At 41.5% G+C, this 52,500-nt stretch overlaps 1 protein-coding gene across 1 annotated transcript; it reads left to right on the top strand.

Moving 5' to 3' along the window:
- The first annotated feature begins 17,879 nt into the window (after window positions 1–17,879).
- Window positions 17,880–52,492, top strand: LOC117562797 (SH3 domain-binding protein 4-like). The gene is given in 4 exon segments (XM_034240696.1): window positions 17,880–17,997; window positions 41,194–41,396; window positions 46,119–46,705; window positions 46,707–52,492. Coding segments are annotated over 3 exon segments (2,595 nt in total). The 5' UTR covers window positions 17,880–17,997; window positions 41,194–41,272; the 3' UTR covers window positions 48,591–52,492.
- The last annotated feature ends 8 nt before the right edge of the window (window positions 52,493–52,500 follow it).

Raw genomic sequence — 52,500 nt, 5'->3', positions numbered from 1 at the left:
TCCCCTCCTCCTCCTGTGTCTCTCTCCCCTCCTCACCTGTGTCTCTCTCCCCTCCTCACCTGTGTCTCTCTCCCCTCCTCACCTGTGTCTCTCTCCCCTCCTCACCTGTGTCTCTCTCCCCTCCTCACCTGTGTCTCTCTCCTCTCTCAACCTGTGTTCTCTTCTCCCCCTCCTCACCTGTGTTTCTCTCCCTCTCCTCACCTGTGTCTCTCTCCCCTCCTCACCTGTGTCTCTCTCCTCTCCTCACCTGTGTCTCTCTCCTCTCCTCACCTGTGTCTCTCTCCCCTCCTCACCTGTGTCTCTCTCCCCTCCTCACCTGTGTTTCCTCCTCACCTGTGTCTCTCTCCCCTCCTCACCTGTGTCTCTCTCTCCCTCCTCACCTGTTGTCTCTCCTCCCCCTCCCTCACCTGTGTCTCTCTCCCCCTCCCACCTTGTCTCTCTCCCCTCCTCACCTGTGTTTCCTCCTCCTCACCTGTGTCTCTCTCCCCTCCTCACCTGTGTCTCTCTCCCCTCCTCACCTGTGTCTCTCTCCCCTCCTCACCTGTGTCTCTCTCCCCTCCTCACCTGTGTCTCTCTCCTCTCCTCACCTGCCTCTCTCCCCTCCTCACCTGTGTCTCTCTCCCCTCCTCACCTGTGTCTCTCTCCCCTTCACTTAACATTTTAAACGGCCGTGAATCATCTACTTTACCCAAACTAAGTGGTAAGAATTATATTTAGATTTGGTGTCAGAGTGAAGTGCTTGAAAGAGAGTACCCTCGTGTGATCATACGGGCGGATTGAGTTCATGGAAATCACTGCAAATGTGCTTTTGGTTCTTCATGCTTTTTTCCATGTTCAGTTTCTGTGACAGCGCCTTCAGCTGTGACAGAAACTGTTTGAATACCTGCATGATGGAGTGTGACTGAATGTGTTGATGTGAAGCCAGCATGCATGTGTCAAAGTGTGTGTGTGTGTGTGTGGTGTGTGTGTGGTGTGTGTGTGTGTGTGTGTCTGTGTGTGCATCTGTGTGTGTGTGGTGTGTGTGTGTCTATGTGTGTGTGTGTGTGTCTGTGTGTGTGTGGTGTGTGTGTGTGTGTGTGTGTGTGTGTGTGGTGTGTGTGTGTGTGTGTGTGGTGTGTGTGTGTGTCTGTGTGTGTGGCTATGTGTGTGTGTGTGTTTCTGTGTGTGCGTCTGTGTGTGCGTCTGTGTGTGTCTGTGTGTGCGTCTGTGTGTGTCTGTGTGTGTGTGTGTCTGTGTGGTGTGTCTGTGTGTGTGTGTGTATGTGTGTCTGTGTGTGCGTGTCTGTGTGTGTCTGTGTGTGTGTGTCTGTGTGTGGTGTGTGTGTGTGTGTGTGTGTGTGTCTGTGTGTGTGTGTCTACAGTATGTGTGTGTGTGTCTGTGTCTGTGTGTCTGTCTGTCTGTCTGTCTGTCTGTCTGTCTGTCTGTCTGTCTGTCTGTGTGTGTGTGTGTGTGTCTGTGTGTGTGTCTGTGTGTGTGTCTACAGTATGTGTGTGTCTGTGTGTGCGTCTGTGTGTGTCTGTGTGTGTGTCTGTGTGTGTGTCTGTGTGTGTGTGTCTGTGTGGTGTGTCTGTGTGTGTGTGTGTGTATGTGTGTCTGTGTGTGCGTGTCTGTGTGTCTGTGTGTGTCTGTGTGTGTGTGTGTCTGTGTGTGTGTGTGTGTCTGTGTGTGTGTCTGTCTGTCTGTCTGTCTGTCTGTCTGTGTGTGTGTGTGTGTGTGTGTGTCTGTCTGTCTGTCTGTCTGTCTGTCTGTCTGTGTGTGTGTGTGTGTGTGTGTGTGTCTGTCTGTGTGTGTGTGTGTGTGTGTGTGTGTGTGTCTGTGTGTGTGTCTGTGTGTGTGTGTGTGTGTGTGTGTGTGTGTGTGTGTGTGTGTGTGTGTGTGTGTGTGTGTGTGTGTGTGTGTGTGAAGCAGCTCTTCCTCTCACCTGAAGCTGCCTGGAGAGATTCTGCAGACCCTCCTGTGAGCTGCATGTTAATGATGCAGACCCCGAGCATCAGGAGGGAGAGGAGTGAGGAAGAGGAGGAAGAGGAGGAAGAGGAGGAAGAGGAGGAAGAGGAGGAGTGAGGAAGAGGAGGAGTGAGGAAGAGGAGGAAGAGGAGGAAGAGGAGGAAGAGGAGGAAGAGGAGGAGTGAGGAAGAGGAGGAAGAGGAGGAAGAGGAGGAGTGAGGAAGAGGAGGAGTGAGGAAGAGGAGGAAGAGGAGGAAGAGGAGGAAGAGGAGGAGTGAGGAAGAGGAGGAGTGAGGAAGAGGAGGAAGAGGAGGAAGAGGAGGAGTGAGGAAGAGGAGGAGTGAGGAAGAGGAGGCGATGGAAACAGGAGACACGTAGAAGCACTTCATTTCAGAGCAGCAGCAGAAGCTCTGAGACAGGAACATGACTCGTGGATTTCACCTCTCTCTTCTGCATCACACGCAGAGACATGAACTCATTAGCAACACTGACTGGCTTTGTGTTCATTTAGCTTCCATCTCGTGTGGGTGGGAGTCAATGTGATGAAAAGGGGATTTTGTACTCCTTCCTTCTCATATATTTCCTCTGTATGTCGGGGCGGAACATTTTGAATGCAGGACTTTTACTTCTACTTTTACTGAAGTACAAGACCTGAGTACTTCTACTTTTACTCAAGTACAAGATCTGAGTACTTCTACTTTTACTCAAGCACACACACACACACACACACACACACACACACACTTCTACTTTTTAAATGCAAGGCTTTTACTTGTAACAGAGTATTTTTACTTATGTATTACATTCAAATACTTCCAGCACTGCTGTTAAACAATGACACGGAGAGATATCAGGAGTGTAGTACATCACAAAGGAAGACATTCACATTTTAAAAGTGAGTGTGTGTGTGTGTGTGTGTGTGTGTGTGTGTGTGTGTGTGTGTAAGATGGACTTTTATGAATCCCTTGTGGGGAAATTGTTTCTCTGCATTCGACCCATCCTAGTTTTAGGAGCAGTGGGCTGCCATTTTGAACGGCGCCCGGGGAGCAGTGTGGGGAACGGTGCCTTGCTCAGGGACACCTCGGTAGCACTTGGTCTTTCCGGGACTTGTACTGGTGACCTTCCAGTTGCCAAGCCAAGTCCCTATCGACTTCACCACCACCGCCCCTGTGTGTCTGTGTGTGTGTGTGTGTGTGTTTGTTTGTTTGTGTGTGTTTGTGTATTTGTGTATGTATGTGTGTGTGTATTTGTGTGTGTTTTCGTGTGTGTGTGTGTTTATGTATGTATGTGTGTGTGTATTTGTGTGTTTTGAGTGTTGTGTGTTTTGTGTGTGTGGTTTGTGTGTGTGTGGTATTTGGTGGTGTTGTGTGTGTGTGGGGGTGTAGGTGTATGTGTGCTGTGTGTGTGGGTGTATCGTGTGTGGCTGTATGTGGGTATGGAGGTTATGTGGTGTGGTGTGTGTGTGTGTGGGTGGTGGGTGTTTGTGGGTGTGTGTGTGTGGTGTGTGTGTTTTGTGTGTGGTGTGTGTGTATGTTTGTGTGTGTGGTGTGTGTGTGTGTGTGTGTTGTGTGTGTGTGTGTGTGTGTGTGTGTGTGTGTGTGTGTGTGTGTGTGTGTGTGTGTGTGGAGTCTCTGATATTAAACACGGAGCTGAAACCATCCTGTAACGCTGACTTCTCTTCATTCACAAACTGTGCAGACACACGAGGCCTTTGGGCAGCATGTAATCATAACGATGATATGTAATAACGTGCGGGGTAATTTAACGCCTGAGTGATGAACGACGTCTCGTGCTGACCTTTAAGAGGAAATCCAACATGACAAGTCTTCGCAGGAAATCAAAGAACCTTCCTGATTTTATATTTTTAAAGCCGTTGAAACCTTTTCTCTCTGCAGACATTTTGACATTTATAACTATTTATATGATGCTCGACACGACAAGTGCAGAGGCTCATGCCTACTGTCTGAATATGCTTCACAAAAGGCAGGTGTTCCTAAATACAATACTTTATCATAAATATCTTGGTTTCTTGTATTCATTTGCATTTGATGTGGAGGCAAGGCCAGTTTATTTATATAGCACTTTTCAACACAAGGCAATTCAAAGTGCTTTACAGAAAACCAAAGACATTAAGAAAATGGCATTAAAATCAGTCAGAAAAAAGAAAAGCTAATAAAATAAACATTAAAAGAAAAAAATACATGGATAAAAGTTACAGTGCAGTTTAAGATGTGAATAGTTCAATTAAAAGCAGCGGCAAAAAGAGGTACTCCAAAAGTAACGGAAAGTAATCAGGTTACATTTATTTTACAGGTAACTATAACTGTAACACATCTTTAAAGAAACCCTCGCAACCTTTGTTGTTTACTACCTGCAGCATGTCGTTGTTGACAGTGAATAATGTGTTTGTTTAAAGGTCACCTATCATGCTATCTTTAGGCAATAGCAGAGGTCTCAGATATATAAAAAATATATATTAAAAAACATGTCTATGAAGTGTTTGCTCAAAACACCAAACAGATCATTCTAGCCACGCCTCATATCCCTCTATTTCACTTCCTGTTTCAAAAGTGCTGATTTGGGGATAAAGCTTTAAAGAGGAGGGGTCTGAGTTCATGCGGGACCCGGCAGCTAAACTAAATGCTGCCGTGATGAAACGCCATATCATGGATTATCAAGGATTCTCTCTGAAACAGTTTGGAGCTCAAAGGCTTTCTCTCTTGCCGGTTATACCACAAGGTGAGTTCCTTTTTACTTCCTGCTTCTTCACACACATGCTCTCCAGTACAGGTTAGCTCTGAGTGTTAGCGATGCTAATGTAAACACCGACCATATTACGTCCAAAACAGTCGGGCATTGTTTCTGATAGCAACGTTTCTGATTGGGCCGTGGGTCCACATTTCAGATATTACGTCATATCGGACGCAAATCTGGATCAGCTCCGTTGTTCCCCGTTTTTAGAGATTTGGGTACGGAGGAAAAGAGAGAGGGTTTTATTTCCTGACGCTGCGTGAGTTCCCTGATGCACCAGGGACACATGGTGATGGAGAGAAGACATCACAACGTGCATTTTGCATGATAGGTCCCCTTTAAGGATGTAGGGATGATTTATTGTCTTTATGCAACAAAGGGTAACACAACTAAATATTGTTGTAGCTTAGACTATTTTTTCATACGGGCGACAGGTGCAAACGTGCTCAAACGGCCCAAAACATTTAGGAGAAACGTGTTGCAGATCAAGAAACAAAAAAATACAAAAAGCTGCAAGCAGCTCAAAACACAGCTGGGAGACCAGGGGCCTGTTCTACGAAGCTGGTTCAACCTAACCTGGATATGTTTGAGTTAGCCGGTTGGCCTAATCCAAAACATACGCGCTCTCGCTAAACTGTACTACGACGCTGGTTATCAAGTGGATCGCTCAAGCCAGCCGTGTCCTATCTAGTTAGGCGTTCACATGAGAGGGGTGGTATCTGGAGCATTCGACCAATCACAGACATGGAGAAGCGTACTGACAGCGCAGCGTCATACTTCCTGAATGAAAAGTCAACTATAATATTAGACATATGAAGAAGTTAAACTTTAAACATCCATGACTTAAACACTTGATCCAGGATCAAAGCCACAGAGCTGCACCTGCAAGGTGAATACAGCTGGTAACAGAACAAGTGTTTGAATGCGTACATTAACAGGTTTATGATATCACTGCCCGTCTAAGACACCATCTGACTTTCATTACATTTGAATCGAGTGTTTCCTCAACTTAACGTGTTGCTTAAAATAATACTTCTGCATCCAGTATGTGACACTGTGAGTGTTGCTCGGCCAGATACGGCTCAGCTGACTCAGATAAGAAAATATGATACATTATGAAGTGATATGCCGCGGACTGTACTTAATGTTACTCTGATCCGGTTACTTGTGTTGTGGCAGATATTTAAGTGAGCTTTCTTAACGCTAATGTTATAATAGTCAGATTGCTCTGAAGATGGAGGTGATATTCTATAAATGTTCACATTCACACAGTCGGTGATTTTTGCCGGCCGTCTTTCCTGCGACGGCAGCTTTTCTGTATTTCCTTTCTCCTGTAATATGACTTGATCGCTTTAAACTCCGCACACTGAGCTCTGATTGGTCACTGAGTTGAGCTCTTAGCCTGCAACCTAACCTGAGGCCTGTACTACGAAGCAGGATGTTCTCTTAGCGGCTAACTTCAGGGAAAACTCGGGGTTTCCGGTCCTACGAAGCTGGTTCTCTTTTTAGCGGCTAGATCTCCATGGTAACTGATGCTGAGCGGCTAACCTGGTCGAAAAAATAAAGAAAAGTTGCGGCTCAACAGAGAGGTGATTTCTAACTTCTTACTTAGATTTAAACTACATTTTTAATTCAGGACTTTTACTTGTAATGTCGTGTTTTAAGAATATTTAACTTTTCCTAAAGGCTCTTCTTTTCCCCTCACTCTAAAGACTCATTCTGCTGTCCAGCTCCTGATCAGAAAATACTGTTTACTCAGAATACATACAACTATTTGCCTCCCTCATTATAATTTCAGGAGACTTATAAATATTTTATTTATCATTTAACGTGTGGGATCAGAATGAAAAGGCAAAGTACACACAGCAAAGTACACACAGCTGCAGTGCACATTCTGCTGATCAAAGTGCTGCGTGGAAAAAACTGTGTTTGGGACGCTGCGTAAAAACGTTAATTATCACAGGAGCTGCTGCAGGAAAACACTTCACTGAAAACATCTTTAAATATTTAACAAGCAGCAATCAGTCCCTCTGCTGTTCGAGAGGAAGTGTGAAAACACGACTGAAGCTTCACAGCGGGAACACAAACGCGTAGATATAAAATCAACATACATATCTTCAATTGAGATTAATGACTGAGGATTAAAGGGGACATATTCTGCTCATGTTCAGGATGATATTAGTATTTAGTGGCCGCTGTGGTGACATCATTTAATTATACTATTTGTAGGCATTTATTATAGGTCTCAGATATAAATAAAACACATATATTGAGTTCCCAATGAGTAAAGCCTTACGGTACGCCACACGGGAGCGTCGCATTGAAGCGTGCCGGTGGGCGTGTCTGGCGTGCGACCAACAACCAATCACATGAATCTCCCGCCCCGGACACACAAGCACGCGGTTTGATTGGCTAGAGCTTGTACTGGCATATGATTTGATTGGCTGACGCTTCCGTTGCCGCTTCAAAAGTTGAACTTTTCTCAACTTTCGAAGCGAGCAACGGAGGCAAAGTGAAGCGACGGAACCACAATGCAGTTCGGCAAAGCCTGAAAAACAATACAATACAAAGTTGAATTAAAAAGGTGAAACATAATAAAAATAAAGAAGAATAATTATGAAAAATTAAATACAAATAATACAAAAACACATCTTATCCGGGGGACTGAAAATAAAAAACATAGGGGTAAAATAATTAAATACAAATTAAATACAAATAATAATAAAAATACTAACAATAAATACAAATAAAAATTATTACAAAAAATAAGAATAAATAAAATAAGAATTAAAAAGCAGTACAGGGCCTCTTTAAAGAAGTACAAGTTGAAGTTTTTCCCTGAAGTATACGACACACGTTACACGTCTGTAACTGAGTGGAAACCAACACCCTGAGAGCCTCAGACTGGAAACAGCTCCTCAAAGAGTTCACACATTTGTCTTTAAGGAGCTGAAACTAACCGTCGCTGGTGTTTCGCTTAATATTTGAAGCAGCTGAACATATTTACGTTAAGAGAAGGATTGGAGTCATGGTAACACAAAGTAAACATTCAACAACGAGTTCATAACGAGACAGGATGTGAAGGCTTCCCTGCAAACACACATACACACACGCACACACACACACACACACACACACACCACACACACACACACACACACACACACACACACACACACACCACACACACACACACACACACACACACACACACCCAGGGTCGGCGTCATGGGAGGTCATTCCCGGGCCATGCCCCCCCAAATGAGTCACTGTGCCCCCCAACGCCGGGTGGGCAAGCCTTGCCGGTTTTTTTTCTTCTTTTTAATCATAGCCTATACGTGAAAACGTTTCCACTAAATGTTTTTTGTGTGAAATACATCAGAAATAAAGAATACAAATATAAAACACAGCCTGAGGTGTGCTCACTGCTGCTCTCTGATTGGTGTGTTGCTTGACCAATGACCCCCGACCTTTGTTTTGTTATCATTACGTGGCTGTGTGTTTAGATGAAAGCCCGGTGGCGATCTGTTCATCTGTTGTACTGATTATACAGTAAAGCCATCGAAAATAATATGATATACAATACAGTACAAGTAGCCTACTTCTGGGTCTCTGTGTTTCATTCAAGCTCGGCTCTGTGTGTGGCACGAGCGCATTTTGTGAGTGCACGAGCGGTAACGCGGAATGTTGTTGTTAGCATCTGGTTAGCTCGCTATGCTAACGGATATAAAGGGCTGTTTCTACACCAAGGTGGAGGAGAGTCTTCTCCTGTCAGACTGAGAGGATCGTATAACCTCAGCTCAGTGAGGTAAGGACTCTCTCAGTGTTTAGATAGTTCACTTTAGTGTAAGTTATCTCAGTGGGTCTCAAACGGTTTGGTCACCATTTATGTAAACAAGTATTTGCGAGGAACACATTTATATGATCATTATAGTTATTAAAGAATAAGAGAATAAATGAAAAACGGGAATGAAATACTATAGGACAGTAACACAAGAATACAGTTTAAAAGGGGAGTGATTAGTAAAATATCCATAAAGAAAAAGTAAATCTGTGTACAGTTCTGTTTCATATGGATGCTGAGAGATGTAGGCTATCCATAGATCTCTTCACTTTGCTCTCAAAGTGCACCAGATTGATGCATTTAACTTCAATATTTTAAAAATAATCTTCCCGGGGGAGCATGCCCCCAGACCCTCCTAGAGGAGGTTAGGTCCACCCCCACCTAAAACATGTTCACATGGATAGGATACTAAATACATTTGCACCCTTTTTATATGGTGGCCTATGTCCATATATTTCTGTTTTGGTGGTCGTGCCACAACCGTGCATGTCTGCACAAGTCATAGGTGCGCTAGGAAATAGCACTACACCCCTGCAATGTGTGTGAGAGACAACAGACTTTACAGCATGTTGTTTTAAATTGAAGTTGCGTTGGTGTTTGTGTGTTGGTTGTTGACGGCAGTGTGTGCCCCCCTTTGGTAAATGATTGCCCCCCCATTCGATTTGTTCTAGAGCCGACCCTGACACACACACACACACACACACACACACACACACACACACACACACACACACACACACACACACACACACACACACACACACACACACACACACACACACACACACACACACACACACACACACACACACACACACACCAGTGGTGTAATGGATTTGTATTTAACCAAATAACCTTGGAGGCAAATACTTTTATTTTATTGTATGTTCTGCGACGTTATACTTTGTAAAGGGGATATGATGTATTTTTACTAGGGCCGGGACTCGATTAAAAAAATTAATCTAATTAATTAGAGGCTTTGTAATTAATTAATCGAAATTAATCGCATTTTTAATCACATATACATATTTGACCTGAGAACAGTGAGAAGCAATTTTTTTCACATGGATTTTAGTATACCATTAGGCGCATTCACACCGCTAGTACTTTTCCCACAAAGGTTCATGAGAATTTAGTTCATGAGAACTCTTTGAACCTGGGGGTGGATTAGGCAAATGAAGCCGCTGACGTCACTTCTTCTTCTTCTGCTTTGGGTTTACTGGCAGGCCGCAAACCACTTCACGGCGTATACTGCCGCCCAAAGTCCCCGGAGTTGGGGACTGGCTTCAGTAGAAGCTGCTGGGAGTCCCAGCAGCCTTCCGAGTAAATCGCCAGAACGCCGACACCTCCTCATCTCCACCGCTCCCATGTTTTATTTTGTGTTGCCATAAGTTAGTCTCTCTGCGTTTCTGCGCTGGGCTAATGCTAATGCTAATAATGCTAATGCGAGGATAATACAATTCACAAAACTTTTTGGGAGTTTTACAGGGCGTGGTTTGCAATCCGCCCAGCCAATCAGAAATATAGCTCTTTTCTCACAAGAGAGCCGTGCGAAAGTCCCTGCTCTCTAGCAGCTCTCTGCTCTCTAGCAGGGACTTTCGTGGGGGTAAAAAGGTTCTCATGAACTAATTTTAGTACCGGCTCTTTTTGGTGTGAACGCGATAAAAGAGGCTAACGTCCACGCTAGCTTCCACGCTATTGATTGATTGATTGAAAAGTTTATTAACAGCTTGTATATTGGGTACAGTACAGTACAACTCAAAACATACAATTGTTAAGGGGATGCAGACCAGAGAAAGACTTTCGTCTTGTTTACATCAAGCTAGCTGCTATATGTTTTGCATTGAGGTGATACTTGAGGCTTGATGTGCTGCGGTGATATGCGAATTCCTTTTTGCATAATTTGCACACAACCGTGCTCTTATCGACGCTTCCATCCGTCCGTTTTTTAAAACAACATATCCCACTGTTGTTCACTGTGGTTTGTTGTTGTCTGAAGTCATGAACGTTAGTTGGTGCTCCAGTATAATCGGTACGCCTGAAACTCATCCAGTGAGAAACGTTCCGCGGTGCAAAAATAAGTGCGATTAAAATGCGTTAATTTTTTTTAACGCGTTAATTTTTGTGTAATTAATTAATCTTAATTAACGCGTTAAATTCCCGGCCCTAATTTTTACTATTATGCATTATTAAAAAACATATAGATTCTATCATAATCCATCTCTAACAAATAGACCAACTGTTTGAGGTACCCAAAAGTAAACATATTACAAAAAAATGTACAAAATAAATTCCTAAACATGAATAACTTTGTTTTTCTCCGTCAGTAAAATGCTGCATGATGCAACAATAACAATCTAATACTATGATATATAAATAATGATATATATTACACACGGAGGCCCTTATACTGCAGAATCAGTACTTTCACTTTGGATACTTTAAGTACATTTAGCTGATTCTGTACCTCCACTAAAGTGAGTTTTGAATGCAGTATTTTACATGAATGTATTGGTACTTTTACACAAGTTAAAGATCTGAATACTTCTGCATCCTGACTGCTTACGTCTTTTGAAAAAGGAGAAACCAGTGGACTCCTCCTGAGAAAATCCAGAGTGTTCTTCCCTCACTATGGAGGGAAGTGGAGTGTGTGTGTGTGTGTGTGTGTGTGTGCTCCGAGGTGTGTGTTCCCGTCTTTGTTCGGCCACTTCCAGCCTTTCTTAGTCTCAGAGGAACAGCTGGACGTCCTGCAGACTGAGAGCTGAGTCATGCTTAGTTGTGCTTTATAAGAACTGCTGCTTCATTAGTGCACAGTGTGTGTGTGTGTGTGTGAGTGTGTGTGAGGGAACACACACACACACACACACACACACACACACACACACACACACACACACACACACACACACACACACACACACACACACTGCTGGTTACAGGACGTTCTGTCTGAGTCAGCACTTTCTACACGCAGCTCATTTCTTTGTAAGATAACCCAGAGATGAACCTGCAGTTTGACATCGTGTGTATTCCTGCAACCCGTTTCCATGGCGTGACATTGTTCTGTAGTTTTGCAGTTTCAGAGCTCCATTATTGAGATTGTCTGATCAGCGTTCCTTTGCTATTTCCACATGTTGATAGTGAAGTCTTATCTGCACCTGGAGGAACAAACCCTTACATTGGGCCTTTTATATCTAATATTATTAAAGATTATGCGACTGATTTGCAAATGGCTGGTCGCAGAATTGTCCAGAATACAGATGTGAGTGGACTTCTCAGTCAAGTAGGGATAGGGGTGTGTGAGCGGAGCAAAGGAGAAACAAATACGCCTCAAAATCATTTGATTTAAAATGTACTTTGGCTGCGATTTGACATCCTTTAAATTCAGCCTGTCTTCTCTAAACAAGGGAATTAAACCTTTTACTGTAAACCCTCAAAAGTGACCAGAGCTCGGGAAAAAGCAACGGATTGACCTTATTATTTTAGTTGATAAAAAAAGGCAAATGTTTTCAGAGCTTAAATATTCTGATGACAGACAGACACATCAATAATAACAGAAATACCTTTAGTTAAATGTTGTCTTTGAATTAGAGTTGACTTAAGAGCTAGTTAAAAAAAAGATTATCTGTTAAATTAACTCAAATACTAAGAAAACTTCAGAGGAACTTACAACATTAACTAAATGGGAAATGTACGTTTAAACGACTTCATCTTTTTCATTATTTGAAACATCTCAGTTTGCAGTGTACATAGAAAAACTCTTACATAACTCTTATATTGTTTTACTTACCTTGTTTTTACAATGGTGGTTATTTAAACACTTAATGTATTAGAGCACATGTGTCAAACTCGAGGCCCGGGGGCCAAATCCGGCCCTTGGTGGATTTAATTTCGTCCCGCAGGATAATTTCTAATTCCTATTAGATCTGGCCCGCCGGTATATTGCTCTCACACCTTCACTCCATCCTGAGGGTCTCCTCCGCTCAGAGCCTGAGCCCAAACATTGATGACCTTGCACCCAAGATGAGATGCCAAGTATCTGAGCTAGCATCACAGAGCAGCACACTGAGTTCAATGGATGCTTCCTTCTGCACTTTCTCTCAGGACAACAGGGCATGTTTGGTTTCTCTGTGAGGGGAATAGTTTTGTTGAAGCTGTTGTTGGCCTGTGGAGAAATGTACTCATAAGAAATGACTCTGGAAAAGCTGCAGATAGAGCCGTAAGAAATGAATGCAGCTGATTATTTAATGTTGTTTTTATAGGCAATCATTTAAGCTTTGTTAGTTCCAGGTTTAATATGTGCAATAAGTTCATTTCAATAAGTCCTGCAAGAAACATTGAACCAGTCCGGCCCTCCACTAGCACCCATTCTTTAATGTTGGCCCTCTGTGTGTTTGAGTTTGCCCCCCCCCCCCTGCTCTAGATGATAACGGGGGAAATGACTCTGCTTTCATCACTTTTATTCCTGCTGTTTTGCACAGGAGACATTGAAACATTAGCCTCTCCTGCTCACACCTCTAATCATGTGTTGATAGTAGATAGTAACCTCCAAAACACAGACCTCAATATGTCTGACTGGCGTCACACTATTTCCACACATTGCACGGACATCCCTGAGATTGTGAAGTGAAATCTTCATCAGCAAATGTTGGAAACCCCTCGGATGTGTATTTGTGAATGTCTGTACTGCGGGGGTTAAAGCAGAGCAGGGAGTCAACACGAGCCGTTGAAAAGCCTCTATATTAAGGACCTTTAATTGGAAACTAAATGACATGGCATCCCTTCAAATGTTCCTTTCGTCATCCGGATTAAAAGCGTCTGAGTTGCACGAGGCAGGTTTATTATGGTACTTAAAATAATCGATATTCAGTTTCACACCGGACACAAACAGCTTTCTTCTGGGTGAAAGTCTTGTATTAGTTTGTCTGAATTCTACCTTTTACTTTCATTTATTTAGTGTTCTTTCACATCGTGCCCACATGCTCTGCAGCCCGATCTGTCTTTCCCCTTTTATTTTGAATAGTCACAGTCTGTCGGTTTCCTGTTTTACTTTGAAAGGTGTTCACCTCCTGTCTGCATTGCTTCCTGTCTCTGTGTTTTCCCTCCTGTCTGATTGTCTGGGTGTTTCTCAATGTCGAGGAAGGATGCTCCAGAGCCACTATTTCAAGCATCGAGTGCCGCCGAAGGACCGTTCCAATGTCCAGGCTCCTTGGAATTCTACCGAGGGCCGGCGTACTTCGTCGCGGGGAATTTCCAGGCTGCACATGTGTAGACTCTGTGGTCTTAAAATCCCCACAATGCTTTGCGGACGGACCAATTTCCCCAAATCTTTGGCCGAAATCGCGCTCCATTTAAGGCGGGGCCTCGCATAGGACACACACCTGTTAGCCTGTTCCACCATTCTTTGTTTTGCGAGGCTAGGATTCTTGCCTCGCTCCTGAAGCAAGTGACTCGGAAGACATGTGCAGCAAGCATCCTTGACACGTCTTGATTTGTGATGATTCTTGTGTATTCAGTCTTGCTTCCCCTTGTGTTTCAGTTCGTCGTCTTTGTTCCCCATAGTTTAGTTCTCGGTGTCCTTGATGTCCCTGTTCTGTCCTCCTGTGTCCTCCTGTGTCCTCCTGTGTCCTCCGAGTCTTCCTGCTTTGTTTGACTTTTGTTTGCTACTTATCGTTTGATGTCGTTTGCCTGCTTGCATCGTTTTCAAGCTTTGGTACTTGTGGGTTATCTGTCGCCACTTTTTAATAATTGGGTCGACTCTACCGGGCAGCTTGCTCCTCCACAGGAACTTTTCAAACATTAATCCTATTTTGCGGCGATGGGTTATTTAGAGAGTCTGCCAAAAACTAAAAAAGTGGCGACAGATAACCCAAGAACCAAGTTTGAGTTGGAACAGCTTTTGTATCTCTTCTCCTTGTTCGGTGTTTGGGTCCTGATAACATCCCTGTAACACTTCATGCAACATACATTTGGTCCTATTTTGTGCCACAAACACGTCTTCAAAGCTGCAAATAAATCTTTAAATAATATCCTCTGCAGAGAAAGAGCTACCTGCAGTCGAGATATTCTGCAGTAATGTCTCTCCTTCTTCCCTGTGTTATGAAACTGCTCATATTTGATGCAATCCGTCTCCAAAGTGCCTGCAGCCTCACATTACACCTCATATATCACACAGAGAAACACAATGCATCCCATCAAGCCGACGCCTTCCTCTGAATATAAATGAAGATATCTGTGTGTGTCTTTCTGTGCAGAAGCAGCCTGTTCACTCTGCAGGCTGTGAAGCGGTTACGGTGTGTGTCCTCGCTGTGGTGCGATGGACGGGATCACGTTTATTGCAGACAGATCTCGTCGTCCATCGCTCTGATTGAAAGGCTTCTCACATGAGCAGATCAATCATTCATACTCCTCTTTCTCTTCAGACGTCGCTCGAGGGATGGCGATGTCGGCTTTTCTGAAATATCTCACCGACTTCAAATCGATTATTTAACTTCCTATCCAGACAACGAATGGACGCAGACCTATCTCAGTTGCATTTTCAAATCAAAGCTCACCTCTTCAGATCTGTAATTAATGTTGTGTTTTATATATCGTAAGTGCGTTGTTTTCATGGTTTCTTTTTACTGTGGAAAGTGTCTTTGAGTTTCTAGAATAGCGCTTTCTGTTAGGAGTCGTGGAAAAAGGTAGGACCCAAATGCAGACTACAAAAAGGTAAAGGTTATAAACAAAAGCGAGCTTTATTTAAAAGCTGAAAAAACACACAAACATGGCATGAAAGACACAGGTAGCACAAACACACAACACTGACCGTGAGCAACAAGGAGGGAGACAGGGGAGACTAACAAGAAGCGTGACGTGAAGGGAGGACACACAAACAATGAACCGACAGGGGAACACAGGAAGAGACAAGACTAAATACATATATATTTATATAAATATATATGTGTGTGTGTGTGTGTGTGTGTGTGTGTGTGTGTGTGTGTGTGTGTGTGTATACCGCACTGTGAATGAATCAAAGTAAATATAGAAGTGGTCATGAACACATCTGTCCATCAGACAGAGGGCTGCTGCCTCCTGTCATCATTAATGGACGTCTCTTTAAAATGACCGCTCAGAGGAGAAGAGTTCTCATTTCTCTAACTCCCCTCCTCGACTCCCCTCCTCGACTCCCCTCCTCGACTCCCCTCCTCGACTCCTCCGCTCGCATCTCCTGTGGGCGGGACTAAGTCTCGAGGATAGGAGTCGAGGATAGGAGTCGAGGAGGGGAGTCGAGGAGGGGAGTTAGAGAAATGAGAAAGGGCCCAGCTCGAGTGGCTAGAATTTGAAAATACACAACCGGAAAAAATCTGCCACTTCCTCACAGAGCCCCTCCTCCAACACACACGAACGCGCACATGACCAATGAGGGCAGAGATCAGTCTGTGCCCCGATGGAAGGCTGACAGGCAGGTAGGCCATCCAGTTACTTTAGCCGGCTCAGATGATTGGTCGAGCTTTCTACAGCGCCACGGCTTCCAGAGATGATATGTTTTATGGATTTTTGGTCAAAGCATTTCATTTATTCATTGCTATCGGGACGTTTAGAGCATTCCATGGAATATAAGTGTTTCTGAAGTGAATTACATAGCCCACCTTTAACATAATACATTCAAATCAATTGTCATGGCCTGACCAAAATAATAATCATGATAACGCATTAAGCATATATAAGATATATATAAGTTGAATACACGTTTAATATACAATTAAATAAAAATATTCCCACATTTCAGAAAATAATTATACAAATAAAAAATAATTGTATACATATAAAGAATTATGATAATAAAAACAAATAAATGAAATAGGGTTGAAAAAACTTGAAATTCAATTTTGTCAAATAAAAAAAAAAGAATTAGATTAATATTCTTTTAAAGTTTCACCAATAAATAAATTAAAAATAATTAACCTTATCAAATGTAATAAAGAAAATAAAGAAAAGGTGATTTAAGTAACATTTAAAACATTTTTTTATTATTTTTTTAAAGAATTAATCAAAGCGTCATTTTATAGCGTTATAACTTTTTCTATTTAAATAAATTATAGTTTAAACTGTAAAAAAACCTAATCCTAACCCAAAGGTATAATAAAGTGACTGGCCAATTTAAAAATTTGAAATATAATAATAAATGAGTTTACTATGAATCAATTTGAAATATATCGTGTTCAAAATGTGTGGGTCATTCCAACATTTTTGAAAAATGAACCTTTTATTTTATAATTGTTTTATGTATTTAGGAAAAACAGATAATAAACCATCAAAAAAAGTGATTTGCCCAGCTAGGCAACAAATTAATATTTTCCAATGAAGAGTTACCCGTTACTCTAATTAAAGTAACAGGGTTGAAAATCAATGCTAATTTGAGCTTTAACCTCAGGAAGTATTACTAGATGTAGCATGTAATGCTACTTTCAAGGCAAGGACACACTTTATCTAATGCAAGAAAGATATCTTTGAAATGAATATGCTTTATTCTGATAATATGAGTAACAGGGTTGAGTGGTCAGAGTGCCACACTCTTTTAAGACTGAAAAGATTGTAAAAATATGAAAAATAAAAGAGGACTTAGTTGTGGTCTACCCATGGCACTAGCACATGGCTTGATGATGTCACTTCCTGTGTGTCATCTGACTTACAGTTTGTTCACTTCCTGTGCCAATCTAAAAAGGTTTGGGTAACAGGGTTGAACGCATGTTGAGGGACACACCTTCTGTGCAACATTACTGTTATCTAAAATGTGTTTATGATTTAACAAATTGATTTTGCCATTACAAGAGACATATATCTATAGAATAACCAACAAAAGTAAATAAAATCCCTATTTTAAATGTTATATTTGACGCAAGTTGCTCACCAAGAAGCAAGAGAAAAAGGCCATTTTAGGGGATGTTCGAGAGCTATTTGATCATTTAAATAATATTTTGAAACCACTTTTTCTACAACTTTATATACATTTTGTCTCAAGACAAGTATGTTTAACACAACAAGTGCATGTTTTAGCATTTTGGGCATGGATTATTACATTTTTTATATGGGGGACATGAAATGTGAATGACCCAAGTACATTTTAACATTATAAAAACATGACTTTGTATACACAGCATTATCTTTTAAATACAAAACTAATATGTTTACATATACTCCTTCATCATTCCAACAAACACATTGGTTTTTTAATACCTTAGAATCTGCAGATATAACTAGAATATCTGTATATTTATTGAGTAAGCATTGTGTGAGATTTGAACCATTTGAACCGGTGGAGTGACATCATGCCCCGGCCTGAGGCCCCTCCCCTGCCCGCTGACATCACTCAGAGCCCGGCCTCTTTCCTCCAGGAGGCTCGGTGATCATCAGCAGCTCCGGAGCTCCAAACTGCGCTCTCTCCATGGGACTAAACAACACTTATTCCCCGCAAGGTAAGCCACCGTTTCCCGTGTTTTCCTCCCCGGTTTCGGTGCCTCCTCTCCCGGATACATTGTCTCTGTTTCCTGGGAGTGTTTTCCACACCTGGATCCAAAAGAGCGAGCAGCAACTTTTCTCCAAGGCGAAAGTGGAGCACATTTAGTGGAAGAAAACGACGATTAATCCGCATTTAAAAAGGTTTATTTTGGATTTCCCCACTGGTTTTATAAGTCCTGGGAATCCCCTTTCCCCTGGATCTGCTCCACGTCTGCTCTTTTTTCTGTCTGGTGGGTTTTTTTTGGACCGTTTTAAGTCCCAGTGCTTCCAGTGGGTGGAACTGGGTGCAAAACTACAGGCTCTCTGCTGCGGGAGAGGGACTAAAGTCGGGTTAAATCCGCAGTGTAAAGGGAATTAAAACCATGCAAAGCGGTATTATGTTATATATTCAGCTGTTATAACCACAGTACACTCGGTGGTCTCTTATGGGAGGGGGGGGGGGGGGGGGGGGGGGGGGGGGAGGCGGGGGGAGACACCAGTTGCCATGGCATTAAACAGCTAACAGTTTTAAATGGAGATTTAACATCATCATTCTTTATCATTGTCTCAGAGCTGGCTGCAGAGAAACCAGAAAGAGAAATGCATGACGGAATAATGACCTATAACACATGTATACCTCAATGGTAACAGACGGGATAGTTGACTGTTTAGCAACACATCTGGATTTACGACCTCTTAAATGTGAATATTTGCTGTTTTTATTCCTCTTTCATGGTAATACATTCATATTTTTGGCTTTTGGATATTGGAAATAGAGGGCTGGAACATTTTTATGGGCATTTTCACTGTTTTTCAGCCTTTTATTGACAATATAGTGTTAATACTTGCTGTTTTTATTCCTCTTAAATCATAATAATTGACAATATTGGGCTTTTAGACATGTGACTGGATTCCTTTGATGGCTAGTAAACACAGTTATTGACCATATAGGGTTAATATTGGCTGCCCTTATGGCCCGTATTGTGAGTATTTGGATGTTGGACATTTAAACTACACAATTTCTAACAATTATTTGGCTTTTGGAACCTTCATGATAACATTTGCTAATTATATTACAATGTCGTCCAGGCACATTCATATCTGTACCTTCTGGACTACATCTTGAAACTTCTTGGCCATTCTGACGATTCTTTGACCTTTTATGGACCTTAAGATGTGATTGATATTTTTGGATTTCGGTTATTGGAAATAGAGGGCTGGAAAACTTTATTGGGCATTTTCACAGTTTTTGAGCTTTGTATTGATATATATATATATAGCGTTAATAGTTGCTGCTTTTATTCCTCTTATATCATCATACTTGAGAATACTTGGCTTTTGGACATTTGAACCAGACAACTGATATCTTTAATGTCTAGTAAACACAGTGTTTGGCATGTTATTGACCATAGTGTTAATATTTATGTGCCATATTTTGAATATATTTGGATTTTAGATATTTTATTTACACAACTTCAACCTTTTTTGCCAATTTTAACAATTATTTTCGCTTTTTGGATTATTTCATGCTAACATTTTGGGCTTTTGGATATCTGAACTACACATCTAAAAAGCCTCTTGTCCATTTTGACTATTTTTGGACCATAACATGTGACTATTTGCTGCCTTTATTCCTCTTTATTGACCATAGTGTTAATAGTTGATGCCTTTATTACTCAAACATGAATATATATGCATTTTGGCTTTTCTTTTCACATGAATATTATCTTTTCGATTTACAAATCGAGGTTTCTCCCATTTTTCCCTTTAAACTGTGGGTTTTCTCCGGAAGTTTTTCCTTGTACGATGTGAGGGTCTAAGGACAGAGGGTCTAAGGACAGAGGGTCTAAGGACAGAGGGTCTAAGGACAGAGGGTGTCGTATTGTCATACTGATATTCTGTACACACTGTGAAGTCCACTGAGACAAATGTAACATTTGTGATATTGGGCTATATAAATAAACATTGATTGATTGATTGATTTAATGGACCATGGATCATAAAATATACATTTACTTGGGTTTTTGGACATTAAACTACCGAACTATACAACTGGGAAGCTTTTATTGGCCATTTTCCACCGTTTTTTGGCACTTTTTTGGACCATATATTGTAACGTTGCTGCCTTTTAATCCTCTTATATCATAATACTTTAATACTTTGGCTTTTGGATATGAGAACTTCACAGCTAGAAAGTTGAGGGCATTTGTATCTACCTTTATCACTGTATATCTTTGGCTTTCGGATATTGGACTGGAACACTTTTATTGCAAATAATCTAATTGCGATTTTTCAGACAGATATTGCGATTTGCGATATTTGTTTTTAAGCGACCCAACGGAAGTTTATTGTAAAATGCTAAAATGGATCAATCTGTCAATCACCTTCTATCATGGGCCACTTCTGATTGGTTCTGGTACATGTCGTTCAGCCCTACTTTCCTCCTTTATTCTTCTTATGATGTTACATGGATATATGTTTGACCTTTCGACGTTTTAACTAGAAAACTGTCAGATTCTTGGGGCATTTTCCTTTTACCTTTTATGGAATATATATTGCGATTATTTGCTGCTTTTATTACTCTTCTATAATACATTGATAGTATGGGCTGTTAGACATTCAAACTAGACATGGTCATTTTAACCTTTTCTTGGACCATCTAATGGTAATATTTGCTGCATAATTTACTTTTATATCATAAAACATGAATATGGCTTTTGGACATTTTAATTGGACGCTAATTGATGTTTTTTGGGAATATTTGCTGCTGTTATTCCTTTTATATCATAATAAGTGAGTATTTCTTGACATTTGGTCAAATTAACATTAATCCATTGGCACCAGTTGTGATAGTTCATCTTTCTGAAGCATTTTGGCTTTTGAAGGGCAAAACTATATTAGGCAATAGACATCCTTCACTTGTTTGACATGTTATGCTCCATATAACAATGAATGGATAATGAAATCTGTATTCACTGCAGCCTTGATTAAAACGGTGGAGAAAAAGACGATGAATTGAGTCAATCAACAGAGAAAGCATTGGCGAAACATGTAAACGTTGATTTCTTTAGGCAAAAAAGGTGAATATTTGCTACTTTTATTACTCTAATTTAATAATGCATACACTTATTTGAATTTGAGACTTTTGACCTGGGGAACATTAACGCCCATTTTCACAGTTTTTTGACATTTTCTGAAACATTACATTTTGTAATCAGGAAAATTAATTTGTACATTACCAGATAATGGAATCACTTATTTGCAAAAGCATTAGTAAAGTAGTCAAAAGTTGACTTTACCCACATTTTGGTTAATATCTTCCTACAGATTTGGGTTTTTACGTCTATTTATCAACAAACAACGCATTTTATATCAAATCAGCCTCTTTTTGGCTCCTTTAGAAGCTGAGACAACACTACTGCAGTACTTCACAGTAGGGCTGCTCGATTCTGGCAAAAATCATAATCTGGATTATTTGGGTCAATAATTGATATCACGATTATTAAAAACGATTATCCATTTACTTTGAAAACATCCATTTATTGGAGACATTTTTTTTAAACAGTATGTTTTTAACAGTTGATTTCCCTGAACTTTAAATAAAGTTCAACTGAAAAACCAAAAATAAATAAATAAATAAACATACTGTAAAAAAATAGAAAAAAAAGTAATAATAATAAAAAGATAATCGTTTTATTTCGATTACGTTGTTTTCGTAATCGGTTGCAAGCCATAATCGTAATTGCGATAAAAATACGATTAATTGAGCAGCCCTACTTCATATATATATCATGATATAAGTACTTAAATACTACTAAAACTAGATTGACAGAACTACAAATAGGACCAAGGATCATAAAGGTTTATTTGAAAGCATGTTGCTAAATCACAAAACTCTGATATAACTGAGCAAGTTGATTTATATTCAAATATTCTACCCCAGAAAAAACGGTTAACCGATTAACTGAAATGTACATATCCTATAAATAAAAATAAATAAATACTTGTTCAAATAAGTTTAGAAACCAAGTCGAATTTGTCAAATGTATTGAACTGGTGATCACAGGCTGAACAGCTGACAGCTATAGGCTACAGCGTTCATGCTTAAAACATCACTTGGTTTTTAAATGAAAGAGGGATCAAACACGAACATCATAACGGGTTAGTGGTAACGTAACCCTTGACAACAGAGATCAACCTTGTAACAGGCCTATGCACAGAATGCAGTTATTCAATACTCATTCTTGTTTAAGAATATGAGCATGTCTACTCAGGGGAGAGGCGGGTGCAGAGGCGATTCACAATCAGGCCAGCTGTAGAGGAGACCCTCTCAGCTGGCATCTGGGCATAAGATGAGGTTTGAGTCTGCGTGGTCTAAACACACCTTTAGACCTAACACACTTAGCTATGGCACTGTCGTACACATTGAATTATTCCATTTGATCATATGTAATCAACTTAAGCACCCCTCCCAAAACTAAAAATCGAATCTCATATTCGAATACCTGAATAATTTTCAATATTTGATTAATCGTTCCCATCCCTAGTTAAAAGTGTAATTGTGATTTGTGGTAAAAAGCTAGTGTTATATTTAGTGTTTGAGGTAAAAAGAGGATGTTTCTATTCTGCTGCAGCTCAAACAACATGACATATAAACGCTCTGATTTCCCAGCAACAGAAATCAGATCCTTTGATTTAATTTCCTCAAACATCAGACTCTGTGGATGTGATCTTCAGTTGAATCTGCTCCTGCAGACGGAGAGAGAGATATGAGCACAAACACTGAATAGAATCAAAACCTTAATGTAGGCGTTTCCGTCACATAATGATTCATTCATACTTCCATTATAAATCAATTACCCCAGCAGTGATTACATCTGCAAACTCTCCTGGATATCAATTCAATAACTGTGGGAATAACGAATGGATCCAAAGAGGCTGCGATGGCTCTGATTGATTAAAGTCTGACAGTTATTTTACCCTTCTAGAAATATCAGACGCCGTTTAGAGAGATAGATAAATAGATTACATCACATGTCACTTGTTAGACGCTTTTATCCAAAGCGACTCACATACTCAATACTGTGGGCAATCCCCACAGGAGCACTTTGGGGTGAAGGCTCTCAGGGACACAACGACATGCTGACTGCAGTGGGGTTTGAACCTGTGACCCCCTGAACCCAACACCAACGCTCTACCCACTGCACCACACGCCTCCTGTGGATGGATGGGTAGAGATAGAGAGAGATAGATATAGATAGATAGAGATAGAACCATACACTGCGCCTACACTGCGTTACTATAGTTCCCGCCCCCAGCTACTAAACTGTAATGGAAACGCAGCATAAAGTGAGCCTGGCCTACCAAGGCCTACCCAGGCCTACCAAGACCTACCAAGGCCTACCCAGGCCTATCAAGGCCTACCCAGGCCTACCAAGGCCTACCAAGGCCTACCAAGGCCTACTAAGGCCTACCAAGGCCTACCCAGGCCTACCAAGGCCTACCCAGGCCTACCCAGGCCTACCCAGGCCTACCAAGGCCTACCCAGGCCTATCAAGGCCTACCAAGGCCTATCAAGGCCTACCAAGGCCTACCCAGGCCTACCAAGGCCTAACTATACCGTACTAAGCCGAGCGAGGCCCTGCAGTGGAAATGCGCCTTTTGCAGACATTTCTTACGCGTTTTTCTTCCATAAGATTAGTTTCACTCACGTTGGGAGTTGGCCTCCGGTGGTGTGTTGATATTGCGTTTACTCAAAACAATAAACAACTTAGGTAGTCTTTCTTTCTTTCTATGTATAGGCTTCTGTAACTTAACGGTTAAAAACTGTGCCTCGATGTGATGGCTGGCACCTTGGGACTTGTAGTCCTTTATACGGTCTTGACTACAGACGCCACGATTAGGTAGACCCTTTTTATAAACTAGCTCTAAGACGTTTCATAATATTAAGTTTCCCATTGCACAAACATCCCCAAAGAGGAAGACCTCCCTCTGAACGAACATTTCTCTCCTAAGACACATCTTATCTGGTCTTTCCTTCAGCATGTGTTGCTTCACACCGGGCAGATCATACTCCCTTCTCTCAGACGTTATCAGACGTTTATAACAACCGACAGCAACTTGGAGACGCACGACGATATCAGCGTCAGAGTATGAGTATGTTAGGTACAAACACAAATGACTCTATGCTAGTTGTAGTAAAGAAATGTGTTTATGTCTGAATCTGCATCTCATGATAAAATAAGGCACGATCATTTAGTACTCCACCATAAGAGAGACTCGTTTTCAGCGGTTTTCTGCAATTAGGTGGTAACAAAGTAATTATAATCAAAAATCTCTTACATCAACAACAACATCAAGGATGATTGCTATGTAGCTACGATTTGGGCATGTATCAGATTCAGAACATTTGATTTCTTAACAGTCGCTCCATTTTAGAATAAGATAAATAAAATATAAATATTCTTAAAAACATAGTGAAGTAGGAAATGCACATTGTACCACAGTATACAACAACACCAACATATTTATAAATCAATATACACAGGCGGTGAGTTTATTTATACTGCTAATTTTAACACAACTCAAAGTGCCTTATGAACAAAGACTGAAAAATTACTTTTAAATACATAAACCCATCCATCCATCCATCCATCTTCTCCCGCTTATCCGTGGTCGGGTCGCGGGGGTAGCAGTTCCAGCAGAGAGCCCCAAACTTTCTTTTCCCCACATCAACCAGCTCTGACTGGGGGATCCCAAGGCGCTCCCAGGCCAGCGAAGATATATAATCCCTCCACCTGGTCCTAGGTCTACCCCTTGGTCTCCTCCCAGCTGGACGTGCCTGGAACACCTCCCTAGGGAGGCGCCCAGGTGGCATCCTAACTAGGTGCCCGAACCACCTCAACTGGCTCCTTTCGACGCGAAGGAGGAGCGGCTCAACTCCGAGTCCCTCCCTGATGACCGAACTTCTCACCTTATCCCTAAGGGAGACGCCAGCCACCCTGCGGAGAAAACCCATCTCGGCCGCTTGTATCCGCGAATACATAAACCCATAAAATATAATTAAAACAAACTATAATAGAGAGAGACATGTTTAAAATACAATAATAAAAGCAAGAGTGCAGTTTAAGATATAAATAGTTGTTTTATTGAATGGAAAACAGCCGAGAAGTGCGTTCAAAAAAACTGATGCAAATCAAGTGTTTTTATATCTGAATCACTCAGAAAGTGTTTTTATATCTGAATCACTCAAAAAGTGTTTTTATATCTGAATCACTCAGAAAGTGTTTTTATATCTGAATCACTCAGAAAGTGTTTTTATATCTGAATCACTCAGAAAGTGTTTTTATATCTGAATCACTCAAAAAGTGTTTTTATATCTGAATCACTCAGAAAGTGTTTTATATCTGTATCACTCAGAAAGTGTTTTTATATCTGTATCACTCAGAAAGTGTTTTTATATCTGTATCACTCAGAAAGTGTTTTTATATCTGTATCACTCAGAAAGTGTTTTTATATCTGTATCACTCAGAAAGTGTTTTTATATCTGTATCACTCAGAAAGTGTTTTTATATCTGAATCACTCAAAAAGTGTTTTTATATCTGAATCACTCAGAAAGTGTTTTTATATCTGAATCACTCAGAAAGTGTTTTTATATCTGAATCACTCAGAAAGTGTTTTTATATCTGTATCACTCAGAAAGTGTTTTTATATCTGAATCACTCAGAAAGTGTTTTTATATCTGAATCACTCAGAAAGTGTTTTTATATCTGAATCACTCAGAAAGTGTTTTTATATCTGAATCACTCAAAGTGTTTTTTATCGGTCCCTGAGCGTCTCCTCCTGAGGTCCTGACATCGGACGTGAATGAATTCTTTGTCTGAATGAATGCATGTGATTCCAGATAAGCGTCTCAGCTGATTACAACAGTTATGACGACATGAAGGCATGCTGGTACCCCCCCCCCCACCAACAACAACGATAACAACACCAACAACCAGTCACAACCTCCATTATAAGACAGTCTTTATACCAGGAGTGAGTCACACTGGAGCCCCCCCCCCCCCCCCCCCCTCGTTATGCCTCAGAGTGCACTGCTGCTATCAGAGAGGATCCTTTATCAGCTGCATCTGATCTGCTCCAAGATGGAACAATGATTGCTGAGACGTTTCGTTTACTTTGACTGTAAGAGTATTCCTACACTCTGGTACTTCTACTTTTACTCAAGTACACGATCTGAGTACTTCTACTTTTACTCAAGTGCACGATCTGAGTACTTCTCCTTTTACTCAAGTACAAGATCTGACTACTTCTACTTCACTCAAGTACAAGATCTGAGTACTTCTACTTCACTCAAGTACAAGATCTGAGTACTTCTCCTTTTACTCAAGTACAAGATCTGACTACTTCTACTTCACTCAAGTACAAGATCTGAGTACTTCTACTTCACTCAAGTACAAGATCTGACTACTTCTACTTTTACTCAAGTACAAGATCTGAGTACTTCTCCTTTTACTCAAGTACAAGATCTGACTACTTCTACTTCACTCAAGTACAAGATCTGAGTACTTCTACTTTTACTCAAGTACACGATCTAAGTACTTCTACTTTTACTCAAGAACAAGATCTGAGTACTTCTACTTTTACTCAAGTACAAGATCTGAGTACTTCTACTTTTACTCAAGTACACATCTGAGTACTTCTCCTTTTACTCAAGTACAAGATCTAAGTACTTCTACTTTTACTCAAGAACAAGATCTGAGTACTTCTCCTTTTACTCAAGTACAAGATCTAAGTACTTCTGCTTTTACTCAAGAACAAGATCTGAGTACTTCTCCTTTTACTCAAGTACAAGACCTGAGTACTTCTACTTTTACTCAAGTACACATCTGAGTACTTCTACTTCTACTCAAGTACAAGATCTGAGTACTTCTACTTTTACTCAAGAACAAGATCTGAGTACTTCTCCTTTTACTCAAGTACAAGACCTGAGTACTTCTACTTTTACTCAAGTACAAGATCTGAGTACTTCTACTTTTACTCAAGTACAAGACCTGAGTACTTCTGCTTTTACTCAAGTACAAGATCTGAGTACTTCTACTTTTACTCAAGTACAAGACCTGAGTACTTCTGCTTTTACTCAAGTACAAGATCTGAGTACTTCTCCTTTTACTCAAGTACACGATCTGAGTACTTCTACTTTTACTCAAGTACAAGATCTGAGTACTTCTACTTTTACTCAAGTACAAGGTCTGAGTACTTCTACTTTTACTCAAGTACAAGATCTAAGTACTTCTACTTTTACTCAAGTACACATCTGAGTACTTCTCCTTTTACTCAAGTACAAGATCTAAGTACTTCTACTTTTACTCAAGAACAAGATCTGAGTACTTCTCCTTTTACTCAAGTACAATATCTGAGTACTTCTACTTTTACTGCATATCATGTATCTGTATTTCTTGTATTGTTTTGCTACAATACAAGAACACATTGCTAGTATAAGCTAGCATGCTAACAGCACTCTATGGTTGAAATCCACAGACTTGTTCACAGCGTTTGACACAGCAGTGTACTAAAGAAAGTATTCAAATTGAGACACAGCAAACGTCTCTAAAGGATGCTTCTATGGCGTCACAGATGAACGCGGTTTGTTTTATTCTCTGAACAAACGGGAGGTCTTAACGTTTCCTGACGTCACAATCCTGGTGAACAACGGCAGAGATTCCCTCATCCATCAGTCCTGCTGTCTGCTAGCATGACTGCTGTGAACTCAGAGCAGGGGGAGTGAAGTGTGTGTGTGTGTGTGTGTGTGTGTGTGTGTGTGTGTGTGTGTGTGTGTGTGTGTGTGTGTGTGTGTGTGATTGTAGTGCCATTGTTGTCAGGTTCGTGACAAGACTGGCAACAAGGACAGCAGCCCAATGAATTTCCTGATAAAGCGGAGAATGACAGTTAACCGTGAACTCTAACCTCGTCTTTGTCGTGAGGAGAAAGATACATCTTCCTCTCCTCCTCCTCCTCTTCTTCCTCCACTTGAGTAGTGCATGATTCATTTGGAGCTCTGCATTCCTCACATTCCTCCCCTGCTTATCCACCTTGGTGTGTTTATATTGTGGATTGTAGGGAAGTAGGATGGCTGCGAGAATCACAGTGTGCATGTGAGGCTGCACAATATCCAGCGTGAACACCAGTAAATATGGACTTTAGCAAATGTTCCCGCGGCCTGAGAGCCAGAGGTGTTTGCAGATCAAATGTTCCCGCGGCCTGAGAGCCAGAGGTGTTTGCAGATCAAATGTTTGAACATGCAGATTATCGCCGCCAGCAACAAACACTGAGTGGGTTTTATTAAAAAAGGAAAAAGCGCATTTAATATTCTGTGTCTACTCGTCTCAGATCAGACGGTTAGTCCTCAGGAGTAAATAATAACAAGTGTTTCTACAAAACAACATCCAGTTTATTGACAAGAAGGTTTTAATGTCCAAAGATAATGCATGTAGAGAATAATGGGTCGTGTGAAACACAGAAGCGAGAAGGTCAGAACCAGAATGGGTTTCATTACCAAGTTTACACATACGAGGAATTTGCTGTGGTATATGATACATATAAAAGCAATTGGAAAAATGTATTAAAAAAACAGAAAATATAACTCAAATAAATCTTAACTATTGTGTTTGACTGTGATTTACAAAATAAATAAAGAGACAGGGAATTTTATTTGAAGAAAATCCTAAAAATATGTACGATTGGTAAAATTAAAATGTGTTATTAAATACAAATAAATAAATAAATAGACAGAGCATTTAATGGAAACAATCCTAAGAATAGGTATGATTAAAAAAATTCTAAAAAATAAATAAACAAACCAGAGAAATAATTTAATTCAAACAAATTCATGAAAATATGTTTAATTGTTAAACATATGGAAAATAAATGTAAAACCACTTTAAAAATATCCAACAATATTTATTATTGTTTAAAAAATGGGGTAAAAAACAACACACAATGTATTATTAAAGGCATATACATTCACAGATAATAATATAATATATATAATAACAAATAATCGGCTTTGAACTCATGAAAACTGCTTGTTGTAATCAAACGTCCTGCAGTCATTACATTCACTATTCCAGTTAAGGACTATTGTGTGGCATCGATGTGTTTAGTTTCTTCTACTTGTATGGTAAATACATATATGTATATCCAGTCTTTGAAGTACTCTGCTATAAGCTGCTTTATATCCAGTGAGAAGCTGAAGCAACACATCTCACAGGCAGTAGCGTGGCGTGGGCAAAAAATGAGGGGAAGCCAATAATACGTCCTTTCTTTTGGGTCGGGGGTGTGGTGGTCAATGTAATAACGTAACCAGATGAGTGATTACAGCACCCGGTATCATTTTACACACATTTGTATCAGATGCAGGACTTACACACGCCTGTTATCTAACCGACAGGTCCGCACGCACTCTCCAGCCCAAACTCTAATAAGCATTCATTCACAAACTAAATCAGGAGACCTTTAACGTTTTACGTCCGATTCGCTCCTTTGTTCCTCGCTGTACACAGCTCCAGTTTGGGCATTGGCCTGTCATCAGATTGTATTTGTTGTTGCTGCTGTAGCGGAAGTTTAGTACAATTATTTTTGATTAAATACTCCAAATCTCCACCCTCCATAATTGCACTTGCTTCAGTTGCTTGCTACTTTCTAACGGCGGTGAGAGTGATGCAGTGACGCTATCTATCTTCTATCGATTAGATTTATGATTCAAAAATGATAAAAGTAGGGTAGACATGTGGATATTATCCGACTGAACACAACGTGCATTTATCTAACAGGTTTGTTTTCCACTGACCTTATTTCGAGCTATTTTCCTAAATCCTATGGAGAACTCCCGTTGCTTTCTGTCGAGGGAAACCGAGCGCAGCTTACTTCCGGGTTTTAGGATGCGTCACTGCAACACTAAGTTGATGCGATTTGATTGGATTGTGAGGGAAGCCAGCCGCCTCTGGCTTCCCTTGGCATGGCCCTGACCAATCACAGGTTGGCAGGGGCATCACGTGAGCCTCATCTGATTGGTCAATCCCTCCATTTTTTTCACCAAGGGAAGCCAATTTCGGCTGGCCTCCTCTCGCAACAGAGAGTGCAATCTACTGTTTCACCATAACATCTAGAGGGGCGCTGTTTCACTCTTTGTAAAATACTCAATGAGAATGGGGAGAGACGGGCCGGCAGCAACACACAACAAAGAATATCCGAAACTAAACGAAGTGTTTTTATTTATTAAAATTATAACTACAATCCGAAAAAACAGGGGAAGCCTGGCTTCCCTTGGCCTCCAGGAGAAAACGCCACTGCTCACAGGTGTATTTAACTCTCGCTGCGTCCACACTACAGCGTCGACAGCTTCAAAAACAGTTTCCAACGCGTCTGCCCATTCACTTTGAATGGGGTGACGTCACGTTGCCTCGCTTTTCGCCGAACTGAATTGTGGGTAGCATAGCGGTCCGTCTCCGGAGTCAGAAGTTGAACATTGTTCAACTTCTGACGCCGGAGACGCCGGAGAAGCCAGCGCCAGCCAATCAAATCCCGTTTCTGAAAATCTGACAGCTCAAGCTGTAGCCAATCAAACCGCGTCTAAGCTGGGAGAGATATCCCGCCGTTCATTTCTATATTTCAAAAAAAGATGGAGGAGAAACTAATTATCGCCGTAGCGAATCACCCGGTTTTGTATGACCAGACCCTCTTCACCTACCGGGATACAAACCGGAGGAACCAGGCATGGAGGGAGGTGGCAGAGACAGTGGGTGAAACTGGTAGGTTTTCGCCTGTTTGGGGAGTTTATATATATATATATATATATATATATATATATATATATATATTGCTCCCATAAAATCCCCGGGGTTTTTGCTTTGTATGTCGGGGGCGGGAGATTCGTGTGATTGGTTGTTGGTCGCGTTGCTTGAATAACATCCCCAAGCTTCAGACACGCCCAGCTCCAAGCTTTTTTTGAAGCTGTAGTGTGGACGCTCCGTGACTGTTTACTTGTAGGAGAAAGAAAAGGGACACAGTGTGTTTGAAATGGTTCATTATAATCCCTCCTCTCTGTTTGAAGCTGCAAGGTCAAATGAAAGCTCATTTAGTTGCATTTGAATACACATCAGTGTTTCCGATGCATTTGAATACAGTTTGCATGCGTGGGAAAGATCAAAAAGGCCTTCACTGTCCTCCAGCTGAATGTCAGGTCCTTTTGTGTCGTCAGTTTGTATTTCCCTCTTTAGGGTAGTTCTGGATATGATGTCCATGCACCTGGTGTTTGAGTAAGGGTTCATGTGCAGGTCATCATGGGGAAAAGAACACCGACAGGCGGATCGGGAGCCCGACGCCAAGCATGCAGTTAAATCCACCAAACTTCTTTCTGCAGATGTGAGCGTCCTTAACAACGGTCAATAAGTCCTTGACAGCGGTCTTTCTGTTCTGGATTATTCAACTAAGCCATGTCGTAAAGCTCCATCTTGACTTGTAGCAGGAAGAAAAGGGACACAATCTGTTTGAGATAGTTCATTATAATCTCTCCTCCCTGCATGCAAAGGTCAAATGAAAGCTCATTTAGTTTCATTTGAATACACATCAATGTTTCCCATGCAGACAATATGAGGTAAAGAGCACGAGGCTAAACTGACCAGACTGAATATCAGGTCTGTTTTTATTTCACACTTTAGGTTAGTTCTGGATATGATGTCCATACCTCTTGCGTTTAAAGCTTCCTGCTGCTCTGTGAAGGAACAATGTGTTGAAGGCGGAGATCTGGAGGAAGTGTTTGAATCGCCTCTCATCACAAAGGCATTTCCTCCACTTCCTGCTCAGGAGCACATCGTCCCTAAACTCAGAGAGACTCTCACCCAGGGGTGAAACAGAGTGAGAGGCTTTTATTGTTAGATGTTGGGCATGTTTGGGCATCAGGAGGATTTCATAACATTTCACATTTTTTTCAGAAACTTTCAGATTTCTTTTGATCAAATTTCAGTTTTTTTTTTCTAAACTTTTTTTCAAAATGTTGAGGTTTTTTTCAAAGAAATTCAGTGATTTTTTTCTATCTTTTCAGTAAAAAATGTAAACATGTTTTTCTCAAATCTAACAAGCTAACTTTTTTCTCTAGATATTCCCAAAAAAATCGACATTTTTCCCAAGAGTTCTGACTTTTTCATAAACATTCTGACTTTTTCATGAGCAGCGTTTGGACATCAATATGCTTTTATTGCAGCGGGGTGAGCAGCATTTGGGACTCAGGATGCTTTTATTGCAGCGGGGTGAGCAGCGTTTGGGCATCAGGATGCTTTTATTGCAGCGGGGTGAGCAGCGTTTGGGCATCAGGATGCTTTTATTGCAGCGGGGTGAGCAGCGTTTGGGACTCAGGATGCTTTTATTGCAGCGGGGTGAGCAGCGTTTGACCCTGGACAGTTTTATAGCCTCGGCCTCATCACTGCTCTTCCTCTGCTCAGGATATATTGTGGTATTAATGCAGCATAAAGGGAACATGATGAGTCAGCAGGAACTTGTGATTTAAATGTCATCGAAACAGGAAGCTGATGCATGTGAGTGTCTGCTTTTGCTCCAAGAAAGGCAAAGACTAATGTATTAAAAGCATAACGACATAGTGCTAAAGGAACACATAATAAAATGACATTGAAATACACCCCATCCCAATATAAGCTACTTCCACAGACCAACGTTTTATTTCTAAACCTTCGATCTGTTTTCTCATAACGATGCTCACAATTGAGCGAACGCCTCTCTGACAGACAGGAAGGGAGAGCAGAGGTTTAAGAAGCACAGACGTGATTATCATTTAACATTCATAACTTTGCTTTTGGAGTGAGGGATGTATGTGAAGCTACTGCACCGTTACACTTCCCTGTAGTAGTGTGTTCTATAGGTTTTAGTGCATGGCAATGGTCTGCAAAGACTAAAATAACCCTGGTGCAGCACGGCTATTTCTATGTGATGGAGTGTAGAGCTACAATCCTGTCCTCTTCACAATCTGATTCAAACGCAACAAATGCATCTGTACATTCGGAGAAAGAAAGCAATACAAGCCTAAATTACAGCCGGATACACCTCGAGAGACCGAGCAATACAAGCTTAAATTATTTACAGAGAACCAGAGGTGTTCTGCAGATAATTTGTCCGTCCTGTTTGCTGCAGCATTTTCTGAATTATTTAAGTGTTCCCTTTCATCTGGAAGTAAATCAACTTTCATGAAAAATACCATCCATCCATTTTCTCCCCGTCTTTAGCTACGGTTTGAAACTTGACTTTAAACACACCAAATACATTCCTGCAACTGGAGAGAAGTATTAAAAGCTTCCATTATTTACAGAGTCCAGTAAACGGTGTTCTGTGGACACTGAGGAGATCATTTGGTCATTTTGTTTACCTGTCTTCTCGGAGGGAAGCGGAAACCCCAAAAAGCAAAACAGGGCCTCTTGAAGTGAGATTTGTTTGTTAAATCTCTGATGACACACTGATGATTCCCCCCCGCTCTGTCGCTGCCTCCCAGAGTGAAGCTGCACCCAGACCTCCTGCAGGTTTTATATATAAACATCATCTGGTGTTTCTGCAGCTTCAGAACTCACACACACACACACACACACACACACACACACACACACACACACACACACACACACACACACACACACACACACACACACACACACACACACACACACACACACATACCATGTATACATCACTTCAGGGGACATTACATTGACTTACATGCATTTCCTGGAGACTTATCCTAACCTTAACCAGAACCAACACATGCCTAACCCTAACCCTAACCCTTACCCTAACCCTAATCCTAACCCTAACCCTTACCCTAACCCTAATCCTAACCCTAACCCTTACCCTAACCCTAATCCTTACCCTAACCAAGTCTTCACCCTAAAATTAATGATTCCCCTCATGGGGACCTCCAATTTGTCCCCATAAGGGAGGCGAGTGACTGTGTAAACAGATTTAAGTCCCCACAAGTATAGTAATGCTAGGCCACACAGACACACACACACACACACACACACACACACACACACACACACACACACACACACACACACACACACACACACACACACACACACACACACACACACACACACACACACACACACACACACAAACACACACACACACACACTTTAATGAAAGCTGTTACTCCGAGTGTTGTTAAAGAGGCTGGAGGGAGAGCTATCTGTTAGCAGCTGATAACCACCAACAACATACAGACATTAGCATGACAGAGTTTCTCTCAGATTTACATCCAGTAGACCCCCCCCCCCCCTCCTTCTGTGTTTATTGGAGAGAGTTAAGCAGGCTGCAGACCACCCACACTTTACATCTGATCTGACCCCCCTCTCCCGCCTCTAAGAGAGTTGCATGCCGTGGAGGAAGCAGAGCATGCTAACGTTAGCATGGAGCTAACAGAGGGTCAGATTTACCCTCAGAGTTTTAATGACGTGGATTATGATACTCAAAGCCAGAGGATCAAACTGGGGCCCGAGTGATTCTGACAATACACTTTATTTAAAACCTCAATATAGATACTGCAACATTGTGAGTTTGGCTGTCTGTGCTTTTGGATAAATACTTATATTAGTTTAATTGCTAATACAAAATAAATATTAAATATTATTTTATTTCTTCTTTTATTGGACATTTTTACTTTAAAGGGGACCTATCATGCAAAATGCACGTTGTGATGTCTTCTCTACATCACCATGTGTCCCCGGTGTGTCGGGGAACTCACGCAGCGTCAGGAAATAAAACCTTCTCTCTTTTCCTCCGTACCCAAATCTCTAAAAACGGGGAACTACGGAGCTGATCCAGATTTGCGTCCGATATGACGTAATATCTGAAATGTGGACCCACGGCCCAATCAGAAAGCTGCTATCAGAAACAATGCCCGACTGATTTGGACGTAATATGGTCGGTGTTTACATTAGCATCGCTAACACTCAGAGCTAACCTGTACTGGAGAGCATGTGTGTGAAGAAGCAGGAAGTAAAAAGGAACTCACCTTGTGGTATAACCGGCAAGAGAGAAAGCCTTTGAGCTCCAGACTGTTTCAGAGAGAATCCTTGATAATCCATGATATGGCGTTTCATCACGGCAGCATTTAGTTTAGCTGCCGGGTCCCGCATGAGCTCAGACCCCTCCTCTTTAAAGCTTTATCCCCAAATCAGCACTTTTGAAACAGGAAGTGAAATAGAGGGATATGAGCTATGGCTAGAATGGGTGATGTGTTTGGTGTTTTGAGCAAAACACTTCATAGACATATTGCCTACAGCATCTGACTCTGATTTAACTTCAAAGGTCAGGTATACAGTCTAGAAAGTTAATACAAATCAAATGTGTTTACTCTCACGCAGCTTTTAAACCCAGAAAATATGTTTTTGTGATATTACGATATCCAAAATCTGACATATCTATTCTTATATCACAATGAAATGACATCTTTATATTCCCCAGCTATAGATACTTTATGGGGGACCAAAAAGCATCTAGTACACATGAAATACAGCAAAAGGGAGGACTGTTTTACAAAGAAAAAGGTTAAAAATAGATTAAAATGTGAATAAAAATGAATAACAACAGCCGTAAACACTGGAGGTAAACGGCAGAATAAAAGCATTAATGAATGCATGAAGCTGTCTGCACTGAGGCTCCGAGCATTAAAGCTTAAATCTCTCCTGCACTTACGAAAAACAAAGTGCTCATGTTCCTGATATACAAAAAACTGACAGGCAACCGTTACATAAGACATTAAATATATATATCATAATACAACACCTGGAGTGGAGTGCACCAGCTGGGCGTAAGCTGGGCGTAACTCTACGTCCGACGTAGAACCGAAGGTTAAGACCAAACTAAAGTTATGACTAGTGCACCACTTAGACTTAAGCCCTGTATGCGTTGCGCCCGGGTGTAACTTTTACGCCTAGTACGGAGCAGGCGTAAATCGGAAAGACAGACTAGTATCCATAGTAACGTAAAACAGGCAAGAAGGATATTAACGATGGCAGGGCGTCTTGTTTACATGTTTAACAATGAAAGGGCGTTAAGAAGAGTCTCAATTTCTCCTTCTCCAGCTCAATTGTTTCGTGTTCCGCTCTCAGTTTGACGGTCTCCACACGAACGATTTCTTTCTCCGTCAGTTCCCGCTGTAGCTCTGACAAATCCCTCTTTCTCTTTCGGGGTGTGGCCATTTGGGATTCCCCTTGAGTCATCGCTGACGCTGTGGGTGTGGGAATTCCCTCTTCTCTGCCGTCCTCTGAATCTGTAAAATGGTAAAATGGCGTTGCTTGGCAACAATTACTGTTTTGCGTGTATTCACGTGGACGTGCATCTTAAGACCAGGCGCAGCTACGCCTGAGACTAGTCAGGCTTGGTGCACTCGGTGTAAATTCACTATGTCGGACGTAGCTAAGCCCGACGTTAGAGTTAAGCCCTACTTTTTTACGCCCAGCTGGTGCACTCCACTCCTGTAATATAAATAATGAGTGGGGTTATCGAGAAATAACCTCCCTCCATGCAGTCTTATTATTCAATATTGCATCGGTCAGACCTTGTTTGGCCGTTGCTTCTTATTTCTGTTATTATCTTAATTTCTGTTTACACCACATTCATTCTTATTGGTGTTCACTTCCGTCACATGGACAACAACCACCACTCAGAGACAGTTTCATCCCACAGGCCATGAGACTGTTAAACACCTGAACTCTGTGAAGAACATCCATCTGGTTACATTTTGTATCTGATATATCATATTCCATTTACTTGTATATAGACTCTTCTTGCACTATTTCAATTTCATTTGTATTTACTTGCACATCTCAAAACATTCTCTTGCACTATTTTATCTGTTCTGTCCTATAGATATTCATGTCGCTCTGTTGGAGGAGGACTTCAGTTTTTCATTGCCATATCTTCACTGTAGCTGCTGAGCACATGGTGATGAAGTCTTGACATGGGTCTGGTTTATTGGGTTTAGGTCACCTGTCGCAGGTTTTGTGAATGATGAAGAGGAGAGGGTGACTTGCAGATGTCAGGTCTTTGATATTGTTTGTGTTGTGTCTTTATTAACCCTCTTGAGGCCATGAACAAGTTGCATGCACTCTCATTACATGTTAGACGCTTTTATCCAAAGCGACTTACACACTCAGGGGCAATCCCCACAGGAGCACTTTGTTGTGAAGTGTCTTCAGGGACACAACGACATGCTGACTGCTGTGGGGTTTGAACCTGTGCTCCCCTGACCCCAACACCAGCGCACTAGTCCACTGCGCCACACGCCTCTCGCATGAATTTCTCTGCAACGGAGTGATCTTTTGTTTAACTTTCACTCAAGAGACTTATAGACTACTTTTCACTGTTGGTTTTGAGTACAGTTCTGAGTGAAAACATTCTCGTCTTGTTTTTTCTTTTGTACTCGTAACTATTTGTACATCCATGTGGCATCCCTGTAGCCTACATATGCTGATAGCTTAGCTTGTTATGGAAATAAACATGTATAATACTTGATTGTGTAGCACAGGGTTCATGTTTTAATAGCATTTTTACAAAAAAAAGTCCAGGCGAGCCAAACATATAAAAAAAGGGCTTAGACCTCAGAGAGTTAAACAAAATGGACTCTAACGCCCGTCCACACTACAGCTTAAAAAAAAGCTTGGAGCTGGACGTGTCTGAAGCTCGACCAACAACCAATCACATGAATCTCCCGCCCCTGACACACAAGCAGCGGTTTGATTGGCTAGAGCTTGTACTGGCATATGATTTGATTGGCTGACGCTTCCACCGAAAGCTTCAGAAGCTTCAAAAGTTGAACATTGCTCAACTTTTGCAGCCTGAAACGCCAGGAAAGCTCCGCTCTGCTTCCCACAATGCAGTTCGGCGAAAAGTGACGTCACCCCATTCAAAGTGAATGGGCAGACGCGTTGGAAACCGTTTTTGAAGCTGTCGAAGCTGTAGTGTGGACGGGCCGTTACCGCAATACGGACTCTTGTATGAAACGCAGCTTAGATAACTGGCATTTAGCGCCATAACTCATTGGGAGATTTGACGCTAACTTCTTCTTTTGGGTCTTGTGATGAAGCTGTGAGGTTTATATCAGAATACTCACCCATCATCAGTAAACAAAGGGCTGTAAACATTTAAAGAAGCGTCAGAAAACATTTCCTCTCACGATAAATGTCACCAGCGATGGGAAGTTGTTGACGATGACTTCTTGTTTTTCTGCAGAAAACACATATTAAAAAAGACACTTTTAAAAGCGGAACCCAAAGCAGAGCTGTTTGTTTCTGTGTTTCTGAACAACAAAACTAACAAACCGTTTCTTTACCTGGGCTTTTACATAATGCAAAACCCTCATTATAAGTCAATGCATTCACTCTCTGAACACAGACCGACGTCCCTGTAAAGGTGTTTTCTCCACACATTTTTCATATGCATACATTTGAGCTTTGTGAAAATACACCATGAAATCATCTCCATGTGACACAGACATGTTGACAGTAGAAAACACAGGTGTTAATGAAAGAATAATGACTTTGAACAGCTTCATGTTCTGTCTCCTGACTCATTTGAATACAAAGGCATTGTTAAAGTGATGAGCTCAGTTTCACCTGCGCTCATATCAAGAGTCTAAACTTCCTCTGTGAGAAAGGACTATTCCCATCACACTCAAACATATAAAACAACAGTGGAGTTTCACTTCCGGTTTTTTTCTAATCAAGTGTCAAAATCTAACTCCACTCTGAATTGATGTCGAAGCAGAATTCACTGCAGGTTTTCAGGACTTTCTGTGAAGTATTGTCACAAAGTTATAGATAAATATAACATCAAACTAAAATAAGAAGAGCATATGTGACTTTTTCTTGCAAGAGTTTGCAGAAGTGTGTCAGTAGTGATCAGAGAGGGCAAAAGTACACACATCCTGTACTCAAGTAGAAGAACACTCATCCTGTACTCAAGTAGAAGTACACTCATCCTTTACTCAAGTAGAAGTGCACACATCCTTTCCTCAAGTAGAAGTACACACATCCTTTCCTCAAGTAGAAGTGCACACATCCTTTCCTCAAGTAGAAGTACACACATCCTTTACTCAAGTAGAAGTACACACATCATTTATTCAAGTAGAAGTACACATCCTTTACTCGAGTAGAAGTACACACATCCTGTACTCAACAAGAAGTACACACATCCTTTACTCGAGTAGAAGTACACACATCCTGTACTCAAGTAGAAGTACATATACTGGTGTTTAAAAATACTCTGGTAAAAGTAGAAGTACTGACTGGGGGGCTGTGGCGCAGTGAATTAGTGGGTTGGTTCAAACCCCACTGCAGCAGCATGTCGTTGTCACCCCAAAGTGCTCCTGTGGGGATTGCCCACAGTATTGAGTATGTAAGTCGCTTTGGATAAAAGCGTCTAACAAGTGACCTGTAATGTAAACTTCTTTACTCAAGTGAAAGTAAAGAGGCTTTGAAATGTACTTCAGTAAAAAGTACCCATAACTAGCAGCTGCTTTAAAGAGTACCTGACCTCCCTTTATATTAATAGAACAATAATGTCATTGTTAGCTAATGAATGTTTCCATGCTGAACAACGGCAACATGACAACGTTTCCATTGGTCCCTCTTCTTTAGAGAAGACCAGGAAATGATGGATACACGGATCGTGTTTAAATCAATAGGCACGCAATGACTCTAAAGAATAATGATCACGCATCAAACACACATTCAGACTAAAGGAACCAGCTGTTTGGAAAATGAGAGAAGTAGAAAGTACAGGTATTTGAGTTCAACATGTAAGAAGTAGAAAGTACAGGTATTTGAGTTCAACATGTAAGAAGTAGAAAGTACAGGTATTTGGGTTCAACATGTAAGAAGTAGAAAGTACAGGTATTTGAGTTCAACATGTAAGAAGTAGAAAGTACAGGTATTTGAGTTCAACATGTGAGAAGTAGAAAGTACAGGTATTTGAGTTCAACATGTAAGAAGTAGAAAGTACAGGTATTTGAGTTCAACATGTAAGAAGTAGAAAGTACAGGTATTGTGTTCAACATGTAAGAAGTAGAAAGTACAGGTATTTGTGTTCAACATGTAAGAAGTAGAAAGTACAGGTATTTGTGTTCAACATGTAAGAAGTAGAAAGTACAGGTATTTGTGTTCAACATGTAAGAAGTAGAAAGTACAGGTATTTGTGTTCAACATGTAAGAAGTAGAAAGTACAGGTATTTGTGTTCAACATGTAAGAAGTAGAAAGTACAGGTATTTGGGTTCAACATGTGAGAAGTAGAAAGTACAGGTATTTGAGTTCAACATGTAAGAAGTAGAAAGTACAGGTATTTGTGTTCAACATGTAAGAAGTAGAAAGTACAGGTATTTGTGTTCAACATGTAAGAAGTAGAAAGTACAGGTATTTGAGTTCAACATGTAAGAAGTCAAAGTAAAAAGTCGTCAGAAAAACAAGAAGTGGAGTAAAGTACTGATACCAGAAACATGTACGTAAGTACAGTAACAAAGTATTTGCACTCCACTACTTCCCACCTCTGGTAGTAAGGAATCTTCCTCCTCCTCTTCCTCCTCTTCCTCCTCCTCTCTTTCTGCAGGGTGTTGTCTCCGATCTGACACCGGTATGAATTATGGATTTAATAAAAACTCCTCTGAGAGTCCTCCACTGACACACATCTGCTCTTTCACTTAAACACCGTTTAATATGCCTTATTGTGCATGTGAGACCATTTTCAAGCACAAATTCATGGTTTAATTTCCTCATCGGCAATCTCTAGAGCATGATACACATCTGCAGTGTGTGTTATAGAGAATGACAAAAGAAAACCACATTTATTTTTATGTTTTCATGCAGAATGCAAGTATACACATCTACTCATAAACAAGGAGAAACTGCTATGTGCTAATACGTGCTAAACGTTTATACATGCTAAATAATAATAATATTTAGGGTAAAACGTACATTTGCTTAAATCTTTTCCCATTAATTAAAGTTTTTTGAGTTAAAATGTAAATTTGACCCGAACGCCACACAAGGGTTGAAAGTATATTTTCTGAATTCTTTGTATTTATATAACATGTTGTATTGTCCTGTGTTTCAGAGAGGATGGGATGTTGACAGGTTGTTCCTCGAGCTACAGGAGAAGCTTCAGAGTCACCTGACCTCCGGCCGGATCCAACATGGCCGCCCATCGAATCCGAGCCACGGCCACCAACAACACGTCGCTGCCTCGCTGCCGCTCCGAGGGAACGCTCATCGACCTCAGCGACAGCCTATCGGAAGCCAGTCTGAACGATGTCAAAGGTCAGCTGATCAAGGATTCAAGGCTTTTGTCCTCCGTGCGTAGCTACAGCGTAGATATGACAATGCAAATCTGAGGTCACAGGCTCCTCCAACAGAGCAACACAATAACACAGATACAATAGTGCAAGTAAATACAAATACAATAGAATATCATAGAAATAGTGCAGAATAGTCGATGCATTCATAAATGCTTTTATTCTGCCTTTTACCTCCAGTGTTTACGGCTATTATTATTCATTTTGATTCACATTTGAATCTATTTTTGACCCTTTTTTGTGAAGTAGTGTTAACTTTAAAATACAACATCGTAAAAAGTAGTCATTAAATCCATATACAGTAGTGAGATATTGCAAACACAGAGGATCTCTCCAGCTAATCCAAATCCAAGTTTAAAATCTGTGATCAAACTGGTCACCTTAAGTTCCTGCTGAAGCGTGCTCCAGGTCGAGGGGGCAGAGTATGATATGGCTTTTTTCCCAAGCACCGTGCGCACTGATGGCCTGATCACACGGAGAAAGGGAAACACAGGAAGCGACACGTCTGTAGTTCTAACGAAATTGACTTAGATTTATCAGATTGTATTGTTTTTATATGAAGTTTAAAATACACAAAGCTAATCACTGCAATAGAGAGCCGCAGTGACGCGTCCTAAAACCCGGATGTAAACTCCTTCCGGTTCATTCGTCAAAAATGCAATGTCTCCATAGGGTTTTGGAAAATAGCTGGAAATCAGGTCTGTGGTTGAGACACATTCAAGAGACGGATCACGTTTTGTTCAGAGGATAATCTCCACATGTCTACTTTTATAATTTTCTAATCATAAATCTAGTCGCCAGAAGCAAAATGCTAACGTGATGCTATAAAGGAACTACAGCAGGGTCGCTGCTTCAACGTCACGCCGACTTAAGATCCATGTTCAAACACACAGACTCTAAATGGAACGAGTTGAAGTGTTTGTTGGAACACTTTGCAGGAGGCAGGGACTTGCTTTCAAGCAGAACAGAAACTAACTTAGAGGAGTGTTTACGTGTTCGGCGTAATGACGTACAACGACCTCCACGACTTCTGTAGTCCTATTCAGCCACTTGGTAACAACCATCGTTTCTCAGACACCTCAACTCTTCAGAAATCACCAGTGGGGTCACTGCTGATGATTTAATGTCGTAGAACAAAACGTGATGTGTCTCTTCAGTCAAACACAGACCTTATTTGGAGCTATCTTCCAAAACCCTACGGAGAGATCCCATTGCTTTTTATCGAAGGAACCGGACGTGGTAACAATGCTAACTTACTTCCGGGTTCTAGGACGCGTCACTGCGGTTCTCAATGTGGGAAATACAATATGAACATGAGACTATTCCACATTCTTCCACATATTTCTATAAATGCAGCTTTTTCTAAACATCCTGGCCTTTGGTCGACACCGACGACTGAAAACTGTATTTCCTTTTTGGGAAACTCTGTGAAGATCTATCTGTGTCTAATGCCATTCAACAGTGGCAGCAATACATCCATGCACAGCTGATACGTCAAATAACATTCAATCAGGACTTTCTTACTTAAATAAACAGTAACGTCCCCACTATCTGAAGACGAGAGGTTTCAGAATGACATCAAGTGTAGTTTTAACGAAATGACCCAATACAATCAATGGCAGCTTCTTTTCGATACCAGTTTAATGGTACGTTAATTCAAAGTGAAAGAAAATCACATGTATATATATATATATGTTAATGTGCAAGATGGCTGTTGTTGATAAGAGTGCAGCGTGCAACCTTTTGTCCGTTATGAAAGCACCATCAAGACACTCATACTGCCATACCTCACATTAAGACGCATGCTCTTCACATAGCAGATATTAGAAGTGAATAGAGACACAGCATTCGTTTTGGCTTGTATCTTTAGAGTCTTGGCTTTTGTTGTGAGGGGTCAATAAGAAGGTGTATGGAAGAGGATTAGGGTCACACGTGAGACCTTTCAAACAGTTACAAAAAATGTAGTTCTGAGAAAATAAATCAAAATTCTGGGAAAACATTTGAAAGTAAATTTGCAGTTATTTCTCAGAACTAAAAAGAGAAACACGTTTGATTCAGTGTTGAAGAAAGATCGTTTACACACGAGCAAATGGGGTTAAAACCGGTGTGGACTTTAAATTCTCATTACATGTGCACTCTTTGTTTGTTGACAAGACATCGAGGCATGTTTAGTGTAAAGTGAACAGCAAGTAGACTTTGTTCTTTCTGTCACTTAATGAATCACAAGCATCCGGAGCAGATTAATTAGTGTTCTGGGGCCTCATTTATAACGCCGTGCGTAGGATTCACGTGGGAAGGTTGCTTACGTAGTAGAAATCCAAAAAATAGGGACAGAAATGTTCCGACATTTTCCGATTCACCAAACATTGCGTACCGGCGAGGAAAGTGCGTACAGCACTTCCTACGCCGGTTTCCCTTTATAAATCACAATCGACTCGAAATGCGGCGCAGCTTTTGCGGGCTTCACGTAACGCCCATATTTGCCTATAAATAGTCAAAGAAACGCCCATTTATTCATTCTGACTGACTTTATGAAGAAGATCGCAGGAAATGAGGACAGAAAGCTAAAACAAACGTCTCACACCGTGTCAGATTCTGGTTATTTTGGGGAGGTGGAGATAAATCATATTGTTTGGTGGATGCAGTTTGAACCAGAGGAGCAGCATGGAGGTCGGATCGTCACCAAAATAAATAAATAAGTGGTCCGAAAAAGGTTAATGACAAAATAAATACACATAGCCTTCCTCAGGCAGTGTGTTTGTACCGGGGACAGGAGACACCCCCCTTGATGAGAAACTGTAAGAAGTGATCGGGAATCCCTCCGGAGTGGAGTCATGACGACTGGATCTGAATTATGTTTTTGTATTTGGTGGTTTGTGTCTCAGCTGTCGATCAGCTGTGCGTCTCCACTGCAGCCTGTGCGTCTCAACCCCCCCCCCCGCCCCCCTCCCCGCAGCAACCCTATATCCACCAGTTAAAGGAAATACAACCAATGTGTTGTGTTATATCAGCTGTACAATTGACCACATGGTGTTCTTAGTTTCCATACCTCCTGTGTTTTATGAGCGACTTATCAAGTCTTGGCAAACGGCATAAAACACGATTAAACGTGATAGTATATAAAACCATGCTCGTATCTACAACCTATAGAAATGCAACACGGCGTCAGTTTAGACGTAATTCTGTCCTTCTGCTCACCGCATCATTTATGAGAAAACATTTCATAACATTAACGCAACATATTCCAGGTGGTTTTAAATAACATATCCGTATTTATTTATTTCTCCAAGTTATGTGTTTGTGTGCACTGAGGAGTCTCAAACAGGCGTTTGTTTCATCATTTTGAGATTGGCTTTAATCAATGTTTGAAAATGAATTCTTCATATCTGTTGAATGAGAGGTAACATTTTATTCATGGTATTATTTCCACATATTTCTCTCCATTCTTCCTTCTGCCAACGGTGTCGCAGTTTCTCGTCTCTCCCGTTGTTGTGCTTAGTGCGTACGCATGGGTTAGAGTTTGCGTGGAGGACCGCACGTTTTCCCGCCAAGTTAGTATTTTATAAATCGCAAACATTGCGTAGAAACTGGCGTGTTGAGCGTATATCCCTTTATAAACGAGGCCCCAGGCGTTCAGTTTTCCCCGCTCTGAGCTGTTGTCTGTGCTCCACTTCTCTGAAGCATCTGGTAGTGACAGTCCTTCGCTGCATGGGAAAGCCTGCATCTATTCCATTATGCATTTTGTTGATGTCCTTGCAAGCAGGGAAGTTATTTTGTTCTTCTATTTCACTGTTCAATGTAGGCCAAAGAAAATATGCACTTTAATCATGTTTTTATTCTTTCAACATTTGCGAAATAGTATAAGAATCTGAAATACATGAATGTTTGCTAACTGTTTTGTTACAGTTGTTTCCATTATAAAAAATTAAGAAATACATACAAATAAAAACAATGAAAATGGGAACATAGAAAAATGAAATGTGTTAAAACATATTTATACAACAATATAAAATATGAACACGGTTTCTATGGTTGAGTATAAAATCAATGCAGGGTTAGATATGATCTGCTTTTAAGAAGAAATGTACAGTATTGTATAAATGCAATGGTAAACCAGAGTATTGCCCATTAATTATTACCCAGAAGTAACGGACTGTTAACCCATTGTATCGCACAGATATAAATAAATGATAGCTGCTGACAGGGGGGAATATATTTAATTCAAAGGATCTAAAAAATATCTGACAGGGCATTCCCTAGGGGTATTATTATAAAAAAGACATTGTGGTAAAATCCCCCTTTTCCTTATGGACCTGATCTTGGGATCCTGAAAGGAATTTGCTAGAAGAAACTCTACAGACTGCACCGAGCGGCAACATTTCAAAGATACGATAACACTTTAATGGTCAGATCAAGTCTGACATTTGACTTGCATCACAGCAGCTCCATGTGTAACATCAACAGACAAGTATCAAGACACAATACATGAACAACAAACAACAAACATTGAACATAGCAGCACAATTACTGAGAGAAAAGCTGCTCAAAGCGCCTTCAGCGTGCATCTGATCTGATTCAGCTCTGTGTTCACTGAGAGGACTGACTGGAGCACAAAGGATGCTTCAGTCACATCGCATGCAATGCATGCATTTCAACTCATTCCACTTGTGTTCTGTTTCTGTTCCAGTGCCTTCTCCCAGTGCCTTGCGCCTGGACTCCACTGCCTCCTTCGGTGCCGCTCGGGAAGTCGTGGCCATCAAAGACTACTGCCCCTCCAGCTTCACCACGCTAAAGTTCTCCAAAGGGGATCGCCTCTACGTGCTGGACTCGTCAGGAGGCGAGTGGTGGTACGCCCACAACAACACGGAGATGGGTTACATCCCGGCAGCTTACGTGGAGCCCATCAACTTTAGGGACTCGTCTTTCAGCGACAGCGGGATGATAGACACCGTAGGGGACGGTATCGAGGAGGCAGCCAAAGAAATGGACCTCTTAGGGGAGTGGGCCGGGGTGATTCTGAAACCCACCACCTTCCAAAATGGGAATCCTTTCGCTTCAACCAATACCTCGACGAACCCTTTCCTGAACGGGGGTCCTCTGAGCTCCCTTGATCAGAACAGTAATGAGAAATCAGTGGACCTCTTATTGTTTGATACGCTCACTCCGTCAGTGCCCAACTCCACCAGCAGCACCACAACCAATGGTTTCAATAGTGTTTTTAACCCCATTAGTCCCAGTGTAGGACCGGGACAAACGCTGCGCAGGGACAACCCGTTTTTTTAGAAGCAAAAGATCCTACAGTCTGTCCGAACTGTCGATCCTTCAGGCTCAGTCCGACGCCCCTCAGGGCTCCTCTGGGTTCTTCGGAGGCTTGAAAGCACCGGCACCAGAGCAGTTTCAGAGCAGGGAGGACTTCCGGACGGCTTGGTTAACCCATCGTAAGCTAGCCAGGTCCTGCCACGACTTGGACTCGCTCGGACAGAACCCAGGATGGGGTCAAACGCAGCCGATTGAGACCAGCATCGTCTGCAGGTTGGACAGTTCAGGAGGCGCCGTCCAGCTTCCCGACAGCAACATCAGTATCCTTTTACCGGAGGGCCACGTGGCACCGGGCGACACCCAGCAGATCTCAATTATAGCTCTGCTGGATCCCCCTCTGGAGCTAAACAACGACCGCTGCACCACCGTCAGCCCCGTGGTGGAGATCAAACTCAGCAACATGGAGACCAAAACCACCATCACTCTGGAGATGAAAGTGTCCGTGGTGGTGAAGATGGAGAGCCGGGAAACGACAGAAGTCCTGTGTGTCAGGAGTGATTGTAAAGAAGGACCTTACAGACCGATTCCTCAGGCGTACGTGTACGGTGACACGGTCCAGGTGTGTTTGGATAACCTGGAGCCGTGCATGTATGTGTGTGTGGTGGCTCAGTCCCGGTCCTTATCTCCAGACACCACAGTTTGGGAGAACGTGGTTAAAAAGATAACGTTAGGAGTGTACGGTCCCAAACACATCCACCCGTCCTTCAAGACCGTCGTGGCTATGTTTGGTCACGACTGTGCGCCAAAGACGTTGTTGGTGAGCGATGTGGGTAAACAGGTTCAATCTGCTCCATCAGTGGTGCTTCAACTTTGGGGTAAGCACCAGTTTGTCCTGTCCAAACCCCAGGACCTCAGTGTCGGGATTTACTCCAACATGGCCAACTACGAGGTAAAGGCGAACGACAAGGCAAGGGTGGTACGAGGCTTCCAGGTTAAACTAGGCAAAGTCAGCAGGCTCGTCTATATGATTGCCTCGCGAAACACCGACGATGTTTCGGACTTCACCTTGAGGATCCAGGTTAAGGACGACCTAGATTGTATACTGGCTCAGTTTTGTGTCCAGACGCCAACACCGCCACCCAAAACAGGGCCAAAGACATCGGTGCAAAGGCGTTTCCTGAAGAAAAAGGAAGTGGGGAAGATAGTCTTGTCTCCTCTCGCTGTTGCATCCAAGTACCCCGTGTTTCAGGACAGGAGAATAAACAACTTAAAGTTTGGAAAGCTGATCAAAACGGTCATCCGACAAACGAAGAATCAGTACTTGCTGGAGTACAAAAAAGGAGACTTTGTGGCCCTGTTGAGCGAGGAGAAGATCAAGCTGAAGGGTCAGCTGTGGACAAAGGAATGGTACATTGGATATTACCAGGGCAAAATGGGATTTGTTCACGCCAAGAACGTGCTGGTGGTTGGTAAAGTTAAGCCTATTTACTTCAGTGGGCCCGACCTCACCACTGCACTTTTACTGGAGCAGACACTGAAGCCCTGTAAGTTCCTCACGTACATCTACGCCTCCGTACGGACTATTCTCATGGAGAACATCGGAAACTGGCGGGCGTTTGCAGACGCCCTCGGATACGCCAACCTGCCTTTGACACATTTCTGTCGCGCCGAGCTGGACAGCGAACCAGAGCGGGTCGCATCGGTTCTGGAGAAGCTGAAGGAGGACTGCAACAATTCGGAGAGCAAAGAGCGAAAGTCCTTCCAGAAAGAGCTCCTAACAGTGAGTCAAAACCTTGGCATCAGTTGCTGTGACTCAGCATTTCTCAAAGCTTTTTTTTTTAAACTTTGTTTTTTATTAGTTCTCGTTTTTGTTACAATAATGAACAGACAAACAATATGAAAGCAGACAGGGTCATCCTGGGTACAAATAAATGCTTACTATGTTGTAGAAAATATTACACATAATATACATACAATTCGTACTTGCACACACATTTATACAATCGTATACACATTAATCTCCTTAGATGCTCCAACAGTTTGTGCAAACGTGTGTCGGGCTAACAAAGGCAGGGTTGCATCACACTATCATGGTTTCTCAACGCTTTTGAAGGAAATGCAAAGCCTGTCTTTCTCCGTTGCGTCCTTCATGTGTCAAATGAAATGGTCATGTTTGTCTTCCTGCTGGAGAGCAATGCTTTCTCCTGTTATCTGCTCCAGGCGTTTGGCTTCAGACCCCCCCCCCCTCTAGTCTCTTAATTCTGCTGGGAGTGCAGTCGATAAGTGCTGTGTAGGCACCGAGGTCTAATCGGGACCTGAGGGGCTGTGGAGGGCAAACAAATAGCTCTGAGTTCCTGTGCAGAGTGCAGTTTGCTGGTCCTATAAATCCAATTGATCACTCAGGCTGCTTTTAATTTAAATCTTTATGTACATATGAATCAAAGCCCTCAGGGAGACGAACCGTGCAGGGATAGAGCTCAGTGAAACACACCGTTAGGCTTTATTTACAGCATGTAGCTATTTAGAAACCCACAAATACTGCACCTATCCTGAGTGTCTTTAAACAGGTGCTTGTAGAGGTACAGATTCATTCACAGTGTAACCCTTCTTCTTGGACAGCAATTATGAAATACGGCCTTTTTCCAGATTTCGTTCGAAAATCTGACGTTTTTTCTTAAACTGGGATTTAATTTGTTCTTTTATATTAAAAGAACAGCAGAGCCTGTTCATGCTTCTTTCCTTTCCTTAGTATTTTCAGCTTTTGGTGCACAATATCTGAGCTGCGTGAGTGTTTAAACGAGGCACTTGGTTGTGAGTCGCCTGTCACGGAAATGTGGATTTTCATTGTCGCCTCAGGCCGTCTGGGGAGCGATGATCATCCTGACGTCTAAACTGCCATTAAGTCTGCCGACATAAAGCTTTGCATTTCCATTTCTAGCGTGTGTGTCCTTACATGGTGGAGACACTGCGATGTTTTCAGAGTGTTCCTAGCTGCCTTTACTTAGCTTCTCGTATATTCATCACATTCTCCGTCAGAGGTCACGGACCAACTCCAGCTGAAGGAACTGGGAGCAGAAACTCTATAATTTACGCGAGGTTGTAAACACTAGTTAGAAGCATTTATAGACAGAGAGAACTGCACGACATAATCAAAGGTGGGGACGGAAAATATGGCCTTTTGAAGGGAATTCCTCTCTGATGAATATAGGTCTGTTTTTTCAGGATTACACCTAAACTACTGCTTACTGTTAGCACACAGCACGCAGCGATCGAGCACATTTGAGGACGCTTTGTTTAACCCACACAAATATGCAGTTTGCTCCCTGTGTAAACATCTGATGTTTGTTTTCTGTCCTCTGAAAAGTGGATTCAGTTGCGTGTGGGCCTCAGATGAAAGCTCAGGGAGTCCAAACACAGTCGGGTGAAACCCCCGTCTTCTTGCTAAATGTTCTTCGTCACAATGGGAACACCTCTCACGATTTTCCGGTGTGTCGTTGACATGGACTGGAGTGTATTTTTAGGAGAGCTCACTTTGTGCTCATGTCTGAATGCTTTGGGGTCAGCAGCAGTATGGAAACACATCCAGTGAATATGTTACAGATGTTCCATGTGTTCGGGATTCTGCTTCTAACGCTGCTCTGTACTTCTGCTGTAACATGTGCAGAATATCACAGCACCAACACAATATGTTCTGGGTTCTTGAATGGGTTAGATACGGTTGTACATGTGTCCGTTAGGAGTTAAAACATGAGGTCAATTAGGTGTTTTTGCAACTTTGGATGTAACGATTTGTGGTTTTAGCTCCAGGTGATTATACAATATGTTTAGATATATATTAGATTATAATCTTTAATGACCACACAGCCAGGCTGGTGGAATTCGTGTTCAGTGCAGATTATTACAGCTTGTTCCATACAATAAACAGTACAACACAGCACAGGGCAAAGACATACATGATGACATAAATACATGAAGTTCAAGGTGTGGTGGATTGTGATAATCCTCCTTGACCCGGACCCCCCTTTTGCTATCTTAGATTTTCCTTTCGAAGCTCACAACACTTTACGGCTGCAACTAACAATTATTGTTTATTATGATCAACCTGAATGTTATTTTTGATTAAACCATTCGTCTAAGAAATTTCAGAAATAGTGAAAAACTGCAAATTCTAGTCGACCTACCAAACCTCCAAAACATTCAATTGTTTATGATATGAGAGAGAAAAGCAGGACATTTTTGAGAAACTGCATTTTTGTTGGATTATAAATACTTTTAAAATGGATTGACTATCAAAATAGTGCAGTTGCAGCTCGAGCTACTAATATGTTGATTTCTCTTTGAGTCCTTTAGTTATTTTGTCTTGAAGTGACACATTTTGGGATTTTAAAAGATTGTAATACTATCTCTTCATAGAAGACAGTGACAGTAGATATGTGACAGTAACTTCAAGTAGGCCGAAGAGGAGATCGTAGTAACATGGTCAGTGTCTTAAACCCATAAAACAGGAATCTGTCCGTAATTCTCCCCAAATGTAGTCCCTGAACGCCTCTCGGACTCATTTTAACTCCATATCATCAGACGTCAGCGTGCTTTAGTGACACGTCTGAACAGGGTGTTCCTCAAGGAAACTCAAACACTGTTAAAGCCATAAAATGTGTGTGTGTGTGTGTGTGTGTGTGTGTGTGTGTGTGTGTGTGTGTTGTGTGTGTGTGTTGTGTCAGCAGAGTGGTATGAACCTCAGCAGATGGTGTTATTGTAGATTGTTCTCTTAGCAACACGGTGGTGTTTCTCTCTTCTCACATACGTTAAATCAAAATCATAAACACTTTGACTTGTAGCTGAAGGTGTTTCTATGTACCGTATATACAGTGAGAATAAGGCGCTTAGCAGACAGATTAAAGTGGACGTCTCAACAGTGACCACACACTGCAGAATGTATTAGATAAGATTTCTGCACGCGGGAAACTTTCTAGTTGCATTAGTATCAACAGAAAGTGGCATCAATGCATCCGTCTGAAACCTTTCCCATTTAAATGTTTAATACATTTCTTAAAGGGGCTCTATTACGCTCTATTACGCTCTATTACGCTCTATTACGCTCTATTACGCTCTATTACGCTCTATTACGCTCTATTACGCTCTATTACGCTCTATTACGCTCACTCTCAGCTTGATTTTAGTGTTGTGTGCCTCTACTTTGATCTGTTTCACAGTAGAGGCACAGATATGTATGTTTTGTACCTAAGTTCGTCACGTAACATGCTATGAACGTCGCTAAAGTAAAAAAACACGCTACATAGGCACTGAAGATTGAACACCATGTAGCCTAACATGCGTAAATACATTTAAATTAATTTGCTTTCAAACAAGCGGTCTCCTTTGTTAAAGCTGCTGTTCTTATCATCTTGTAGTGAGGAAGGATTTGCAAAGGACACATTATAACAGTGCAATATGGGCTGATTAGACTCATTGAATTTCTACAACAGAATATTTAATGTTTTCCTCCTGGAGTTTAATGTCTGGACTCGTTTGTTTAGCGGCTGTGTTGTTGTTGTTGTTGTTGTTGTTGTTGTTGGGGGGGGGTGTTCAGGATCAGGTTGTGTTGCAGATGTTTCCTGCCGGGGAGACGCCAGTACACGGCGTCTACGAGCAGCAAGCTTTCAACAGCGATAGCTGTTCATTGTTCCAATGATAATAAACAAAAATGTGCATAAAGCATATTTGATAAGAGTATTAAAAACTTGAAAAATATTCCTCTTAGGTACATTTAGAACAGATACAACATGTGCGATTAATTATTTACTATAAAC

The sequence above is a fragment of the Gymnodraco acuticeps genome, unplaced genomic scaffold, assembly GCF_902827175.1.
Source record: "Gymnodraco acuticeps unplaced genomic scaffold, fGymAcu1.1, whole genome shotgun sequence".
Taxonomy (NCBI): Eukaryota; Metazoa; Chordata; class Actinopteri; order Perciformes; family Bathydraconidae; genus Gymnodraco; species Gymnodraco acuticeps.
The sequence above is the reverse complement of the archived record's forward strand: the minus strand, read 5'-3'. Positions and strand labels throughout refer to the sequence as shown.